The sequence below is a fragment of the Triticum aestivum genome, chromosome 5B, assembly GCF_018294505.1.
Source record: "Triticum aestivum cultivar Chinese Spring chromosome 5B, IWGSC CS RefSeq v2.1, whole genome shotgun sequence".
Lineage (NCBI taxonomy): Eukaryota > Viridiplantae > Streptophyta > Magnoliopsida > Poales > Poaceae > Triticum > Triticum aestivum.
Genome location: NC_057807.1, coordinates 496891025 through 496963113, shown reverse-complemented (window position 1 = coordinate 496963113; position 72089 = coordinate 496891025). Strand labels below are relative to the sequence as shown.

Here is a 72089-nt window from a genome sequence, read left to right as displayed (position 1 = left end):
CACTGAGGGAGTCCTGGATTAGGGGGTGTCCGGATAGCCGAACTATCACCTTTGGCCAGACTCCTGGACTATGAAGATACAAGATTGAAGACTTCGTCCCGTGTCCGGATGGGATTTTCCTTGGCGTGGAAGGCAAGCTTGGCGATACGGATATGTAGATCTCCTACCATCGTAACCGACTCTGTGTAACCCTAACCCTCTTTGGTGCCTATATAAACCGGAGGGTTTTAGTCCGTAGGACGAACAACAATCATACCATAGGCTAGCTTCTAGGGTTTAGCCTCTCTGATCTCGTGGTAGATCTACTCTTGTACTACCCATATCATCAATATTAATCAAGCAGGAGTAGGGTTTTACCTCCATCGAGAGGGCCCGAACCTGGGTAAAAACATCGTGTCCCTTGTCTCCTGTTACCATCCGCCTAGACGCACAGTTCGGGACCACCTACCCGAGATCCGCCGGTTTTGACACCGACATTGGTGCTTTCATTGAGAGTTCCTCTGTGCCGTCGCCATCAGGAAGGATGCCTCATCCCATATTTAAAGACGGCATTGTTGCTAAAGGAGCTTTGGCTATCGGCCAAACTCTCCGGCTAGGCGGTTTCCTTATGACCGCCTGTCCGGCCACCGCGCCGACGATGACTTCTCGGGTCATCGAAAGCAATCTGCACGTTAGCTCAGAACTCGCTGAGCAGTTAGATCCGATGGAGCTCTCTTCCGTAAACGAGCTCTTGGATCGCATCGCCGCCCTGGGAGTCGCTACAGACTACGATCAGATTGGGCCTAAAACCGATCTGAGAGAGATCAATTCTCCCCAGGTTACCCACCACGTTGCCGTGGTTGAGGAGCAATACGGCGACCCTTCCTCTATTTTAAGGACTAGCTATGTCCGGATTCCCGATCCCTCCATGCCGGATTCCCGCGGAGGGGAGGACGTAACTCAAGCCCTGAACCTAAAGTCAGGCAGCAGGCTAGATGCATTGGACAACATCCAAGAACCCAAGCTTCCGAGTTCGGAAACTTCTTGGCCCCTGAGCCTGAGATTGGACGGGGTTCCGGATTTAATTCCACCCGCCCACCCAAACATAAGCGATCTATCCCAAATCCGGCAAGAGCCCGCAGAAACAGTACACCATTACTGGGCCAGATTCCTCCTGGTTATGAACAGGATAAAGGACTGCCGTGATGAGGACGCGATTACATTCTTCCGCAATAATTGCACGGACAAGGGAATCCTCAACGCCGTAAGTCATCGTGAAATTACACGCTTCGCTGACTTGGCGTCCATAGTACGAAAGTACTATGAGATGGAAAGTGCCTGGAAAACCGAAATCAATTTTTGGGACAATCCGGCCCTGAATACAACCCCAGTCCGAAATAAGAGGGTGCATCATCGCCAGGCACCTGGGTTAAATACCAAAAAGAAAAAACCCTCTATAGGGCATGGAACCGTACTGGAGGGATGGCTCAACGGACCCTGCAAAATTCATAGTACAGCGGGCGCCATTCCAACTCATAGCCTTAGAGCATGTTGGACACTACGGCAAGTGGCCAAAAGTGGCGAAGAGCTTCTAGCTCCAGAGCATCAGCCCAAGGATACCAGTACGGTATTAACAGTCTTCAAGACATTCACATCAAATAATATGCGGAAACGAACACTCCGCAGCCTTGCCGAAGTCTACCATGTAGCAACAATAAACCCATGGAGTGACACGGCTATTACATTCAATGCCAGTGACGAACCTAAATTCCGAACAGCCCGAGCACCAGCCGCACTAGTCCTCAGTCCAATAGTGGACGGCTTTCGCCTCACAAAAGTACTCATGGACGGCGGCAGTGGATTGAACCTCATTTACGAGGAAACCCTCCGAAAAATGGAAATAGATTGGAGCCGCATTGAGCGAAGCAGCACAACCTTTAGAGGAATAATCCCCAGTCGGGAAGCATGCTGTACAGGAAAAATCACACTGGATGTGGTATTCGGCACGCCGGATAATTACAGGTCCGAGGAGGTCACGTTTCAAGTGGCCCCGTTCAGCAGCGGATATCATGCTCTATTAGGGCAAGAGGCATTCACAATTTTTCAAGCTATACCCCATTACGGGTACATGAAGCTTAAAATGCCCGGGCCCAACGGAATCATCACTCTTGCTAGTGACCCGGACATAGCACTCCGCGCCGAAAATAAGACAGCCGCACTGGCCCTTGAGGCACTATCCGAAGCCCTAGCGGCCGAAGAACTCACTGCGCTGCGCTCCACGGTGAATAGGGACGATATGATACTCGATAAGAGATCCAAGTCCACCTCCTTTAAACCAGCGGACGAAATAGTCAAATTCCAAGTCCATCCAACGGACCCTACGAAAACGGCCTCCATCGGGGCACAATTAAACCCTGATGTAGACGCCGCACTACGAGAATTCCTATGCGAAAATTGGGACATTTTTGCCTGGCACCCTTCAGACATGCCAGGAATCCCACGCCGGCTGGCCGAGCACAGCCTAAACATCCTAAAAGGATTCAAGCCAGTCAAACAGGCTCTTTGGCGTTTCTCCGAACCCAAGAGACAGGCCATGGGAGAGGAGCTAGCCAAATTATTGGAGGCCGGATTCATCAGAGATATAAAACATCCGGACTGGCTAGCAAACCTGGTGATGGTACCAAAGAAGGACAAATCCTGGCGCCTATGCGTCGATTTTAAGGACCTCAACAAGGCTTGCCCAAAGGATCCCTTCCCACTCCCCCACATCGATCAAATTATCGACGCTACCGCAGGACACGATTCATTGTGTTTCCTCGACGCATACTCCGGCCACCACCAAATTAAGATGGCAGAGCCCGACCAGGCCACAACGACATTCATCACCCCATACGGCCCATTCTGCTTCAACACAATGCCCTTTGGGCTCAAAAACGCCGGCGCAACATATCAGCGCATGATTCAGACATGTCTGGCAAACCAGATCGGCAAAACAGTGGAGGCATACGTAGACGATGTGGTCGTCAAAACCAAGCACGTCGAAACTCTAGTAGACGATTTGAGGCTCACGTTCGATAATCTCCGAACATATGACATTAAGCTTAACCGGAAAAATGCGTTTTCGGTGTTCCGGCCGGAAAGCTCTTGGGCTTCATTGTATCCGGTAGAGGAATTGAAGCAAACCCAGCCAAGATCCGAGCTCTGTCACAACTGGATATCCCAAAGGACCTCAAGCAAATACAAAAATTGACGGGATGCGTGGCGGCTCTAAGCCGCTTTATCTCCCGTTTAGGAGAAAAGGCGTTACCTCTTTACCGCCTCCTCCGACGCACCGAACACTTTGAGTGGACGAATGCCGCCACGCCCGGACTCGAAGAAATAAAAGTCATATTGGCAACAAACCCGGTCCTGGCCGTGCCCAACACGGGAGAACCAATGCTATTATATATCGCGGCAACTCATCAAGTTGTGAGCACGATGCTTGTTGTCGAACGAGAAACGGACGGACACAAGTTCCCCCTTCAAAAACCAGTTTACTACGTGTCCACTGTCCTAACTCCATGCAAGTCACGATACCCGCATTATCAAAAGATAGCGTACGTGGTGTTCATGGCATCCCGGAAGTTGCGACACTACTTTCAAGAGTGTTCGATAACAGTAGCCTCCGAAGTACCTCTTAACGATATTATAAACAACCGCGACGCAACGGGCCGGATTGCCAAATGGGCCATTGAGCTCCTCCCGTTCGACATAAGCTATAAGCCACGACGAGCTATTAAGTCGCAAGTTTTGGCCGACTTCGTCGCCGAATGGACTGAAGCCAAACTCCCTAAAGAGTACGGCACATATTCCAACTGGATAATGCACTTCGACGGCTCCAAAATGTTGGCCGATGTGGGGGCTGGTGTCGTTTTGACGTCCCCAACCGGAGATACGGTTCAATACGTACTCCAGATAATGTATACGGACTCCAATAATGCAGCCGAATACGAGGCCCTTCTACACGGCCTCCGGATGGCAGTCTCAATGGGCATTCAATGCCTAGAGGTACGCGGGGATTCGAACCTCGCGATATCCCAAATAAATGGAGACTTTGATGCCAAGGATCTGAAAATGGCAGCTTATCGCAACGTCGTCCTAAAAATGTCAGCTCGGTTTGAAGGGCTCGAATTTCACCATATAGCCCGGGATAACAACCAGGCAGCAGACATATTGGCGCGCATTGGCGTAAAGCGCGATGCCGTCCCTCCCAACATCTTCCTAGAGAGGCTATTCAAGCCATCCGTACTATGGGAGGGAGATTCCGGAAATAACAACCCGGACCCAACCGCACTGCCCGACGCTGAACATTCTGACACAATTGGTGGTTCTGCCAACGAAGTAACATCTTCAGCCCACGTAATAATGGCAGTCATTGCCCCGTGGACGGAACCATTCCTAGCCTACCTAACCAGGCAGGAACTTCCCGAGGACCAAAACGAGGCCCACTGCATAGTGCGGTGATCTAAAGCCTATAAGGTCCATGAGGGAGAGCTTTACAAGAAAAGCACAACCGGAGTCCTTCAAAGGTGTATCTCCAAAGAGGAAGGGCAGAACCTTCTGGCTGAAATTCATGCCGGACTCGGCGGGCACCACGCCGCAGCCCGGGCCCTTGTAGGCAAGGCCTTCCGTACAGGATTTTATTGGCCGACGGCCCGGGCAGATGCTCAGGACTTAGTCCAACGATGCGTCGGTTGCCAGCTCTTTGCTAACCAAAGCCACATGCCACCCACCGCCCTCAAAACTATACCCATAACCTGGCCCTTCGCGGTCTGGGGGCTTGACATGGTTGGACCCCTTAAAGGAGGAACCCACAAGCAAAAATACCTACTGGTCATGGTGGATAAATTCACCAAATGGATAGAGGCCAAACCTATTAAGACGGCCGAATCCGGACCGGTGATAGACTTCATATCAGGGGTCGTACACCGTTACAGCGTCCCCCATAGCATCATCACTAATAACGGCACGAACTTTATGGCCGACGAGGTCAAACTCTGGTGCAAAAACATGGGCATCAAGCTCGACTATGCTTCAGTCTATCACCCTCAAACTAACGGTCAAGTCGAGCAAGCAAATGGTCTAATCATGAGCGGCATCAAACCCAGATTAGTGCGGTCTCTCAAGGAATCTAATACGCACTGGGTAGAGGAGCTCGACTCCGTACTCTGGGGGCTGCAGACCACTCCAAATCGCACCACCGGATTTACACCATTCTTTATGGTATACGGCACAGAGGCAGTTCTGCCCTCTGACATAATTCATGACTCACCTCGCGTGCGCATGTACGAAGAAAGAGAAGCCAAGCTCGATCGGCAGGATAGTTTGGACGCATTGGAGGAGGAGCGGGATGTGGCAAAAGCCCGTTCCACATTTTATCAACAACAAGCTCGAAGATATCAAAGCGGAGAAGTACGGGCCAAAACTTACAACGTTGGTGAGTTAGTTCTACGCCTGCCGGACAAGAAAAAGGACAAACTCAAGCCCAAATGGGAAGGTCCCTTTATCATCGACCAAGTCCTGACTGGTGGTGTGTACCGTCTGCGAGATGCGTCGGATAACCGACTCGAGCCGAACCCATGGAACGCATCCCGTCTCCAAAGATTCTACGCATAGCGCCGGATTCTGAGTTCGTCTCCTTCCTCTGCTCTACATTTTTATATTAGCTGTCTTCTGTTCCTCTCCTTCTCCCTCCTTTTCTATTGCAGACTTTGAAATCTTGTTCGCAAACACTTGACGCGCTATCCGCGCTCATTATACCTGGGGGCTTCTTTAACAGAAGTTTATTTATACGAGCTTCATGCCCAACACATGTGTCACACTTCCGCATGTACCTTTTATTCACCATTATATGCATCGATATGCCTTAAGTTTTGGCCAAGCTGGGTTGCCTGGCTCCTGTGCTTACCCCTATGGTCCCGATTGTTTGGCTAGGCGGTAAAGGGAGCACCTCTGCGATTGTTACTGCCGGGTCAGCCGGATGTGTACCTCAGACTGGGTGAAGCCGAAAGCTAGCGTTCTTAAGAGAATATTCGGTCGGTGAACTAAAAGACGATTTCTTACCTATTTATTTATCTATCCCCAGATGTTTTTCTGCTCTTTTCACAGTCCGGACATGCACTTTAGGGCATGCCTCCCAGGGAAAGGAACCCCTAGCGGAACTATTCTCCCTGGAAGATGTTTCTTACTAACCATGTAATATAACATAACTAGTTGGGCACTTGTCTGATAAAGCACTAATGACCCCTACGCCTGGTCTCCACGCATGCCCCGGTTCTTACATAACCATGAGGGTATTCGGACACACTCCGGACTATTGGGTCCCGAGGTTGAAGCGAAAAGGTCCGCTATGACAAATGATCTACAATCCGGCTAGAAGGCATCTTACATGTCATCTTTAATTACATAGTCAATCCAACTGATTGTATTCCTCTTCAATACCATCTAATAGGCTGTCTAGTTTACAGTCCTGCTGGGAATACTTTGCGGCCAACTCTACTTGGCCGTACACTAAGCTCACAAGGATCTCCTTCCCATCGGGCCCCACAGGTCCGGCCTCAGCCATGTGGTTTGGGTCAGCCTTCGTGTACCGCGTCTTCACCATGGCCGAGGCTTCCCTGGCGCCCTGACGGCAGGTCGATATCTTCCATAATCGGAAGCGCCACTGCGCTCCCTGAAGCCTCTCTGCAAGCTCTCCAAGGCCTTCGGGCGGGGAGAGAGATGGCCACAAGGCCTGGGCGATGCCTTTCATCACCTGCCGAACTCGTTCGTGCAGTTGTAAGAGCTCGGGAAGAAGGTCACCCGTAGAACCGGGAATTTCCTCTGCAGGACGGCCTGTGAGCATACCTACAGATATAACTCTGTTAGTCGACTTCCTCACTGAACTTTTTTTTAAGTTCGTTTAAGCACTTACTAAAAATGCTGCGTCGAAGCCGCCGATTCTCCTTAACGGAGTCAAACAGCTGGGCACGAACATCCTTTAGTTCCTCACCCAGCTGGGTGTTGGCATCTTGGAGATTATTTTTCTCTTGCCTCACCCTTGTAAGCACATTCTCACCGGCCTTTAACCAGCGCATGAGATGTTGCTTCTCCGGATCTATCCCGGTGCCATCTGCAATATTATTGTTAGACCTCTACACACGCCGCACTCCACAAGTCACTTATCTTTTGAAGCATATATTACTAGAGGGGGTTTCTTTGGCTTCCCCTGCTGCGGCTAGTGCGGCCTCAAGTTGGGCCTTGCACTCCTCCAGCTCCTGGGACAGTTGGGTATTCTTTTCTGTAAGATCCTGCATAATAAATGATCCTTAAATTAGTTATTCTAACTATTTCAAGTCTCGGGGGCTACTAGCACATATAACTGTCAAATTTTCTCACCCGTATGTCTTTTACATACTGCTCCGTGGCTCTGGCTAGACCATTTTGAGAAGCACGGAGGTGCGCATCTCCCGAATTAAAGGCATTCAATGCCTCTGGGGAGAAACACGCGTCGCGAAGAATTGTCCGGTGACGCCTGTGATTCATGGCACTCTCCACCTCGGAATTGGTGGCAGATAACCTGTCGGCATCCTCTGTCGGAGGAGCATCCGACGCATGCCTCGTGTTCGCCTCCGCTTCTAGACCTGGCTTTGGAGCCTGGCGAGCGGAGGATTGATTGGCAACCTCTCCAGATACAGTCCGGCGAGCGCTCTTTTTTCTGAAAAAGCACGAGCATTAGTACGTCTCCCAGGAATAAAGCCTGAGAGTAAGGTGACACGCCATACCGTTGCGCCGGAGTTTCAATCCGGATCGCGCTTCTTTTTAGCCTGCTGGGCCGTGCTGCCCCTTGTTGGCTAGCCGCTGTGGGCTCGGCCTTCCGCCTCAAGGGAGCCCCCTGCGAAACGTCATCGGTATACGATGATCAAAAATAAGCACAGATGGGTCATTTCCAAAGTATTGGGACTTTGGTCTCAATTACCTGTGAGGCTGGAAGTATTCCGGGGTAATCAGCCGTAATGGCGACCAAGGCATTATCAATACTCAGTTGGTGAAATACCCCATCAATCAGCTCCACTGATATGTCCAGATCCTCTTGGGAGGTCAGATCGAGGAACCGTTCTGGATCCTCGGGTTGTGGAGGCGGGTTGTTTATGTCCTTTACAGCCTGGTGCAGTTCCTGCGCCGAAATCACAAAATGAGATACTTGACTATGGGAATATGGATCGGATAGGCAAAAAGAAATATCCGCTTACCCAGCTCGGGGGATTGTGCATAGAAAATCCGTTCTGTGGATTGACGCGGAGAAATTCCTCCTCTTCTCCCTTGTATAACACGGACAAGATCTTCACCAGATCGGCCACCGATCCCGGGCCCTTACGGCCGCAGCGGGTGGCATCGTCCTCCCTGTTAAAATCCCACATGGGGTGGCCTCTATACTGGAGCGGCTGCACCCCCCGCATAATGCATGTGGCCATGACCCCGATCATGGTCAGTCCGGAATGAGCCAACAACCTTATCCGGCTCATCAGGTAAAGGACGTCCATGTCATTTTCCTTCTAAGGGCTCCGTGGACGCCAGCTTAGGCATTTCTACAAAGGAGCATTATTGAACTCAGGGAGGCCGATCCAAACAGGGTCCGGCAGGGGGACATCTTCTATATAAAACCACTCCGAAGGCCAGTCTTTGGACGCCTTCTTCGGGGTTCCGGATAGATATCCGGTCCCGGCGATGCGCCATAGCTCGGCTCCGCCCACTTGATATATTGACCCCTCTTGAGAACGGGGCACAAGGCAGAACAGCTTCTTCCATAGCGCAAAATGAGCCTCGATGCCCAAAAATAGCTCGCAAAGGGCCACGAAGCCTGCAATATGCAGAATAGAGGCAGGCGTAAGGTTGTGCAACTGGAGGCCGTAGAACTCCAGGAGCCCCCAGAGAAACGGATGAATTGGAAATCCGAGCCCTCTTATCAAATAAGAGACTAGGCACACCCGCTCCCCTTTGGAGGGGCTGGGGACGCTCTCCGCTTGCTTTCCGCCCACATAGGTGGTGAGTCCGGCTCGAACCGGAACCATGAAGGCTGGGGGAAGAAATCCCTTGGTTTGTAGCGCCACTAACTTGCTGTGCGGGACGGAGCATCTCTCCCAATCTCCAGGCTGGGGGCTGGAAGGGCAAGAGGAGGAGCCGCGTCGACTGTCCATGATGGAATGGATCTCTGTCAGGTGCACTCTGATGAATGATCGCGAAGGGAGGATGGTGTGATTCGGATCTAGATCCTCGTCTCTTTTATAGGCAGCTCATTTGTGCGGCTAGGGGGGTATAATGTAAAAATTCCCTGGCTTTTCGCATTCGTTCGACATGTGGAAGATGGCCATTATTGGGCGTGGAAGCCGAGGAATGCAATATTTACAAAAAGTCGCATGCTATTCAAACAGGTACACAGGATTTGGAGAAGAACCCGCCTTGCAATGCCGAAGACAATCTACGCGCCGGACTCATCGTCATTGAAGCCTGGTTCGGGGGCTGCTGAGGGAGTCTTGGATTAGGGGGTGTCCAGATAGCCGAACTATCACCTTTGGCCGGACTCCAGGACTATGAAGATACAAGATTGAAGACTTTGTCCCGTGTCCGGATGGGACTTTCCTTGGCGTGGAAGGCAAGCTTGGCGATACGGATATGTAGATCTCCTACCATCGTAACTGACTCTGTGTAACCCTAACCCTCTTTGGTGCCTATATAAACCAGAGGATTTTAGTCCGTAGGACGAACAACAATCATACCATAGGCTAGCTTCTAGGGTTTAGCCTCTCTGATCTCGTGGTAGATCTACTCTTGTACTACCCATATCATCAATATTAATCAAGCAGGAGTAGGGTTTTACCTCCATCGAGAGGGCCCGAACCTCACTACTAGGAAAAGGCCTACTAATGATGCACCGGTTTTGCCTACTAATAGCGCACTACCGGTGCGCCATTACTATCACACCACTAGTATTTTTTACTAATGGCGCACCACTGGTGCGCCATTAGTATCTGTTATACTAATGACGTACCATGCAGTGCGCCATTGGTATGTAACACCATGCGCCATTAGTATGCCTCCGGGGGGGGGCATATGTAACCATGTGCTTTGTCATACTAATGGTGCACTCTGTCGTGATGCGCCATTAGTATCCTTTGGCATACTAATGGCGCACCTTGTGGTGATGCGCCATTAGTATGAATATTTTTTTTACTTTTTTGATTTTTGCACAGATTACAAAATATATTATTGGATAGAATATAGACAGCAGCACACAGCAACAGCAGATTCATCGAATACAATAGAAGATTAGTCTCCGAATACAATTCATCATATTAGCCTCCGAATTCAAAAGACCGAACAAAGATAAAACATTACAAGTCTCAAGACCGCGAGTATCGAGTTTGTCTTCACATTACAAGTCGATATCGATCATCTAAACTACCATCACATAGAAGAGAGCTGCGGTCATCACGATGAGCATCATCGCGATCAAACTAGTCTTCATCTGGTTCCTCCAACGCTCCCTCCTCTCTCCCGCTAGATAGCGGGTGTATCTAGATTCGGCCTCCGCCCTAGTGGTGTACACTTTGTAACTATTACCGCTGAAACGGTGAACCTGTCTCCGACACTCCTCCCAGTCATCGTAGACTCCGGGAACCTTACCCTTGTACACGACATACGACGGCATCTCTATGCACAAGCCAAACAATAGACAATACATAAGCAATATGTAAGTATGCAACAAAAGGATCGGAAGAGAAAAGCAAGACATTAATAGCATGATTCATGGTCCTACTAATAAATAGCATCGACTACATCTAAGTTGAACGACTATCCAAACAAAAGAGACATACGAATTCATTAAAGTTTAATTACAACATGAGCCAATTAATGTTTCAGAACTACACATCACTACTTTCGACTCGACTCATCGGACAGGAGCGTGGATGAAGCCGCCGTCTGTCGTGATGGTCATGAAATCGTGGTCGTTGTCACCCTGCATTTGTAGTGTTCCATCTATCTCACTGTTGGATGGTTGATATCTGAGGAAGAACTGCCCCGAGGTATGAAGGACATCTTGATGGATGATGTTCGCAAACTCCGACTGGATGCGAAAGAATTCTTGTCTGAGGTCTGCGTCCTGGGTTGCCGACAAGGTCGCGGCCCAATCTTTGAGATTATCTGGTAGCAGAAGGTGATGATGGTCCCTTATGATTGCCCGCATGTGATGGAGGGCGTAGTAGGCATCCTTTTGACCGCCAGGCGGCTGCTTGACGCAGCAGAACTTCGTATTGTGTGAGAACATGTGCTTGCCGTACTTACGAACTACCCTGGTAAAGGTGCCTCCAGGTTTGGCGTAGTCGGGGAGAACATCATCAAGAACTTTCTTGACATTTGTGTAGTCTATCTTGGAGTTACGGTTCGGGTCAAAATGCGTGGCCATGGAATATTTCGGGCTTAAGAGGATGAGTGTGCAATGTGTGTCACTGCACAGAACACAGAATGTTAGAAAAAAAGAACGATCAAAATCTAAGAAATCATATGTTACGGGGAGGTTAAGGGATGACTTACTCAGGAAAGTAAGCCACAAGGAAGTTATCCTTATCTGGGTTTGCCAGAATGATGCCTTCGAGGTGTGAACTCGCAACTTGGCGGTCCCCAGCACTGCTCAAGTGCTTGGCACGCATGTAGAAGGGGTCAACTATCACGATGTCCGGGGTCTTGTCTCTAATGATCCGCATCTCCATACTCAGCGAAAACAGCCGAACGAAGGTGTAGTGCAGCGGATGAAGGTTAAACATAGCAAAGATGTCATCAAACTGCAGGACGATCGAACCCCCGATGTCGCCATCCGCAAAGCCCTTGCCCTCTGGCACCTTGGCCACGAAAACCGGGTATGGCACATCATTCTCTCTGAGATGCCGCTTCTCCAAAGAAAGAACACTGTCGTGCAGACTCCGCATAGCACCGGTTGCAGCATTGAGCATATTTGGTGGTAGCATCGCCCTACCCGCCACATGCACCCTCCTCGAGATATCCTTAGGTGAAGGTGGCCCGTCCTGAGGACGGATCGAACTTGGTGCCGGCTGGCTCGCACCGGCGCCCTTGTTAGTCTATCATTTCCGTCCCTTCTTCTTGATCTCCTGTAATGGGACCGAGTTCTGCTCACAGACCGCCTTCTTGAGCGTGTTGGGGCTGATAATATTTCGCACCTCAGCTATCTGAGGCTCGGTGAAGGCGGGAGCTGGAGGCGTCTCCTGAGAACTGAACGCCAAACGACCCTGTTGCAATTGGATTTCTCCGACGTACCAGCTAGATTGCGGTCGTCTTGGTTGGGTTCTTGAGAAAGAGGCCCGCAGAACTCGTCAGCGTACCCATGTTCGGCAAAGTACTTATCGACTTTGGTAAATGTACCGTCGTCGTTGTCGTCGTCATCCGGATCCTGTGCCATAGGGCTGTCCGGATCCTGTGCCATAGGGATGTCCGGCATAGGGATGTCCAGCAGGTCCGGTAGCGTTGCGGCGTTCTTGCCATGGCTTGGAACCGGCACGACTGGCGGTCTTGTCTGTGGGGTGGTGTCCCCCGCCCCCAAACGAATATGGCTCTTCGGCCAAAGCAGGGGCCAGTTTACTCAGGCGCTGAGGGTCATCTCATCTTCTTCGTCGGCCCTAGCGGGTCGAATCGGAGGTAACAGCTCGTTGCAGCCTAGCAGCACCCGAACCACTTCAACCCTATACACTGTGGGTGGCAACGGATTACCATGGAACATGGGGTTGCCCGGTTGAACGATTCTGCCCTTGGCGACATCGACCAACTCGCCGCCCACGAAGTGCAGAAGAGTGCAAGGAACGTCGGTAGCGCCCTGCGAAAACATGTAGGGCGTCAGGGATGCCCAGTCAAAGGCAAGGGGATGAAGTCATCGGCCGAGAGGCTTAGTTACCGTGATGCCGTCGAGCTCGGCTAATGTCGAGGCATCGCTAACGGCGGGCGTGCAACTGACGGAGGGGCCGCTTGCTGGCGAGGTGCCGGCCGGCGTACACCTGGGTGCATTAAGCTCCAATGCCCGTGCCGGCGCCGGAGACACGAATACCGCCTCCGCCGGAGACACCAATGGCGCCGCCGGAGACACCAATGGCGCTGCCTGCGCTCTGTGCGAGTTGCTGGCCGTGAAGCCGAGAATCGGGGGAGGCCCCTGTTGGCCGCCCGCAATCCACGTCGTCAGCCCATGAATCAACGTAGGCACCATGGCGTTGAGCTTCGTTCCCAGTTGTTGTTCCACTTGCTCTTGGACAAGCTCCAGAATCCACGCCACTTGTGCCTTGAGTGCTTCAACCTCGCGCGACTGGCTTTCCGAGCTGGTCTTTTTCTCCTTTCGCCCACCAGCGGTATAGTATGACGACCATTTTGTGGACAAGCCTTTGCCGGCCACACGACCAGCTGACGTCAGCTTACTTAGCTTATCCTTGTTTTTCATTACGTTCAACACCCTATTTAAAGGGGTGTCAAAAGGGGAGCTCTGAGACGACCCCGCGCTACTGCTTTCAGTGTCCTGCGGAAGGAACGTGAACCATTTAGAAATATTGGGGATTAATTAGAATGCAACCATATGGAGCTAATTACGCGGGGGTGTATTCCTTACCAGAACAAGCTCGAGCGCCCTGATCTTCGGATCCGTGGTAAGCTCCTTTGTTACCAGGTCCTCCTTGTACCGGGCCCTGAGAAAGTTCCTGGTCTGCTTGTCACGGTATTTCTCGAAGCGGGGCGGTAGGCCTTGCTCGGCACGCTCCGCGTCCTCCTTGTCCCATATAGGCTCTGCCACTCTGTAACCGCCGGGACCGAGTTGGTGGACCCCTAAGTTCAACTTCCGCATTTCTTCCCCCCACTAACTTGATTTGGAGGTTGCGCTGCTCTCACACTTGATCTTGAACTCATTGTACTCATCTTCGCTCATCAAAGGATATTTCGCCTTGATCTTGTCATAACTACCACCTTTGTCAATCATTGCCTTCACCGTGCTTCTCCAAGTAGACAGGGCCGTGCTCATCCTCGTGAGGGCGATACTGTTCACTTTATTCCCTGAGAGGCGTGTGTTTGCAAACTCAGCGGGGAACTTGTATCGTTCGTGCAGCTTCGTGAAGAGGAGGCTGCGCAAATTCCCGTGGTCCTTATGCCTTAGGTTCTCGGTGTTGATCGAGATGGTGCTCCAGAGAATGCACCCGAGCTGAACCGAGCACCCCTTGACTACTTGTTTGGGCGCCGTCGGAGTCCACTTCGGAAGGACCCATGCATTAGTAGCAAGTACCTCATATGTCCGATTTTAGCAAGTACCTCATAATTCACGGAAAATTTCAGCATGACCTTTGCTGAAAATAGGACATATGGAGTACCCGAATTTGCCGGAACGGGAGTTAATCGACATTCCGACAAACTCAAGGGCCTCTCGGGGTACCTGCAAAATCATCACGACATGAAGGGCCTCTCAAGGGCCTCAAGCAGCAGCGGCGTCTCCCAGGACACATATATATGTATAGCAATTGACAAGAGCTTCATCATTTTTAGTAACAACAATACATATATAGCAATTGGAAGCAAACAGATGTACACATAAGATAAAAATGTAGTGCTGAAAGTTTAATGCTTACAAAAGACTTGCTGAAATAGTGAAAAATATGGAGTCACCAAGCTGGCTAAGAAACTCCCAAAGTCCACTAGCAAATCCAAGATCTAATCCTGTTACACACATCATAACAATTTAAGATAATTAGGATAAGGATAGTAGGAAATGAAAAAGAAAGAGCTCAAAAAACAATCACAACATAAAAATAATAAAAACCTAGTCCTAGAAGAAAATAAATCCTAAAAGAAAAGAAATCCTAAAATCTGGAGCAAGTCCTAGCAGTAGTAGTCCAACTAGATGGCCACCACTACTACTCCTATCACTAGAGTAAACAACAGTTGTGTGTTCAACATCTTTACTAACAGTAAATTGGCAGTACTCCATTATCTACTCCTGCAACTTCAACTACAATAACATCCTACAACTACTACAACAACATAAAACTACTATGCATCATCTTCCTACAACTACTCATCTTCAGCAGCAACAACATAAAATTCCTGTTTAGTTAAATTCATGTTAATAGCCTGATCTAACCACTCAAACAGAACAAGAGCAAGAAACCCAGAAATGAATCATGAATTGTTATTCATAGCTGAGGCAAATGAGGGCCCCATCTGTACAACAATCTGTTACAATTTGCATTTATTTACAAATAAAATGAAATGAACTGTCTTTCATTGGAACGGCGTACATTAGAGACAATATTCTCCACTACAAATTATTAAAATGTCACAAACAAAATGGCAGAGAGGAGAATGTTGTTTCCACATTACCATCAATTGAGCTAGATTAGTCCAAACTAGTCACTGCATACTGGAGAAGCATTAGCAAATTGTGGTTTGAAAATTGTGAGTAATTGCATGGCTTTGCAACAACCAAAATACAATCGGCTCATAACACCTACTAATAAAAGCATAGAGGTATAAAACATGTTGACGTGTGCCATTCATACCAAAAAAACAAATATGGCAAGTAAGCCTACTGCATAAGGTTTGTCCATGAAATGGAAAATAGATCAATGGTAGTCTGAAGACTCTCACGTCTGTCTTGAAGTGTTTCCCATTTGTCATTGTGATGCAGTGTCATCCAATCGAAGATCTAATGTTTTAAAACCTATTACAGTGGAGTGGTTTTGGGAGTTCAGTTCATCTCATTAGGATCTGGGATTTCCATAAGCAAACTAATACTCAAATGTAACATCTTCCACATCACTGAATGGATCCCCTAATTATCTCTGCATCGTTACAAAATCTATAAAATATGGCTATTTGGTAACGCTAAGTAAGCCTGCCGCTCCTTAGGAAGTTTGCCCACATCCTAGCTCATAGGGTATCGCGCGAGGGTGGGAGGAGGAAAACACTTACTGGTGCATTTCTCAGATTGTATTCATCTATACTAGCATTTTCAAATTACGAATATTGCATAGAGAGTGATCATTGTCTTGTTGTGGTAGCAGAGAGAGCACGCGACAGGGGCGGGGTGAGCGCGGTCTGGTGCGGCCGGGTGACAGCCGAAGGCGAGGTCAGGTAGTGGGCAGCACGGCGCAGCCGCGCGTGGAGCAAGGCCCGACCATGGAGGATAGTGGTACGACAAAATCACAGGGGCGGCGCTAGGGTTTGCAGGGGAGGGGGTGGAGGAGAAGGGAGGAATCACCTGGGGAGGGGATGAAGGAATGGAGGAAGACGCCGGCGTTGAAGCTCCGACAGCGGCTGGGCGTTAAAGCTCCGGTGACACGCGGCGGGCTCCTCCACGCGGGTGCCCTCGAGGCTTGGGCGGGAGGACGTCGAGGGCACGGGCGCGGGCGGAGGGGGGACGGTGAGGGAGGCGGCGCTCGGCTCGGGGAGGGGGCGTTGGGGGCGGTGGTGGTCGGGTGCGGCGGGGGCAGCGAGCACGGCTGGGGACGGCGAGCACGGGGGCGTGCAGGCGCGGCGGCGGCGTATGGTTGGGGCGAATTGGGTTAGGGGAATAGGTGGACTGGGGGGAAGCTTACTAATGGCGCACCCGGCAGAGGTGCGCCATTAGAATGTTTTTTTTATTACAGTTCGAGCACTCAGGTTATATTCCACCTAACCCAATCCTCATCAGAACCCGCCCACTAGCCCGACTGGTCAGCATGCAGCACACACACCAGGAGGTCCTGGGTTTGATTCCCAGGCTCCCCAATATTTTTTTATGCATTTTAAATGCTGTTTGATACTTATTTGTGTTTAAATATGTTCAAACTTGTTTAAATCATAACGGTAATATTTTTTTATAAAAACAGTAATAATTTTTTAAAAAATATGTTCAAATTTGTTACTTGAAAATATCATCGACGGCGGCGGTGGAGCGGGGGAGGGTGCGGGGGGTGCCCGTTGGCGGCGGTGGAGCGGGGAGAGGGTGCGGGGGGGCGGGTGCTCGTCGGTGGCGGTGGAGCGGGGGAGGGTTGCGGTGGGTCATCAGCGGTGGTGGAGCTAGGTGGGGAGGGTGCGGGTGGGATCGAGATGGAGGGGGGTCGAGATCGAGATGGAGGGGGAATCGAGATCGAGATGGAGGGGGGTCGAGATCGAGTGTCCTCATGAATTCAAAAAGTGCCCATGAAATTTAAAAATATTCATGATATCAAAAAGTGCCCATGAAATACAATCGAGAAATGAAGACTACGATTTAAATACAATCGATCTTAGCTAGCTATCTGTTCACAATCTTCTTGCCCTTCTTTTTCGCAAATGGAGTTCTTTTGTGGAACGGACGTCCTTTAGGTAGGGTGGCCCTGCTTCTTCTTGTGGTGTGTGCTGCTACTTCATCGTCGTCGTCATGTTCGATCTTCGGGTTGCCGTACTTGTCGAAGTCTTGCTCATTGGCTACTCCATCCATTCTGATGATCTTCTTTTTGCCTCTCCTCACGACAACACGACTGGGCTTTGATGGGTCGGTAATGAAGAAGCATTGGTCCACTTGGGAAGCCAGTACCCATGGCTCATTTTTCGCGGTGACGTTTGCGCCCGCACTCTTGGATTTGGCTTCGGGTATAACCATGGTGGTGAAATACCGGTCTTCTTTTAGGACGCTCTTGGCCCATCTGACACGGAACATCGGGACCTTCTCTCCAGCGTAGCTCAGCTCCCAGATCTCCTCGATCCTTCCGTAGTATCTGTCCTTGTCGTTACCGGTGTAGGATTCCATCGTTACCCCGGAGTTCTGATAACCATCGCTCTTCATGTCCTTGTTCTCGGTGTAGAATGTGCAGCCGTTGATATCGTACACCTCATATGTCATCAGGTTGTGCTCGGCGCCTTGTGACAAGGCGAATATGAGTTGTTCTTCCGCGGAAGAATCCTCATGTAAAGGGTACGACAGAAGCTTCTGCTTGAACCAACGCGTGAAACATGAGTTGTGCTCTTTGATTATATCTCCGTCCGTCCTCTGTTGGCCTCGGTCATTGTACATCTTCTCAATAAAGGTTTTGTGCTCTACCACCCAAGGATCGACCACGTCTATGTGTTGTAGCGCGACTAGGTTTGCTCTTTCAAAGTCGGCGAGTCGACCCTCGAAGTCGACATGCATTTCGCGGCGACCCTCACGGTGACCCCATCCAGCGAGCCTGTCGAGGTGCCTATTGACAGGAAGACCAACGGGGTTCTCGATGCCTAGATAATTTGTGCAGTAGGAGATACACTCTTTGGTCAGAAAGCCCTTGGCTATACTTCCCTCTGGACGTGACATGTTGCGAACGTATCCTTTGACGACACCATTCATCCTTTCAAACGGCATCATGCTGTGCAGGAACGTCGGCCCGAGTTGGATGATATCCTCCACGATATGGACCAGCAGATGCACCATAACATCGAAGAATGCGGGCGGGAAGTACATCTCAAGCTCGCATAGTATCACCACGATCTCTTCCTGTAGCCTTCTGAGTTGCCTCACGCCAATCGACTTCCGAGAGATGACGTCAAAAAAGTTGCATAGGCCAAATAGCGTTTCACGGACGTGCGCGTCCATGATCCCACGGATTGCAACTGGAAGTATCTGCGTCATTAGCACGTGACAGTCGTGAGACTTCATCCCGCTGAACTTCTGCTTCGCTGGGTCTAGGTATCTGCTTATCTTCCCCGCGTAACCGTAAGGAAGTTTTACTCCTACGAGGCAGGTGAAAAAATGCTCGATCTCCTCCTGACTTAGAGTGAAGCACACGGGAGGGTAGTCATTTCTGGTCTTCTTGGCCTTTTTGCCTTTGCGACGAGTTTCTGTGTCCTGCTTCGCCTCATCATCATCATCATCATCATCATCATTAGCGTGAAGCTCCTGCCTGATGCCCAATGATTTCAAGTCTGCCCTTGCTTTCGGCCCATCTTTGGTCCTCTTTGGCATGTTGAGCAGGGTACCAAGCAGACTCTCGCACACGTTCTTTGTGATATGCATGGCATCAAGGCTGTGAGGCACATGGTGGATCTTCCAGTACGGCAAGTCCCAGAAAACAGACCTCGTTTTCCATACATTCAGCAGCGGCTCTGGCGCCTTTCGCTTCTTTCCCGGCTCTGGCGCCTTTTGCTTCTTTCCCCGCAGTGGGCAATCTTTCCAATTTTTCAACAGCTCGTCTATTTCCTCGCCGCTTCCTCGTACGCGGGCATTTTCGGGGTTCGGTTTCACCATCGAACAGATCCTTGCGTTTCCTCCACGAGTCATTGTCGCGAAGCCACCTTCGATGTCCCATGAACACAGTTTTCGAAGACCCAGGATCTCTATCTAGCTGGCGATACATTGTGTCATCCATGCACGTTACGCATCCAGAAAATTCGTGGACTATCTGCCCCGCGAGATATCCGTAACCGAGATAGTCGTGCACCGTCGTGAGCAGTGCGGCTCTCATAGGGAAATATTCTTTCTCTGCGGCGTCCCACGTATTGGCTGGCGTTTTCCACAGCGTGTCTAGCTCCTCTTTCAGCAGGCCCAGATACAGATTGATGTCGTTCCCTGGTTGTTTTGGCCCTTCAATTAGCATACTCATGTGAATGTACTTCCTCTTCATGCACAACCAGGGGGGAAGGTTGTACATCCACACAAACACAGGCCAGGTGCTATATGTGCTTCTCTGGCTGCCAAACGGATTGACTCCATCGGTGCTCACGCCCAGCATGATGTTCCTTGGATCCTTCCCAAATTCTGGGTATTCGGTTCAATGCTTGCCACTGGCTCGCATCCTTAGGGTGACTCAGCATCTTGTCTTTTTTATTTATCTCCGGATCATTTCCGTCATCTTCCCGCTTCTTCTCCTCCCTATCCGCGTGCCAACGCAGGAGCTTTGCTACCTTAGGGTTCGCGAAATACCGCTGCAGACGAGGAGTGATCGAAAAGTACCACACCGATTTTCGAGGAGCTTTCTTCCTCTTCTAGTATCAAGTGACACTGCACACCGGACATATGGTAGACTCCGCGTGCTCGTCCCGATAAATGATGCAATTGTTCATGCACACATGGTATTTCACGTGCGGTAAATCCAGAGGACACACGATTTTCTTCGCCTCCTCGAAACTGGTCGGGCACTGGTTCCCCTTGGGAAGACGTTCGTGCCAGAATGACATGTTCTCGTCGAAGCATGCGTCGGTCATTTTGAGTTTTACCTTCATCTCCAGAGCCATGAGCGTTACTTTCAGGCGGGTATCCTCGGGCCTGCATCCTTCATACAATGGAGTAACCGCGTCTATCTCCAGTTGATCCAGCTTGTCTTTCTCTCGGGTGGCAGCTCTTGCGTTATCCGTCTGCTTGAGAAGCAGCTCTTGAATATGAGGGTCCTGCACCCAGCCTCCATCGTCGTCTGCTCCGGCATGTTCATCTTCATGATCATGCCCTTCGTCTTGATCTTCCTCATCATCATGTACGCCATCTTCTACATGATGACTATGTACAACATCACCGTCGTGATCATGTCCTAGAGATTCTTCGTCTTCTCGCCCGCCCTCGCCGCGGTGGTTGTCTTGTTGCCCTTCCTCATTTCTTGCCCGGCCCCCATGGACGACTTCATAGTCATCTTCATCACCTTGCCACCGATAGCCATCCATGAAACCACGCAAGAGCAGGTGGTCCCGCACCTGCCCGGAATCTGGGTCCACAATAAGGCTCTTCAGCTTGCATCTTCGACACGGACATCTTATCTCCGTCTCGTTCTTTTGAAGCATCTCGGCCTTCGTTCTTTTGAAGCATCTCCGTCTCGTTCACGATGCCTTCGGTCATCGTGCGGACCATGGTCGCCTGCGGGGTAGAGCAAAACAATATTTTAGAACCAAGAAAAAATTTGGCATGACCTTCCCTAAAAATAGGACCAAAAAGAATGCATAGTGCCAAAATTCTCGCCGAAACGGAAATGAATCAACATTCTGGCAAAATATTGGCAACTATCACATTTCAAATACCGGTACCTGCAAACACAAACATATATGCAACATCACAAACACATGCAACACCACAAATATACATAGATCTAGCTAGGCCACAAAAAGTGCATGTGCACGTTGTTGGAGCGAGCTAGGGAGAAAGAAAGTAGATCTACATCATGAAGATAGCTTTCCTCTTACTTACCTATCAAAAAAGGTAATTTCACCACTTAATTTTGATGAATCTATGGTGCAAATGAGGTGAGGAGGAGGAGGCAGCCGAAAGCTTGGAGAAGGAGGTGGAGGAAATGAAGTGGGGAAAGTGAGTGGGTAGGTGTCGCTGTCCAAAACATCTTGTTGGGGTCCCAGGTTACTAAAGGCGCACCTGCATGTGATGCGCCATTAGTAGTTTTGCAAAAAAGTATATATATATATATATATATATATATATATATATATATATATATATATATATATATATATACATATATAGGGAAAAGCAAACAAATGAAACTACGCCAGGGCGGATGCAATCACGAGCGCTCGTTGCTGTTGGGATCCATTCCCTCCTCTTACCTCATTTGTGTTTTCCTGTTTTTTCTCATTTGTTGATATTTTCCTCTTATAGATGAAGGTGGACCAGCAAGCAGGACCGCGCGGGCACTAGGCTGTCGCTGCTCCAGTCCAGCAGACAGGACCACCCGCGGCGTGACAAACCTCGGCCCGCGAGAGAAAGTTCCGAGCCCACGAAAGGTTCCCACACGAGGGCGGTACGCAGCAGATGAAGGTTCGTGCATCATTTTGTTCGCCTTGTTTTTTTCTGTTGGTTTGCATACCTCGCGCTACTCTTTCTCATTGTTGCCTCCCCGTACTCTCTCTCTCTCTCTCTGACTATCTCCATCTCCCGTTCAGATCCACATCTTGACCACACCTTCTGATCCAGCCATGGCCTTCCCGTGCCTCTCCTCTCCATCACTCACTACCACCGCCATAACATGGAGTTCAGCCGTCCACCGTCTCTTCCTCCATCATTCCTGCTACGCCGGTCTCCACCTTCCCCTCATATCAGATCCCTCCGTCTGTGGTCATGGATGATGTGCAGGCCGCCCGTGCTGCTCTTGGAGTTGCCCTTCTCGAGCTCGGTGTCGCCGCGCTTCCCAACCGTCTCTGCCAGCGTCAGATCCGGCAAGGCGGCCGAAGAGCACCAGCGTCATGCCCTCCCCACCATGGTATGCCCAGCTTCTCCTCACGCTGGCCTCCTCCATCAAGGTCATCGAGCTCCCTCTCCTCTGCAGCGGCCTCGAGGTCGACACTACCACAGTTTTGCAAGAGACGGTGGATGCGATTCTTGTGATGAACTGAAGAATATTTTGTGTGTAAGTTGAATTACTTCTGGACTTGCTGCTCCTACAGCGCCTCGCTTCAAATTCCCCACTTCGTCCTTATCCGGTTCAGGTATATACTATGGCTTCTTCTTGGAAGGTTGGGAGTGGGGTATTTCCAGTGGTTCGTTGCCCAGGTTTGCTTCTTCAAGTTGCGCGCGTGAGGGAGTTAGAAGTTGGTACCTTTTTTGTCAAAACTGATTTGGTCAATGGCTTCAGTGGAATGTACCAGACTGCTTGGTGCTTGAAAGGGCTTCCCGTGGATGTTTCAGTAGCTTACCATGTAGTCCAGGTTTGGCTTGTGGTGGTTTGATGTTACGCGGATGACAGTCTTTCAGCTGGGGTTGCTTCTTTGTTTATCTTTGAGGGATTGAGCTTTAGATGTATGCATTCTTTTGTGTTAGTCTGTTCATATATGAGGTAGCAGGTACACTCATCCAATGCTCCAATCATTGGATGAGGAAGGAAGGTGCGCAGAGCACGGATGGGAGCAGGGAGGCGGAGCAGGCAAGCCTCGTCCGAGGCGATACACCACTGTTTTTCAATGTTGTCGAGAGTGAAGTTAATCCGTTCTGTGAGATCCTTACGGTTTCACATCCTACCAATTAGTTGCGCCTACAAAAACATGGGCACCGGATTTTTTGTTCAGTTAGTACGAAAATCGCAAATACTCACACGCCCATATGTTCGTTGTTCCATACCATCGACATCGCCCGACCATACTCAACCGAAGGAATTATCATGGAAAGTTGCTTCACGGTCAGAGGGAACAAGTTGTGCGGCGGGTCAACATATACTATAAACAAAAACTAACATGCAGCGAAATATCTTACGTTAATAATCAAAGCGGCGGAAACCACTCAATACGTACCTGGTGTCCGCTGTTGTGGATCGCTGCAACACAGCCGGGCTGGACGAGCGGCGCGGCGGTAGTAATTCCATGTCCATACTGTTGTTTGCACAACCGAGGCAACGGTACGATATTTACTAAGCACACTCTTTTGGATGCATGCCACCTTCTTTAACTCGACGAAAATGGCAGGATTTAAATGTCCGAACCAGCACGTCGTAGGCCCAGACGGTGCCGAACTTTTGTTCAGTTGGCTGTACGACACTGGCAGTTTTACATGCCCATCTAGCATGCCATGGCTCAGAACATTTGGCAAATTTTACCACCATCAGCCAAGTCAAAAGATTGCCCGAAGTAGCCACTGCCGATGCCTGCTAGCTGAGAAAGGTGCAACTGCTTTTGTTCTGACTACGACTGGAAAGTCAGACAGTAGGTTGCCATTTCCGGGCTACTACCCCAGAAAGGTGTGGCCTAGCATTCCTTGTTTGTCATGCCGAAATTCAGCAAATGCTAAAATCAGAACCTTATCCACCTAAAGGTGCGGATCCCAAAGTGAAGGAACGGTTCTGATAGCAACCATCCGAGCTAGTGCGGATAGCAAATCCATCCTATATATATATATATATATATATATATATATATATATATATATATATATATATATAGCGCCATTAGTAGTTTTGCAAAAAAAAAAAAATACAATACTGGCGCACTCTGTGGCTGGTGCGTCATTACTAGTTAGAACTAGTAATGGCGCACTTCGATCGGGTGCGCCATTAGTATGTATGTAAAAATGAAAAAAAAAATTAATCACTAGTGGCGCACCTTTTGTCTGGTGCGCTATTAGTGTCTTCCACACTAATGGCGCATCAGCAAGTGGTGCGCCATTAGTATATAGTAGTGGCGCACTACTTCACTGGTGCGCCATTAGTGTCCATCTCATCTATAGCCCTTTTCCTAGTAGTGCTTGGGTAAAAACATCGTGTCCCTTGTCTTCTGTTACCATCCGCCTAGACGCACAGTTCGGGACCCCCTACCTGAGATCCGCCGGTTTTGACATCGACACTCACCGAGAGGGAGAGGTGGTGCCGGCTGGGTTGCGGGGTCGTCGGCGGGGTTGGGAAGGGGGGCCGCCGGTGGGGTGGGGTGGGGGCCGACGGTGGGGTCGGGGGGCGCCGGTGCGGAGGGCGCCGACCGGGGCGGGGGGTGTGGGTGGTGGGGGCGCCGGTGAGAAAGAGAGAGAAGTGAGAGAGAGAAGAGACCGCGCGGGGGTTAAGTGTTCGCCGACCTTTACCGAGCGTCTGTCGGTGCGGCTCTTGGTAAAGGTACGAGACCTAGATCTAGGTTTTACACCTTTTTTAGAGTGAAATGCTCGGCAAAGAATAAAACACACTCGGAAATGGCAAACATACCAAGAGCGGCACTCGGAAATGACACTCCTCCAAGGCATAGGCATGCCAAACGGACATCAAAAATGATTCCCCATGCCACTACCCGACATGATTTCATGTGCCGCCTTGCTGATGTGCAATTCCCGGCGATGAAACCCTAGAAGAGCAAAAAATTTCTCGAATATTGCACGCATCCCCGAAAAATGCGAGGCCGTGGCACGTGCCATGTGGTTGTCCCCTCTTAGAGCATGAGAAGTTTCGGGGCCGACGGAGTAACAGGACCAGCACTTCCTGCACAAACCGGACACGTTCCCTCTCGATACCCAGATACTAGCTCGGAGACAGTGCGGTTTACAAGCGGCCTCAGGGGAGGCTCACTCGAAACGCATCCAAACTTTTACCACACCCTACAGAGGCCATGTGATGAGACCGTGCCAGATCCCGAGCAATCCTACCATCGTACGATTTTCCGAGGATTTCAACGGCTGCATTAGGAATGACACCGAGGTACTTTTTGTAACCCGGTGGCAGGGCATGCCCCTCCCTCGTCTGTGCAAGGCGTAGGCATGCCACAAGGACATTACAAATGATTCCCCATGCCGCTACCCGACATGATTTCATGTGCCACCTTGCTGATCTGCAATTGCCGCCGATGAAGCCCTAGCAGAGCAATAATTTTTTTGAATATTGCGTGTCCTCGAAAAATGCGAGGCCGTGGCACGTGCCATGCGATTGCCCCCGCTTAAAGCACGAGAAGTTTCGAGGCCAAAGAGCAATAGGACCAGAACTTCCTGCATAAACCGGACATGTTCCCTCTCGATACTTTTACCATACCCTACAGATGCCCTGTGATGACACCGTGCTAGATCCCGAGCAATCCTACCATCGACATCACAAATAGTCCATCTCCTTAACAAAAGTGTAATGAATACCGAAGCTTACCGCATCTGTACTATCTCACTATTTATATTTAAACAGGTCTTGTTGCTTGTCTGTAGGTGAGGTGGGACTAAACTTTGATGGTGGCCTTATCTTTACCGAGAGCCGCTCTCGGCAACTACTCGTTTATCGAGAGCCGCTCTCGGGCAACAACCACTAGAAGATTCATAATGACTGTATGGACTGTTAGTAATGAGAGAAGGCCGAAGCTTACTGCGGTTGGACTATTGAACTATTTAAACATGTCATTTTGCTAGTCGGCAGGCGAGGTGGGACTAAATCTTTGCCGAGAGCCACACTCGTCAAAGAGTTGCAACCGTGACCGTGCCGTTAGTCGTCGTCGAATGTGCCACGTGGCAAAATTTTGCCGTGTGTGGCCAGATGGCCCTTGGCAAATAGTGCCTTTGCCGAGTATAGCCTGTTTGCCGAGCAATAGTGTCGACTGTGTTTGCCGACTTATTTTCTTTGCCGAGTGCGACTCTTGGCGTTCTTTACTTTGCCGAGTGCACACACACTCCATTAGTAACCTATATATATAATAAATAAGATTACCCAGCAAACGACATTGGCCTGACCCTCACTCGAGCTCAAAGCTTAGCCACCGGAGGCAATGGACATGGGCGACGAGAAGATGGTCAGCTCGGCCTCCTTATCCCCGTCCTCGCGCGAGCAGCACGACGGGAGGACGGTGCCGCCTAAGCACCCCTCCGGGCGCACCAAGTTCAGGGAGACGCGGCACCAGGTGTACTGCGGCGTGGGGCGCCGAGGCAACGCCGAACGCTGCGTGTGCGAACTGCGAGGTGCGCGTGTCATGGAAGCGCGGCGAGCGGCTCTCGCTCGGCACGCACGTCACCGCCGAGTCCGCCGCGCACGCATGATGCCGCCATGCTAGCGCTGCTCGGCCGCTCCGCCTCTGTGGCGTGCCTCAACTTCCCGGACTCCGCGTGGCTGCTCGCCGCCGTGCCGTCCGATCTCTCCAATCTCGCCGGCAGCCGTCGCGGAATTCCAGGGTAAGCAGGCCCAGGACACCGGCGCCGCCGCCGACATCGTCACTCCCAACGAATCTTCGTCATCCTCGTCTCTATACAGTGCAGGCTCGGCGGCGACGTCGTCCCAGCCTTGTGCTGATGGAATGTTCGACCTCCTGCCTCCTGGTCGCACTGGGCAACGACATGTTCCAGCTGGAGATGTCCCGCGGAATGGAGCTGGGCACGTACTACGCGAACCTCGCGGCGGGTCTGCTCGTCGAGTCGTCGCTACCAACGGCCAGCGGAGCTGCGTGTGCTGACTGTGGTAGCGTCGGAGCTGATGGAGCGCTCTAGAATCACTGATGTCGGCAACCTCCGGTGCATTGTTGTGTCTAGGTTCTGTTGAGAAAAGAAAAGGTAAAAACAAGGGTGTGGTTAGAAGTAAGTTGCCTGAAACAATTATTTGGTCAGTAGATTCCTATCAGCTGTCGGATACAAAACAAACGGTCGAGATTGCATCTTGAACCTCCCGCCCCTTTCTTCTTCAACCTCGAACCACCTGCTACCAGTGAAGCACCGATACGGCGACACGGATACGGCGATACGAGTACGGCGATACGGGATACGGCAATTTCTAGAAACAGCAATACGGCGATACGGCAAGTATATATAAATAATACTCCCTCCGTCCCAAAATTCTTGTCTTAGATTTGTCTAAGTACGAATGTATCAAGTCACGTTTTAGTATTAGATACATCCGTATCTAGGAAAATCTAAGACAAGAATTTTAGGACGGAGGAAGTAATATATAAACTGACAAGTAATAAAGACAAAACATGATAGGATGTGTGAGATGAGATCAGAATACTGCCCTATTGGTTGCCTGATTTCCTCCATGCCTCTTTTCAAGTCCTAAATGATCATCTAGGTCCTCAACTCATCATGGTGTATGCAAAACAGAAAATACATTATATGATATTACACTTTTCAATTTGAGATAAATAGACATGAAAAGTGAAAAATGTTTAACAAATTGGCTTGGGCTGGCCAAATGAATATACACTTCCCTGTTCCAAACTAGCAAGAGTAGCAAACAAGCAATACTAAAGCAAGCAGTAGTATGCACCTATGCTAAGCAGTAACATCAGCAAGTAGTAGGAACTAGGAAGTAGCAGTATAGCAGTAATCTGCAAGAACTAACCAGCCAGCCAAGCATCGTCCACCCCGTTCGTAACAAGAACCGGACCCAGAGTCATTGAAGAAGAAAAAAACATGAATGGATCGCGACTGGCGACGGTGCCGGAGAAGATTCGAGTCAACCGAGGGCCGAGGTAGCAGCGAGGCAATTCCAGGCGGCGCCGGCGAGCGACTCCAGTCTGGCAGCGGCCGGCGGGGATGATTATCCATTGGCGGCGGTACGCTCGTGCAAGCTCCCTGTCTTACTCTACTCGGCTGATGCTAGGGTTAGCCATGGGCCTTCCACTTCTACTGGGATGCTGTGTCCCTCCCGTATCGTAGAGGATGTACAGGACGTATTCACGTTTTTTCTTTTCTTTTTAAATCAGAAAATAGGATACTTCGCCGATACCCGTATCGCAGCCGTATCGTGCGTATCGCCGTATCGGCGACGTTCGGTACGCCGATACACAGGTTTCTGGCGTATCGGTGCTTCGTAGCCTGCTACCGCCGGCCCCTCTATTTGAGAAGGAAGGAGAAGCAACGAGAGATGATTGGGTAACCCTCCGGCGAGATCATTCCTTCTCCTTCCTTCCCTCTGCCCCCTCCGGCAAACTTCTCCCCCTTCTCAAATTCGACTGACCCAAAACAGCAGCCAGTCAACTGACATTTACCTAATGTGTAAAAATAAGGTAGGCAAATAACTTATTACCTATGGCAGCCAATTAAACGAAGAACTGTTTAAAGTTCTACAGAAAAACAACCACTCAAAAATAGCAATAAGAGAAACAGCAAAGGACGTTACTTTTGCGTGAAAATGATGGTTTGACACGGCTTGAAGAGTTGCAAAAGTGTCCCGAAAATGGATCCTGTTGGTGCATGAGTGGTAACCAGATCGGACAACCAGAACCGGCCAGAAGACCACCAAGGGCAACTTTCGTTATCACGTGCCAGTAGAAGATGTGGTCGACCCTCGACACAACCATCCTACTGGCGCTGTAGGCAAGCGTGCTGTTGCTCCACACATTCACAACGCTGTCACGCTTTGTCAAGAGTACACCTGTCGAAGAGGGCAAAGATGTGATTTCCCACATTCACGGAGTAATCAGAGGATAGGACAAGACTAGCGACAGTTGCCTGATCATTGGGGTCCACCAACTAAACACCATTGTGCTGTTTTTTTTTCCGGAAAAAACCATTGTGCTGTTTAGGAGTTTAGTGCAGTGTAAACACGTTGAAGTAGCTTTTTTTTTAGAAAGTAATGGCTAATGGGTGACCACAGCCTCTGCAACGAAGGATGCACATGTTCTTTATTCATCATATCAGACTCGTACAAGTAGACCAATACGCTGACAGACACATTTTTCAAATATGAAATTCAACGGTATAATTTTTGTCACACATCATTCATATTTTTGTTGGTCTAAGTTTCGGTCAAAGTTCAATTTTAAAGTGTTGCACGTCTTATTCACTGAAACGAAGGGGCTTTTACATCCGTTTCTCGAAAAGAAAGGGCGTAACAGGTATTACCCGAAAGTGTTCTTTTGATCCCGAGCTCACACGCCCTCCGATGAACAGTAAAATCCGAAAAATAGTAAAAGAGTTTAAATAATTCCATTTTTCCTTTTTGTGATCAACAATTGACGAATGTTTCAACTGTGATGAAATAACATTCATGGACAGTTGGGCATAATAAAATCGATGCTCCAAAATGCTTCCAACAATAATCATTTTGGAGCATCGATTTTGTCTTTTTGGCCCATACCTACACGAATGTGATTTCATCACAAAGTTTTACACGCAATTGAAACATTCATCAATGTTTATCACAAAAAGATAGAATTTTTTGAGTTTTCTTACTATTTTTTTATATAATTTTATTGTTCATTTTGAGAGCATGTGAGCTCAGTTTCAAATATTCCATATCCGATATTACTGTATTATGTAACCTGTTAGTGAAACGCCACCCATCCTCGCACATCTGGTATTAGCATGCAGTGTGGTCATATTTTTTTATCATAATTTGGATTATACAATCATGAAATTCAAGCATGAAAAATGGTTTTTCTACCATGTACCTCACATATATTGGATATAACCACCGTCCGTCCTCGCTTTCTGACTCATGCTACATTTATTAGATTTTGGCAAATCTTTGCTTCGTTTCAGGGTACTACAAACACCCATATACCCATTGGCCGGCGTTGCCTTGAAGCCGCGTGCTGCAGTATATACTGGGTAACGTGTCCCCTTGAACTTGGTGAGCTCATCGGAGCGCTTTGTGTGCGAGGATGTCGATGATAGCGAAGAAGGAGAGCTTGGAGACCCCCCTTAGGTTGTGGACTTCTCACCCACGCTATATCGCTTGATCCGGTGTCACGTGGTAAGTACAATTTAATAGGTGGGAAGTCTCCTGAAGGCTTGTCCGCCTGACACCGCTTTGGTTGAGAGGGTAAAAATACCAATGTCAATTACATAAAACATTTATCTAGTTTCTGAAAAAAATATTTTTGTTTAGGAAATATAGTACTCAATCAGATGCATATTACTTGTTGCTTAAATGGATGTATTTAGCACTGAAATACATTTAGATACATCCATTTCAGCGATAAGTAATACAGATCAAAGGGAGTAATACTGAGGGAAGGATTAATTTTTTTTTCTTTTTTCCTTTTTGCGCGGGAGGAATGGACAGTATAAATATATACGCACTGAGACGATTCAAGCTATACAAGAATAAATACAAAGTTTGTCAAAAAATAGAAGAAGAAGTAAGATAACAATGTTTACCTAGTACAATAGTTTTCACAGGATTTCGACTGTTCACTCGAAGAATGCAGGTTTTGCACCCTATACACCCAATCCAATTCTGCACAATTATTGCACCACACTATCAAGTAGTACTAGTCACTTGCACAGTCACACTAAATCTGAAAACAAATCTAGGTTCACGTGTCATCTTCAAAAGAAAGAAAAAGGTAGTACTATCAGCTCTAGGCATCTCGCTTCCTGGCCATGCGATATAGGAAAGGAGGCGCAGAGCGCGCCTGCGTCGCCGCGTCAGCTCGCGTGGCTACGAGGACAGGAGGAAAATGGGGGAAAAGATCCCAGGGATCTGTTGCTACTAGGAGCTTCAACCAGCTGACCTGGCTGGTGTCCAGGCCACATCTTTTGAATTAGCGTACTTGGGCCACCTCTCTCTGATTAGCAAGCGTTGATCTTTCTTCCTCGTCTGGTTGCCAGTTATAGTCATTCACGCATGAAGTGATATAGTACCCTCCTTTCGAATCTTGTCGCCGTTTGTCCGGGACCATCACGACTATTCATCCAGCAAATCATGTCTTTTTTCTTTCACGTGTCCTTTTCCTTGTCATTTCTGATGCTTAAGAACAGCATCTGATTGCATGTATGCCAAAGGATTTCATGCTTTTTTTGGCAATTTTTTATGCGTTTACAGATTCCACGGATTTTATTATGCTGGAATCAACTGCGATAGAGTCAAAAGCAGCTGATTCAGCAGCTCCAGCTGGTTCAGTAGCTCCAGAGCCCGGAGTCAGCTCCGCCGTCTCCGGTGTCCCAGCACGCCCCACTGTCTACCGATGACGGCGGCTCCAGGACCAGCCCGTCCGCGAGGTCCGCGTAGTACGTGCCCAGGTCCATCTCCCCAGACAAGTCCAGCTCGAACATGTCGCTGCCCAGCGCGGACGGCACCTCGAACGTTCCCTCGGCCCAAGGTTGCGACGTCGCTGACGAACCGCCCGCATTGTCCGCAGACGACAGAGCGGACGCGCCGGAGGTCTCCTCATCAGCGGGGACGGTGGCTGCGCCGTTCGAGGCATGCCGGCGCTGGAAGTCCGCCACGGCGGCCAGGGCTGCGCGCCTGAAAGCCGCGAGGTCGGTGAGCGCGGGCGGCACGGCGAGGAGCCACGCGGAGTCGGGGAAATTGAGGCACGCGGCGGAGCGACCGAGCAGGCCGAGCATGGCAGCGTCGTGCGCACGCGCGGCCGCGTCGGCTGTGAGGTACGTGCCGAGCCAGAGCCGCTCGCCGCGCTGCCCGGGGACGCGCACCTCGCACACCCAGCGTCCGGCGTTGCCCCGGCGCCGCACGCCGCGGTACACCGGGTGGCGCGTCTCCTTGAACTTGGTGCGCCCGGCGGGACGCTTCGGGTGCGAGGAGGCAGACGATGGCGAGGAAGGGGAGCTCCATTGCTGGTCCGAGCCGGTCATGTCCATCGCTGCAGGTGGTCGGTGCTGGCTTGATGAGCTTCGTGCGGTGGACGGTGGCCTATGGAGTGTGAGAGCAGGTTGAGCTTGAGATGGAGTGTTATGATTTAGTGTCTCGTGGAGTGCACTGCTTTATAGTTTTGCCTGACGCGGTCTGGACAAGCGGCATCGACAAGTGACGCGTGAGGGGTCTGCGGAGTTAATCCAAAGGATCCTTCTCGTGCTCAATCAAGGGTGATGATTGGGCTCCACTAGCTTAGCCCATGGAGGCCCAGGGAGACAGACCTTTTTCCCGCGTTATCTTGTCCTCCAGCGGAGGCAAGAAAGCTACATAGACATTGGACAGGGAGCGCAGCTGAAGTTGGTTATTACCGGTTTAAACAGGTTTAGCTCCCTGACCAAGATGGATAATTGTTAATTTTGGACGCCATTACAAATCCTCTGATCGTATTACTACAAAAAATCTCGTGTACAGTATTTTTAACACACAGAAAAGAATGTTACTGTACATAATATACCACCACACAACTTTCTCCTACCTACTTTTGCAATCACAAGCGGCCAGATTGAGCGTACACAAGCATGTTGATCCAGCGCAAAAGAGCACTCAGTGTTTTTATTGCCTCATCAGTCGCCTCCACACATGTGTGGAGCGGAACTTTTGTGGCCGACTGAACTGGAGTATGGAGTATGGCAGCGCGTCTATAGTCGGATTTGACAAATTCAATCCCTTAAAAGTCCGCAGGATGCGATCGGACACGTCCGCGGACAGTGACCGGTCATGCCTCAAATTAGTCATTCTGCATTTCACTCTTTAGTATTTTCACTCCTATATCCATACAAAGCATGCAAAAAAAATCCTATGTACTACATACTATATACTACCCTAACTAATCTTCGTCGTCGGAGATGTCCACGACATCCGTGCCAGGCATCGGGTGGACGGGCGCATAGGAGGGCTCCAGCTCATCCTCCTCCTACTCGATCTCATCCATGTAGGCGAGCATCTCCTCCTACTCCGTGGCCTGTTGCGCCTCCATCTCCTGCCGATGAAGGTGTCTGGCTTCCACAGCCGATTTCGAGCGGAGGGAATCAAGGATGGCCTGCTGGTCCGCCTGCAGATCCGCGTTGCCAGTGTCCCCCACATCATCCTCTAGCTTCTGCTCCTCCTCCGGATCAACTACATCCAGAGGTAGCCCCGCAGCGATCCGGGCTTCGCGCCTTGCCCAGATCTGCTCAAGGAGCTGCAGCCGGCACTCCGGCGTTACAAATGGGTAGCTCCTCACCCGGCAGCGTGTGGGCATGGCTACTGGTGGTGGCGGGCGGGGAGTGGAAAGTTGTGGCGGCGGCAAACATGCGGAGGGGTAGGGTTTCGGTGTCGGTGGTCGATTTAAATAGCCGGGCTAGGCACTACGCGGCCCGTCGGAGCGGCGTAGCACGGCGACATCGGTCTGACGGAGGAGACAAGCTTCAGACCGTCATGTTTTCGGACGATTCCGCGTGGGACCCTACCATCAGTCCGACGTGGCGGACGCGCCCAGACACCCCATATCCGCCTCATATTTGGGCTGGATACGAGGGGTGTCGGTTAGCCCGAGCGTTTGAGGCGTCCATTTGAATTGAAATTTCATGACCTGTCAAAGACCATGTGGGCCGCCCGAGCGTTTGAGCCCGATTTGGGGCGCCTGACTGTAGGTGCTATTATGAGATAGACAAGTTATTTGGCTTGAGAAAGTAGTTGACTAAGAAAACATTGATTGGCTTGGCTAATGTCTAGTCTTGCGAAACATGTACACCTATGAAATATCTGTCACATTTAACTCACTTCCTAACATTCCTCCTCGTTTTCCCCTCGCCGCCGCTGATAGGCGCCGTCGGGCTTTAGCTGTGCGGTGGACGACAGCGGTGGGGCCACCCCCCCTCCCGCACACACCATGTAGCTCCCTGCTCCATCCCTTCCTTCACATGCCATTCCTCAAATTCCGCCAATTGCACCTTCCTTTCCTAGTCGCCAGCAGCTAGCGGAGATTTAGCCTCGTCATGTTCCCCAACCCCTTCTCTTGGTCGTCTCGGTCATTATATGGTAGACCTGTTGCTGAATCCGTCGAACGATTGCCCTATCCCCATCCCTCACATACCCCCTTGTCCATGGCGGTTGCCGGGGTTGTGGCCTCGCCATGATCACCACACCATTAGCATGATGTGCCATCCGACCCAATGAGTTATGTGTTTACCACATTCTGCACCCCACAAAAATCGATGAATCATCTTTGTAAGCTCCTCACAAAGGTCAGTCGGGACTTTGAATATGATCATGATGTACATAGGAAGAGCTTGTGCAATGGCTTTGATTTTTATCTCCTTTCCACACATAGACAGATAATTATTGCCTCACTCCATCTTTTTTGCTAGTTTCTTGTCCAAGCTATTTAATTTACCCCTACTCATCCTACCTTCCGGTGTTGGGAGACCAAGGTATTTGGCTTTAAAAGTAACCAGAGTTATCTCTAGTATGCCATTGATATTGTTCTGTACCGTTGTCAGGCATGCAGGGCTGAAAATGAAGGAAATATGCCCTAGAGGCAATAATAAAGTTGTTATTTTATATTTCCTTATTCATGATAAAGGTTTATTATTCATGCTAGAATTGTATTGATCGAAAACCTTAATACATGTGTGAATACATAAACAAATAACGTGTCCCTAGTGAGCATCTACTAAACTAGCTCGTTGATCAAAGATGGTTAAGATTTTCTAACAATGGACATGAGTTGTCATTTGATAACAGGGTCACATCATTAGGAGAATGATGTGATGGACAAGACCCATCCGTTAGCTTAGCATAATGATTGTTCAAATTTTATTGCTATTACTTTCTTCATGTCAAATACATATTCCTTTGACTATGAGATTATACAACTCCCGGATACGTACTGGAGGAATGCCTTGTGTGCTATCAAACGTCACAACGTAACTGGATGATTATAAAGATGCTCTACAGGTATCTCCGAAGGTATTTGTTGAGTTGGCCTAAATCGAGATTACGATTTGTCACTCCAAGTACCGGAGAGGTATCTCTGGGCCCTCTCGGTAATACACATCATAAGCATGCAAGCAAACGACTAAGGAGTTAGTCATGAGGTGATGTATTACGGAACGCGTAAAGAGACTTGACGGTAATGAGATTGAACTAGGTATGAAGATACCGACGATCAAATCTCGGGCAAGTAACATACCGATGGACAAAGGGAATTACGTATGTTGTCATAACGGTTCGACCGATAACGATCTTGGTAGAATATGTAGGAGCCAATATGTGCATCCAAGTTCCGCTATTGGTCATTGACCGGAGAGGTGTCCCGGTCATGTCTACACAGTTCTCGAACCCGTAGGGTCCGCACGCTTAACGTTCGATGACGATATAGTATTATATGAGTTAAGTGATTTGGTGACTGAATGTTGTTCGGAGTCCCGGATGAGATCATGGACATGATGAGGAGTCTCGAAATGGTTGATAGGTAAAGATTGATATATAGGACGATGGTATTCGGACACCGAAAGTGTTTCGGGGGTTACCGGGTACTTATCGGGTCAACAGAAAGGGTTCCGGGCACCCCCGACAAAAGATATAGGCCTTATGGGCCAAGAGGGGAAACACACCAGCCAGAAAGGGCTGGTGCGTCCTTGGAGGAGAAGGAAAGAGGGGAAGGGAAAGGAAAGAGTGGAATAGGATTCCCTCTTCCTTCCCTCTCTCCCCCCTCTTTCCTCCCCCTCCGACAAAGAATGACAGGAGGGCGCGGCCAAGGGGAGGACCCCAAGTAGGATTCGGCCTACTTGGGGCGCCTCCTGGCAGCCTCCCCTCTCCCTCCCAGACAATTGCCTAGCCGTCTGAGGCGCCCCCTCCACCGTTTACACCCCCGGTCATATTTTTGTAGTGCTTAGGCGAAGCCCTGCAGAGATCAGTTCATCATCACCACGCCGTCGTGCTGACGAAACTCACCTACTACCTCGACGCCTTGCTGGATCAAGAAGGCGAGGGACGTTACCGAGCTGAACGTGTGCAGAACACGGAGGTGCTGTGCATTCGGTACTTGATTGGTTGAAGCGCGAAGAAGTTCGACTACATCAACTGCGTTGTGGAACGCTTCCGCTTACGGTCTACAAGGGTACATACACACACTCCCCCCCTCGTTGCTATTCATCTCCATGGACAGATCATTGTGTGTGCATAAAAAAATTGTTTTCCATGCAACGATTCCCAACGAAAAAGAATTGAACGTTTCTGGGGTTGATGACTTGCCCCATCCCATTAGCACACGTCTCCAGCACCCTCTTCACCCTTACAACCTGTTCTGGTTCTACTTTAAAGAAAAGCAGAGAGTCATCTGCAAATAGCAAGTGTAAAATTCCCGGGGCTCTTTGACAGACTTTGAGCAGAGTGATATTGTACCCTACGTATTTTCATGATGTAGGAGTGTATAGAGACCGTCAATGATAAAAAGGAACATGAATGGATACAGTGGATCACCTCGGCGTAGGCCTCTAGAAGGGACGAATGGATCAAGGAGGGTGCCATTAAATTTAACCGAGTAGCTCACTGAGGTAATGGGGACATAAACCAATCAACCCATCCGGAGCAAAACCCAACCTCTGTGTTGAGTATCGTGATTAGATTGAAAATATAGGATAGAGTAGCAAGTATTCTGACTTTTCTTGTACTTCAAAAAGATAATGTACTCCTATATATTTGGCCACGAGGCTCAAGTAATAATCAATCTATTTCACCCAACTCTCTCTATTCCTTCTAACATGGTATTTCACTCGACTCTCTCATACGCCTTAGATAAATCCAATTTGTATGCACAAAAGGTACATGCGTGACGGGTGTATGTTCTTTGCACAGCTATGACACTGCATTTGTGATCACTGGTCCATGCTTGCGTAGCAGGAGTACAGCTCCTGCAAGTGTTATCGTGCTTTTAAGGCTCCTCGTGGAGCTGCTGCCATGGTGATTAGGTGCTAAGAGCAACTCCAACGGGCCGACCCAAATGGACGGTGTTTTTGTCCACTTTTTTTCTGTTTGGGTCGGCCTGGCGAACACAAACGTCCGGTGTTGTGTTTGGGTCGGCGTGAGCACCCAACGCTGGCCCGACCCATTTCACCGGCGCGCCAAAAAAAAGTAGTGGAAGCATTTTGAAAATAAATACATGCATTTAATTAAACATAAAAGCCGGTCACGAAGGCCGGCGAAAGTCCACATTACATTAAAACTAGATGACACGCTGCCCTAGGCGTCCTCGGCGGCGGCGGCGGCTGCGTCGGCGCAGGGCCGGCCCAGGGGAACGCCGTGTTCCAGACGATGGTGATGTCGGGCTTCGCCGCCGCTGCTTGGGCCTGGCGCGCCTCCTCTTAGGCCTCGCGGTCGAGCATCTGCAGGCGCTCGCCCTCCCGGCGCTCCTCGGCCAGCCGAACGCGGCGCCAGTGGTCGAGGTAGGCCGCCTCCTGCTTCTCCGTCGCCCCGAGCCAGATCGGCGGAGCGCTGACCCACTCGTGCACTACTCCGGTCCAGGAGTAGCGCTCGAGGTAGGCCGGCTCCTCCGGCTCGGCTTTGGGCGGGGACGGCGGGGCCACCGGCGGCACGACGCAGTCGTCCGCTGCGGAGAGGGCCATGGCATCCGCCATGGCAGCCTCGAAAGTCGCCTCGTCCGTCTCCCTCCACCGCTCCTCCTCCTTGCTCTCCTTAATGGCTGCCTGGTAGGCGGCCTCGGCCTCCTGGTCCTCGTCGCTGACGACGAGCGCGGGCGGCGGAAGGCTATGGTCGACGCCGCGGACGTCGCGTCGCCTCGCCTCCTCGTGCTTGAAGGCGAACCATCGAGCCCAGTTGGGCGAGTCGACGGCGAAGTGCGGGTCGGCGCGCTGCTCTGACGTCAGCAACGCCCGCCGGCGCCGCACCTCCTCCGCATGGGCCCTCGCCGTCCGCGGCGCCGCCGGCACTGGGATCCTCTCCGGATCCAAATGCTAGTCATGCGGCAGCGTCACGTCCGGGTACGGCAGAGGCACACGGTGGTGCCAGTGCCACTCGGCCTGGTGCAACGACATGTTGATGCGCTGCCTTTGCCGGGGAGCGCGCGCCGGCACGGGGAGGGAGGGGGAATGGCGGGCGGGGGCTTTGCCCTTGCGGCTGCTGCCGATGCCGGAGAAAAACCCATGCTGGCGGTGGCTAGGGTTGTCGCCGCCGTGGGGGCAGGGGTGCCCAGATGGGGACGGGGGGCGAGTGGTAGTGGATGAGGACGGCCCCACCGCACGCTCGGCATAAAAAAGGACGACCGCCGTCGCTGACGCGTGGGCCCAAGGTTGGCGGTCGTTATAAATTATGTTGACCGTCGTAGTTGGACGGCCGCGAGGTGGGGACGCGGCGGACAGCGAGGAGACGCGCGGCGCGTCCGCGCCGACGCATTCCAGACGCAAATTTGGGCCGCAAATGCGTCGGCGCGGACGCGATGCGGACGTGAAATGAGTTTGGGTCGGCGTGTTGGGCCGCCACTTTTGTTCGCGCCGATCCAAACAGACGCGGACGGATGAAATGGGTCGCCCCATTAAAATTGCTCTAAGTCTAGTGTGTAAACTGTAATAAGGGCGTAGCTGTCGGATGAGAATTCCCAAACCTGGCGGTGTGCGATGGTTTGCTTCCCTTTATTACTCATACATTCGTGTTGTTATAGTATATCCCAACATTGATATCATTAGAAAATATACCATCTGAAGTTTCTAATAATAATATGTTTTCTTATATATAATGTGTACTACTTTGTTGATCAAATTATTAATTTAGGTATACACCTAGCCTAATAATCGACGAGGAGGAAGTATGGTGAACCAACTTGTGGTTGGATGCTTAGAAGGATAATGGTATGTCTAGCCCATCAAGGTTTAAGTACTAGTCTTGACACAAGCGCTTCTATTTTTCTGAATTTATTTCAGGCCTTTCGCGATGTGCCTACGGTGGAAGTAGACATTCCTGTCGACTATGAAGACGTCAGTGGCGACTTCGTCAATTTTAAAATAATAAAATGATGTACCGGCTCAGTCTCTCGAAGGTGCTCATAGGGTAGATTGTGTGTGCATTCATAAGAATGAGTGTATATATGTATGTACGAGCGATTGTGCATGTACCATGTTAAAAAAGATGAAGAAAGAGTATGATTAGATTTTTTTCACATATCTTTTCTCAAATTTTAAGAATAGGGCCTGTCTAGGGCATATATATGTGCCCTAATTATTGCACATCTAAGTGATTTAATCAAGAATAAAACGAAAAGTTTCTTAAAAAAATATAAAACGGAAATTGAAAAGAAAAAAGAAAATACCCACACTAATCCTCATGTAAGATCAATGAGATAAGACTTAGGCCCCGCTTGAATTGTTGGATTTTTCCTACACTTGTAAAGTTTTACACCTGTAACTTACCGGTCTCCACACAAATACATTGCCACCGAGTTGTGTTTGTTTTTGGTTGTAAGCCGCGCTTGGTTGGGGGTTGCAAATCCGGCTGTAATATGTGCGCAGCTCCCATGCAGGGATACTTTGGTATTCAGCAATACTTTATTCAAACTAACCAAGTAGAGCACAAACTGCACAAGCATGTGCATTTCTAATACACATATACACTACTCCCATACAAACTATACAGCAGATATAACAATGCCAACATTCTGATTTATATACAAATACCCCCAAAAAATAAGTTTTAAGAAAGATATTTATAGCCATATACGATAACAAAATCCAGATAATTTATGATGCTCAAAGTGAACTTAAGTTACAAATATTTTAGGCATTATTATAATGCTACAGAGTCAAAACTCGACAATTGTTGAATCTTTCTAGGATTGGACACTAAATATTTCAGAAAGGTTCTTGCTTCTTCATGGACTTGTGGTATCATTCGAAAAGGCAACCTGAAAAGAACAAAAATAAATATTAATTATAATATTACCACTTTGGTTCACCACCATTGGCATGAACAATTTAAGCATCTAGATCTCTCTCCTATATAAAATTATGAAACTGTTATAAAAAGACAGTTAGCATAACGGTTATTTTGGGCCTTCATGATGTAAAAAAGGTTACTTTTTCATCTACATCATCTATTGGAGATGCTCTGATATTTCATGGATCAGTCATGTTGCTAGCAAGCTGCTGCTAGACAAATTATTCTATGGATCAGTCATGTTATTTAAACGAAGACAAAATCCTGAATTACCAAGGGGAGCTAGATGATACTCCCTCTGTCCCGTAATACAAGAATGGTGTAGTGTCAAAAACGCTCTTATATTATGGGACGGAGGGAGTACAAGGTAGCCATATCATGTCACTCAAGTTTAAAGTAACTACATCATTTTCTCAGGCACATGAACAATCATACAAGAACATTACCCTACCTGTTCCATTTCTATGTTTCATCTCATAACCATACATGAACAATTGGTAGAATGCATGGTAAAGAAGGATGAAGAACAATACCTTTGATCAGAGCACCAGATTGATTGAAGGAATACCGCCATATGAAAACCGAGCTGCAAAGAAATACTCGCTTAACTAAGCCTTGCAAACTTATCTTTATTGGGAAGAAGAAATGCAGAAAACCAAGATAATGGTACTTACAAGTAGGGCTGCAAACGAGTCGAGTTCGAGCGAGTTAGTCTAGGCTCATCTCAACTCATATTAAAATTCGAGCGAGCTCAAAATGTGCGAAGCTCAAGGTCGAGCTGCAGAAAGTGGCTCATGCTCAGCTTGTAACGATCTCGAGTCGATCTCGAGCTAGTTTTGAACTAAATAAGATGATTTTTAAAATCCTTTTAAGGCAAATTTTAAAGCAAGCAAGCCACAACAGAATAAAAAATCACTATAAATTCGACTTATTCTTCCTCAAGTGAAGACTAGAATTTAATAACAAGGGATCATGGATAGAAGGCGGCGAAGGTGCGCGAGCTCTCAAACTTTGCCCAAATAACAAGATATTGAACACGCGGTTGGTCACGTGATAAGAATAAATTATCTTCATGCTTATTTTTCATGTTTGCTGGTAAGTAAAGTGAAGAAAAAGATCGTACAAAACATATATTAAAATGAATGATCCTAATTCTTGGCAATAAATATGAAGGTTATTTAATACAGTTATATAACACCGAGCTATCGAGCTAAAATCGAGTGAGCCAATGCTGGCTCAAGATCAGCTCATTTCTCGATTGAGCTACATAAAGTGTTCATACTCACCTCATTTCTTTTGAAGTCGATCTCGAGTCGAGCTAAAATACGAGTCGATCTTGTTGGGAAACGTAGTAATTTCAAAAAAATCTTACGCACATGCAAGATCATGGTGATGCATAGCAACGAGAGGGGAGAGTGTCGTCCACGTACCCTCGTAGACCGAAAGCGGAAGCGTTAGAACAACGCGGTTGATGTAGTTGTACGTCTTCATGGGCCGACCAATCAAGCACCGAAACTACGACACCTCTGAGTTCTAGCACACGTTCAGCTCGATGACGTCCCTCGAACTCCGATCCAGCCGAGTGTCAAGGGAGAGTTCCGTCAGCACGACGATGTAGTGACGATCTTGATGTTCTACCGTCGCAGGGCTTCGCCTAAGCACCGCTACAATATTATCGAGGAGGACTATGGTGGAGGGGGGCACCGCACACGGCTAAGAGATCAAGAGATCAATTGTTGTGTCTAGAGGTGCCCCCTGCCCCCGTATATAAAGGAGAAAGGGGGGAGGGGGCGGCCGGCCAGGGAGGAGGCGCGCCAAGGGGAGTCCTACTCCCACCGGGAGTAGGACTCCCTCCTTCCTTGTTGGACTTGGAGAAGGGGGGAAAGAGGAGGGAGAGAGAGGAAGGAAAGGGGGGCGCCGCCCCCCTCTCCTTGTCCTATTCAGACTAGGGGGGGGGGGAGGGGCGCGTGGCCCTGCCCTGGCCTCCTCTCCTCTTCTCCACTAAGGCCCACTATGGCCCATTAAGCCCCCGGGGGATTCCGGTAACCTCCCGGTACTCCGGTAAAATCCCGATTTTTCACCCGGAACATTTCTGATATCCAAATATATGCTTCCAATATATCAATCTTCATGTCTCGACCATTTCGAGACTCCTCGTCATGTCCGTAATCACATCCGGGACTCCGAACAACCTTCGGTACATCAAAACTCATAAACTCATAATATAACTGTCATTGAAACCTTAAGCGTGCGGACCCTACGGGTTCGAGAACTATGTAGACATGAGCGAGTCAATAACCAATAGCGGAACCTGGATGCTCATATTGGCTCCTACATATTCTATGAAGATCTTTATCGGTCAAACCGCATAACAACATACGTTGTTCCCTTTGTCATCGGTATGTTACTTGCCCGAGATTCGATCGTCGGTATCTCAATACCTAATTCAATCTCGTTACCGGCAAGTCTATTTACTCGTTATGTAATGCATCATTCCGTAACTAACTCATTAGTTACATTGCTTGCAAGGCTTATAGTGATGTAAATTACCGAGAGGGCCCAGAGATACCTCTCCGACAATTGGAGTGACAAAACCTAATCTCGAAATATGCCAACTCAACATGTACCTTTGGAGACACATGTAGAGCTCCTTTATAATCACCCAGTTACGTTGTGACGTTTGGTAGCACACAAAGTGTTCCTCCCGTAAACGGGAGTTGCATAATCTCATAGTCATAGGAACATGTATAAGTCATGAAGAAAGCAATAGCAACATACTAAACGATCAAGTGCTAAGCTAACGGAATGGGTCAAGTCAATCACATCATTCTACTAATGATGTGATCCCGTTAATCAAATGACAACTCATGTCTATGGTTAGGAAACATAACCATCTTTGATTAATGAGCTAGTCAAGTAGAGGCATACTAGTGACATTAAGTTTGTCTATGTATTCACACATGTATTATGTTTCCAGTTAATACAATTCTAGCATGAAGAATAAACATTTATAATGATATAAGGAAATAAATAATAACTTTATTATTGCCTCTAGGGCATATTTCCTTCAGTCTCCCACTTGCACTAGAGTCAATAATCTAGATTACATAGTAATGATTCTAACACCCATGGAGCCTTGGTGCTGATCATGTTTTGCTCGTGGAAGAGGCTTAGTCAACGGGCATGCAACATTCAGATCCGTATGTATCTTGCAAATCTCTATGTCTCCCACCTGGACTTGGTCCCGGATGGAATTGAAGCGTCTCTTGATGTGCTTGGTCCTCTTGTGAAATCTGGATTCCTTTGCCAAGGTAATTGCACCAGTATTGTCACAGAAGTTCTTCATTGGTCCCGATGCACTAGGTATGACACCTAGATCAGAAATGAACTCCTTCATCCAGACTCCTTCATTTGCTGCTTCCGAAGTAGCTATGTACTCCGCTTCGCATGCAGGTCCCGCCACGACGCTTTGTTTAGAACTAAACCAACTGATAGCCCCACCGTTTAATATAAACACGTATCCGGTTTGCGATTTAGAATCGCCCGGATTAGTGTCAAAGCTTGCACCGACGTAACCATTTACGACTAGCTCTTTGTCACCTCCATAAACGAGAAACATATCCTTAGTCCTTTTCAGGTATTTCAGGATGTTCTTGACCGTTGTCCAGTGATCCACTCCTGGATTACTTTGGTACCTCCCAGCTAAACTTATTGCTAAGCATACATCAGGTCTGGTATACAACATTGCATACATGATAGAGCCTATGGCTAAAGCATAGGGAACATCTTTCATTTTCTCTCTATCTTCTGCTGTGGTCGGGCATTGAGTCTGACTCAACTTCACACCTTGTATACAGGCAAGAACCCTTTCTTTGCTTGATCCATTTTGAACTTTTTCAAAACTTTATCAAGGTATGTGCTTTGTGAAAGTCTAATTAGGCGTCTTGATCTATCTCTATAGATCTTGATGCCTAATATGTAAGCAGCTTCACCGAGGTCTTTCATTGAAAAACTTTTATTCAAGTATCCTTTTATGTTATCGAGAAATTCTATATCATTTCTAATTAACAATATGTCGTCTACATATAATATCAGAAATGCTACAGAGCTCCCACTCACTTTCTTGTAAATACAGGCTTCTCCAAAAGTCTGTATAAAACCATATGCTTTGATCACACTATCAAAGCGTTTATTCCAACTCCGAGAGGCTTGCACCAGTCCATAAATGGATCGCTGGAGCTTGCACACTTTGTTAGCACCTTTTGGATCGACAAAAGCTTCTGGTTGCATCATATACAACTCTTCTTCCAGAAATCCATTCAAGAATGCAGTTTTGATATCCGTTTGCCATATTTCATAATCATAAAATGCGGCAATTGCTAAGATGATTCGGACAGACTTAAGCATCGCTACGGGTGAGAAAGTCTCATCGTAGTCAACCCCTTGAACTTGTCGAAAACCTTTTGTAACAAGTCAAGCTTTGTAGACAGTTACATTACCATCAGAGTTAGTCTTCTTCTTGACGATCCATTTATTCTCAATGGCTTGCCGATCATTGGGAAAGTCAACCAAAGTCCATACTTTGTTCTCATACGTGGATCCCATCTCAGATTTCATGGCCTCAAGCGATTTTGCGGAATCTGGGCTCATCATCGCTTCCTCATAGTTCGTAGGTTCGCCATGGTCAAGTAACATGACTTCTAGAATAGGATTATTGTACCACTCTGGAGCGGATCTTACTCTGGATGACCTACGAGGTTCTGTAGTAACTTGATCTGAAGTTTCATGATCAATATCATTAGCTTCCTCACTGATTGGTGTAGTTCTCACAGGAACCGGTTTCTGTGATGAACTATTTTCCAATAAGGGAGCAGGTATAGTTACCTCATCAAGTTCTACTTTCCTCCCACTCACTTCTTTTGAGAGAAACTCCTTCTCTAGAAAGGATCCGAATTTAGCCATAAAAGTCTTGCCTTTAGATCTGTGATAGAAGGTGTACCCAATAGTCTCTTTTGGGTATCCTATGAAGACACATTTCTCCGATTTGGGTTCAAGCTTATCTGATTGAAGTTTCTTCACATAAGCATCGCAACCCCAAACTTTAAGAAATGACAACTTTGGTTTCTTGACAAACCATAGTTCATAAGGCGTCGTCTCAATGGATTTTGATGGTGCCTATTTAACATGAATGCGGTCGTCTCTAAAGCATAACCCCAAAACGATAGCGGTAAATCAGTAAGAGACATCATAGATCGCACCATATCTAGTAAAGTACGATTACGACGTTAGAACACACCATTTCGTTGTGGTGTTCCGGGTGGCGTGAGTTGCAAAACTATTCTGCATTGTTTTAGTTGTAAACCAAACTCGTAACTCAAATATTCTCCTTCACGATCAGATTGTAGAAACTTTATTTTCTTGTTACGATGATTTTCCACTTCACTCTGAAATTCTTTGAACTTTTGAAATGTTTCAGACTTGTGTTTCATTAAGTAGATATACACATATCTGCTCAAATCATCTGTGAAGGTGAGAAAATAACGATATCCGCCGCGAGCCTCAACATTCATCGGACCACATACATCAGTATGTATGATTTCCAACAAGTCTGTTGCTCGCTCCATAGTTCCGGAGAACGGCGTTTTAGTCATCTTGTCCATGAGGCACGGTTCGTAAGTACCAAGTGATTCATAATCAAGTGATTCCAGAAGTCCATCAGTATGGAGTTTCTTCATGCGCTTTACACCAATATGACCCAAACGGCAGTGCCACAAATAAGTTGCACTATCATTATCAACTCTGCATCTTTTGGCTTCAACATTATGAATATGTGTATCACTACTATCGAGATTTAATAAAAATAGACCACTTTTCAAGGGTGCATGACCATAAAAGATATTACTCATATAAATAGAACAACCATTATTCTCTGATTTAAATGAATAACCGCCTCGCATCAAACAAGATCCAGATATAATGTTCATGCTCAACGCTGGCACCAAATAACAATTATTTCAGGTCTAAAACTAATCCCGAAGGTAGATGTAGAGGTAGCGTGCCGACCGCGATCACATCGACTTTGGAACCATTTCCCACGCGCATCGTCACCTCGTCCTTAGCCAATCTTCGCTTAATCCGTAGTCCCTATTTCGAGTTGCAAATATTAGCAACAGAACCAGTATCAAATACCCAGGTGCTACTGCGAGCATTAGTAAGGTACACATCAATAACATGTATATCACATATACCTTTGTTCACCTTGCCATCCTTCTTATCCGCCAAATACTTGGGGCAGTTCCGCTTCCAGTGACCAGTCTGCTTGCAGTAGAAGCACTCAGTCTCAGGCTTAGGTCCAGATTTGGGTTTCTTCTCTTGAGCAGCAACTTGTTTGCTGTTCTTCTTGAAGTTCCCCTTCTTCTTCCCTTTACCCTTTTTCTTGAAACTGGTGGTCTTATTGACCATCAACACTTGATGCTCCTTCTTGATTTCTACCTCCGCAGCCTTTAGCATTGCGAAGAGCTCAGGAATAGTCTTGTCCATCCCTTGCATATTATAGTTCATCACGAAGCTCTTGTAGCTTGGTGGCAGTGATTGAAAAATTCTGTTAATGACACTATCATCAGGAAGATTAACTCCCAGTTGAATCAAGTGATTATTATACCCAGACATTTTGAGTATATGTTCACTGACAGAACTATTCTCTTCCATCTTGCAGCTATAGAACTTATTGGAGACTTCATATCTCTCAATCCGGGCATTTGCTTGAAATATTAACTTCAACTCCTGGAACATCTCATATGCTCCATGACGTTCAAAATGTCGTTGAAGTCCCGGTTCTAAGCCGTAAAGCATGGCATACTGAACTATCGAGTAGTCATCAGCTTTGCTCTGCCAGACGTTCTTAACATCGTCAGTTGCATCTGCAGTAGGCCTGGCACCCAGCGGTGCTTCCAGGACATAATTCTTCTGTGCAGCAATGAGGATAATCCTCAAGTTACGGACCCAGTCCGTGTAATTGCTACCATCATCTTTCAACTTAGCTTTCTCAAGGAACGCATTAAAATTCAACGGAGCAACAGCACGAGCAATCTATCTACAAAAAACATAGACAAGCAAAATACTATCAGGTACTAAGTTCATGATAAATTTAAGTTCAATTAATCATATTACTAAAGAACTCCCACTTAGGCAGACATCTCTCTAGTCATCTAAGTGATCACGTGATCCAAATCAACTAAACCATGTCCGATCATCACGTGAGATGGAGTAGTTTTCAATGGTGAACATCACTATGTTGATCATATCTACTATATGATTCACGTTCGACCTTTCGGTCTCCGTGTTCCGAGGCCATATCTGTATATGCTAGGCTCATCAAGTTTAACCTGAATATTCCGCGTGTGCAACCGTTTTGCACCCGTTGTATTTGAACGTCGAGCCTATCACACCCGATCATCACGTCGTGTCTCAGCATGAAGAACTTTCGCAATGGTGCATACTCAGGGAGAAGACTTCTTGATAATTAGTGAGAGACCATCTTATAATGCTATCGTCAATCAAAGCAAAATAAGATGTATAAAGGATAAACATCACATGCAATCAATATAAGTGATATGATATGGCCATCATCATCTTGTGCTTGTGATCTCCATCTCCGAAGCACCGTCGTGATCACCATCGTCACCGGCGCGACACCTTGATCTCCATCGTAGCATCGTTGTCGTTTCACCATCTATTGCTTCTACGATTATTGCTACCGCTTAGTGATAAAGTAAAGCAATTACAGGGCGCTTGCATTTCATACAATAAAGCGATTTCCATATGGCTCCTGCCAGTTGCCGATAACTCGGTTACAAAACATGGTCATCTCATACAATAAAATATAGCATCACGTCTTGACCATATCACATCACAACATGCCCTGCAAAAACAAGTTAGACGTCCTCTACTTTGTTGTTGCAAATTTTACATGGCTGCTATGGGCTGAGCAAGAACCGTTCTTACCTACGCATCAAAACCACAACGATAGTTCATCAAGTTAGTGCTGTTTTAACCTTCGCAACGACCAGGCGTAGCCACACTCGTTTCAACTAAAGTTGGAGAAACTGACACCCGCCAGCCACCTGTGTGCAAAGCACGTCGGTAGAACCAGTCTCATGTAAGCGTACGCTAATGTCGGTCCGGGCTGCTTCATCCAACAATACCGCCGAACCAAAGTATGACATGCTGATAAGCAGTATGACTTGTATCGCCCACAACTCACTTGTGTTCTACTCGTGCATATAACATCTACGCATAAAACCTGGCTCGGATGCCACTGTTGGGGAACGTAGTAATTTCAAAACAATTCCTATGCACACGCAAGATCATGGTGATGCATAGCAACGAGAGGGGAGAGTGTCGTCCACGTACCCTCGTAGACCGAAAGAGGAAGCATTAGAACAATGCCGTTGATGTAGTCGTACGTCTTCACGGCCCGACCGATCAAGCACCGAAACTACGCCACCTCCAAGTTCTAGCACACGTTCAGCTCGATGACGTCCCTCGAACTCCGATCCAGTCGAGTGTCGAGGGAGAGTTCCGTCAGCACGATGGCATAGTGACGATCTTGATGTTCTACCGTCGCAGGGCTTCGCCTAAGCACCGCTACAATATTATCGAGGAGGACTATGGTGGAGGGGGCACCGCACACGGCTAAGAGATCAAGAGATCAATTGTTGTGTCTAGAGGTGCCCCCTGCCCCCATATATAAAGGAGCAAGGGGGGAGGGGGTGGCCGGCCAGGGAGGAGGTGCGCTAAGGGGAGTTCTACTCCCACCAGGAGTAGGACTCCCTCCTTCCTTGTTGGACTTGGAGAAGGGGCGAAAGAGAAGGGAGAGAGAGGAAGGAAAGGGGGGGCGCCGCCCCCCTCTCCTTGTCCTATTCGGACTAGGGGGGAGGGGCGCGCGGCCCTGCCCTGGCCTCCTCTCCTCTTCTCCACTAAGGCCCACTATGGCCCATTAAGCCCCCGGGGGGTTCCGGTAACCGCCCGGTACTCCGGTAAAATCCCGATTTCACCCGGAACATTTCCGATATCCAAATATAGACTTCCAATATATCAATCTTCATGTCTCGACCATTTCGAGACCCCTCGTCAAGTCCGTAATCACATCCAGGACTCCAAACAACCTTCGGTAAATCAAAACACATAAACTCATAATATAACTGTCATCGAAACCTTAAGCGTGCGGACCCTACGGGTTCGAGAACTATGTAGACATGACCGAGACACGTTTTTGGTCAATAACCAATAGCGGAACCTGGATGCTCATATTGGCTCCTACATATTCTACGAAGATCTTTATCGATCAAACCGCATAACAACATACGTTGTTCCCTTTGTCATCGGTATGTTATTTGCCCGAGATTCGATCGTTGGTATCTCAATACCTAGTTCAATCTCGTTACCGGCAAGTCTATTTACTCGTTATGTAATGCATCATTCTGTAACTAACTCATTAGTTACATTGCTTGCAAGGCTTATAGTGATGTGCATTACCGAGAGGGCCTAGAGATACCTCTCCGACAATTGGAGTGACAAAACCTAATCTCGAAATATGCCAACTCAACATGTACCTTTGGAGACACCTGTAGAGCTCCTTTATAATCACCCAGTTACGTTGTGACGTTTGGTAGCACACAAAGTGTTCCTCCAGTAAATGGGAGTTGCATAATCTCATAGTCATAGGAACATGTATAAGTCATGAAGAAAGCAATAGCAACATACTAAACGATCAAGTGCTAAGCTAATGGAATGGGTCAAGTTAATCATATCGTTCTACTAATGATGTGATCCCGTTAATCAAATGACAACTCATGTGTATGGTTAGGAAACATAACCATCTTTGATTAATGAGCTAGTCAAGTAGAGGCATACTAGTGACATTAAGTTTGTCTATGTGTTCACACATGTATTATGTTTCCGGTTAATACAATTCTAGCATGAAGAATAAACATTTATCATGATATAAGAAAATAAATAATAACTTTATTATTGCCCTAGGGCATATTTCCTTCAGATCTTGAGCGGCTCACGAGCCTCGAGCTTTTCTTGCAGCTCTACTTACAAGGAGGAGGCTGAGGACTAATCTTGTCGACTTCCTTCTTTAGCCACATACCCCGCAATCTTGAGTTGTAACCTAGGAAAATCGCACGATTTGCTGCATCTTTGAAAACATCAGAGGCAAAGATTTTGACCTCGTCGGGAACATCATCCATGTCATTCAAGACCTGCAAGCATTCTGTAATTGAGGGCTGTTTTCCTTGTTGTGACACTTTTTCCTTCTTGGAAGCTTGCTCTTTCTTGAAATTCACATAAGCCATCATGGAATCTTCAAGGCGCTGTACAGATGTGGCACCTTTTTGTTTCTTAGTTTTTTCCCTTTGGCACTTGATTCACTTATTTGTGATTGATCACCATCAGCATCTTCACTGCCTAATTCTTCCTCGTCATTGACAGTGTTCTCTCTTTCATCCACATCATCTAATGTAGGAGTATCATTGATGTCAATTATTGAAGAAGTCCTTATGTTGTCATCTCTTCCATGTCTTGTATTTTTCTTGCTAGTTCTTGCAACCATCTTATCCTTTGCTCCAAAGTTGCTACCTGTTTTTGTGCCAATCGGAGGCTTCCTTGATGTCAGGCAATGTCTTCCTTGCGCAATATGTCCTTCATAGAGCACACCCAATGCCTCGTACAATGGGAAGCTCTTTCCTTCATACATTTTGAGCTTTGGGTCCTCCTACATAATTAATAGAAAGGTGTGAGCAGATCATGCATAGGCATGAAAAGTTCATGCACATATAAGGAAATCAGAAGTTAGAAGGAATAAAAACTTACTGCAATGATCTCTTCCCATTTTTCAGGCGTGGTGTTGATCACACATGCAATATCATTCCATGATATTCCAGAGCGGTTGACTATCAACTTGATATTTTTGTAGTGCTTTTTCAACTGAGCTTCCTTATCTTGAACCTGATCCTTGGTAAACCTTGCCTCTGGATATAAATTGTTCAGTTCCTTGACAACTTGATTCCAACCTTCCGTAGTCCACCCATTTTGTCCACGGTAATGAGATAGATTGTACTCTCTAAGTACCTCCACGAGGCCTTTCTCATACCTTGCTGTCCACTTAGCCCTATTTGGCGTCATATTGAACCTATGACAATGTAACTTTAGCAATAAATCAATACAAGAATCTGATCACATTAAGCAACATAAGAATATGAAAATCCAACATCACATTAAGAAATATAAGAATCTGAAAATGCAAAATCACATCAAGTAATATGAAATAAAACATTAACATAACTCAAATGTTGCTAATATATAGGATCGATCCTAATAACATAACTCAAATGTCATCCTTACATAACTCAAATGAAACATTAACATAACTCAAATGTCATCTTTATATCTCAAATTACACATCATTACAATAAATTACTTTGACAGAAATAAAAACTTAAATTATTAGCTAGTAGATCTCCGTGACGATCTTTCTCTTCGAATTCTTTGATAGTCCGCCCACATCCTGTTGGCAATTTCATCTCTCGTAGAATTACCAAGGTCCCTTTGATTGCTTGACGATGTAGGAACATGTCGAGGTTTGTAATCTCCATCAGGAAGAGTGACAAATAGAAGAGGGTCAATTTGCATTTGTTGCGTATCTAGCCATTGTTCATCACCTCTGTGACTCCGGATTATATTGTGAAATACAGCTGCCGCCATAGGAATTTTTACTTGAGTGTCAATTGGGTAATGTGTGCCAACTTTTAAAATAGGAAATCACATTTTCCATACACCAATCGTACGCTCTATATGGTTCCGTAGATGGGCATGCCTTAGATTGAATAGTTCTTTGGGGTTCTTTGGACGAGGGCCACCTCTACCGAAATCTTGTAGATGGTAACGAACTCCACGGTATGGAGCTAGAAACTGTGGTGTGTTTGCGTAGCCTCCGTCAACCAAATAGTACTTGCCCGGAGGTACATGGCAGCCCGATTGAATAGCAGATTTCAATACTCTGGCATCTGAGGCAGACCCCTCCCAACCAGCTGACACATAAACAAAGTTGAGATCGAAGTCGCAGGCGACCATCACATTTTGGGAGAGGGTTCCCTTTCTATTCCTGTATGGAGCAGCCTCATTGGATGTTATGGTCATGGGAACATGAGTCCCATCTTTTGCCCCTAGGCAGTTCTGCATTAAACAAGCTATGGTTACTATATGTGTTATACTTAGGGAGGATACAAATTCCTAAAGTACATAGCAAGGGATGGCGTGTACCTCAAAGAAAGGCCAAAACTGGGGATTTGTTGATATTTTCCAATGAGTATCTAGCGAACTATGCTTGATAAGGTCAAATGCCAATGATCTCATAGCGTTGAAGCATCCATTGATATGCCTATGCACCATTTCCAGACTGTGCTGAAACCTATCAGTCAATGTATGATAACTCGCATTCCTGGATAGCATGTACATAAACATCCCTAGTTGCTCTTCAACACTGACTCCTTTTGAATTTTTTAGAAGATTTTTTGATCTAAGATGGTCACATGGAAGTTGGAAGATATGGGATTTCATAAACCCATGGAAGTTTATTGGACCACTGTTCATAAACAAATCATTCGACTTTCATCTGTTTGTTTATCAGTATTTCTAAGTTTACATCAATATGAACTTCGACAGCAGCTAACGAAACTGAATTCTTGTGAAACTTTGGCAGTAGTTGTTAACTGGCAGGAGGGTTCGGGCTAATCATGACCAAGCAGGACGGCCACTTCGCAAAGGAGTACTCCGCCGCCGGCTGAACGGGGAAGGGGCGGGGAAGGATGGCAGAGGAGGAGGAGGAGGGAGGATACCTTGGTGGAGTAGAGGAGGATGAGCGATTCGCTGTCACGGTCAGGTCACAACTGCCGGCCAACGTCGCCGTCGTGGCCAGGAGCGAGTCGCCGTCATTGTCGCGGCCAGGAGCGAGTCGCCGTTACCGTCGCGGCCAGGAGCGAGTCGCCGTCGTCGGCGTGCCTAACCCCCGTCGTGGCCACCGTCTTCTGCGCCTCACCACGTCGCCGTCGTGAACGTTGTCGCTTGACCACCTCGTGGACACCAGCGTCGGCGCCTCCCGGCGGCGCAACTCGATCTAGGTCTCGAGCGAGAGGCGAGGTGGGGAAAAACGACGGCCGCTGGTCTGTATCGGGTACCGGTCTGATACGGGTGTAAATGAGAAAACCAGTGTAAAACTTACAGCCCAACGACATGCCAAGCACCACGGCGGGCCCATCCATTTTTATTTTACAGGGGTATATTTTACAGGTGTACTGGCCCTAAAACGAGAAACCAAGCGGGGCCTTAGACGTGTAATAGTTATGGCACATATAGGCAAACTGTCAAGAATATTGCTAATGTTGCCTTGGCCACAAGGGGTACCATCATTGCTAAAAGGAAAGCCAAGGAAACTCTCACGTCATAATTAAGTCGACAATAGTACTACATCGGAAAAAAAAAAGAGTCGACAATAGTAGTACTAGCGCAGTATCCAGTCCCTCACTAGCCAGCGCTGCTGCACCTAAATATCAAGCATAATTAAGTCGACAAGTCACATCGTGCTCTCTCGGCCACAGGATTTGGGCGACGCGTCACATCGACCGCGCCCTTATTGGCCAGAGTCTTGCTACACACACGATGAAATTGGACGATGCACAGACGATGGATTAAATCTGGCCGGACAAACGTTGATTGAGAAGGGCGTCGGCCGCTGGATTTACGTGTCGTGCATAGATCGGCCACTTGTGTCGTGCATGGAGTAATTTCGTATTGGCCAGAGGATCTAGGACGATCGGAGGCACATATATGGCGTGACTGTACCACCGCGTGACACGCTAGTAGTACTGCTGGTACCTAGCCCGGTGCGGCGTGCTCCGTCACTCCCCCCCACCACACTCTGCCACACGGCACACTCTCGTTGTCTCATTGAGAGCGAGCAGTGCGACGGCGACTGCACACGCGCTAGCTTAGCAACAAACGATTTTGGCGGGAGCAGTATCGGCCACGTCTACGGGGTTGATTAGCGTGCTTTGTGCCACCACTCCCCACACATGATGACATGAGCGAATAGCACCTTGCTACGAGACTATGGGATCCCTTGCAAGCCGACTGAATCCATCACTTTCATACAAAAGCGATGGCCTTTTGTTTGACATTTTTTTGTTCGTTTTTGCGGCTTTGCGTCCGGTTCTTAATTGCCATAAGTTCTGATGCTTTCGAGTGTCCAAAGATTTACCATTGCTGGTGTATTCAACTTTCATTTGTTCAACAGTCATAACAATATCCCGGCGGGAGATTTGCGAGGCCACTAGCTCCGTAGCGCACCATTAAGGGAACCCCCACGCCATCCCCAAAACGTCGGGACCGACGTGTCCGGATTTTTTTTCACTATCTAAACGGTGTCGTAAACGTCCACGGACGGGTTCGCGTGTCCGAATTCTGATGAACCGGCCACAAACTGGGTGAGGTTTGCTGGAGTCCGGACCTTTGCCCCATAGGACTTCGGCAACCCTGACCCACTCAAATCCCTCTCCTAGAGCCTTTTTCTCCCTCTACGTCCCTTCATCCACACCCTCTTAGTCCGTCTCTGTCCCTCTCCCACTTCAGTTGCCTAGGCCTTCCGCTAACCCTGACCCACTCAAATCAATTGCAAAGCTGGTTGCCAAGGTGCTCTCCATGAGGCTTTCTTCAGTAATCCACCACATCATCTTGCCGGCACAATCGGCCTTCTTGAGGTCCAAGAGCATACAAGACAGCTTTCTGTTTGTACAAAACGCCATCAGATCTCTCCATAGAAAGAAGACGCCGATCCTGCTCTTTAAGCTAGACATAGCCCGAGCTTTCGACAACGTGTCTTGGGAATATTTGTTAGAGCTGCTGCAAGTGCTTGGGTTCACTGCGCGCTAGCGCGACTAGATTGCGATGCTCCTCGCCATGGCATCATCATCCTTCTTGCTAAATGGCATTGTAGGGCAATAGATTCGCCACCGCAAGTGGCTACGGCAGGGTGACCCGCTTTCACCCCTCCTCTTCATCATCGCCATTGATCCTCTCCATAGACTGCTGCAGCAAGCAACTGAGTTAGAACTGCTCGCCCTGTTGCCTGGCAGAGACATCTCCCTCCGAGTCAGCCTCTATGCTGACGACGCCGTAATCTTCGCCAACCGGAGAAAATGGAGGTTGACGCCCTGCTTGACATTCTTTGCGACTTTGGATAGGCAACTGGACTACAAGTAAACCCCTCAAAATCAACGGTCACCCCCATCCGGTGTGATGAGATCAACCTGCAAGAGATCTTGAGCAATTTTGGTGGGGCAACAGTCGGATTCCCCTTAAGGTACCTAGTCCTCCCGCTAACCCTCACCAGACTGCGCCTAGTCCACATCCAGTTCATTCTCGATCAGATCAGAGCAAGACTTGCGTGATGGAAGGGCAAACTCATGACCATCGCTGGCAGACGGGTTTTGGTCCGCAGCATGCTCGTGGCGCTGCCAACCTTTGCCCTGTCAGTGCTTCGGGCGCCAAAAAAATTCCTTGCTGAGGTGGACAAAGTTCGAAGAAGATTCCTCTAGGCATAAGAAGAAGAACTCAGTGGGGGAAAATGCAAAGTCACTTGGACTGTGATTTGCTCTCCAATTGAGAATGGTGGTTTAGGAATCTTGGACCTAAACCGCTTCAGTAGGGCACTTTGGCTGCGATGGCTCTGGCTGTCCCGGACAAGTCCGGATAGGCCCTGGTTCGGCATGCAACTGCCATGTGATGATGGAGACCGAGCTTTGTTCAATGTCTCCACCTCGGTCACGCTAGGCAATGGCGAAATGGCCTCCTTCTGGCACTGTTCCTGGACAGGCTCGGGCAACCTGAAGACAACATTTCCCACTCTTTTCAGGCATTCTAGAAGCCAAAAACCGATCGGTCAAGCAAGCCCTGGCAAACGATACATGGATACAAGTTCTCGCCCTTGGAGACACCCAGCACCTTTGGGCCGAAACAATCAGGCTGCACAGGTGGATCCAAGCCGCTGACCTTTGGCTACAAGACCACACAAGAGACAGCATCAAGTGGAAGCACGAAGCGTCGGGAATGTACACTGCTAGCTCTGCATATAAGGCTCAATTTCAAGGCCTCATCAAGTCAGACCTCAAGAAGATGATCTGGAGCACTTGGGAACCCGCTAAGCTGAAGATCTTCACTTGGTTGCTACTCAAAAATAGATTGTGGTGCAACGACCGCCTCCAATGTAGGGGATGACCAAATGAATATTCCTGTCAGCTATGTGTCCGAAGTCTCGAGACCTCCATGCATTTGTTCTGGCAGTGCCCGCTCTCGATCGAAGTATGGACGAATGCGGCGGCCGGCTATGGCTGCAGCTCGCTCCACACATTGCAGTGGCAGAACAAGACCAAACCGGCTGCCATCATTGCTGAAATGATCAGTGCAGCGTGACCTGAGCACATGAAGGACATCAAAACCACCATCATTCTCATCCTCTCCGAGCTTTGGAAGGAAAAAAGTGAGTGTACTTTCAGAGGCAAGGTGGCAACGCAGGCAAGCATCAGCGCAGCCATCAGGCGAACTTTTGAATTTTGGCGCCAAGCGGGAGCAACATTTTTGGAGCACCCATTTTGCGACCCTCCATGAGATAGTAGCCAAAGCAACATAGCTGTTGTTTTCTTCTTCTTTTTTATCTCCTTTGATCTCCAGATCAGAAACCACCCTTTTGTATTGCCATCTGCTCTCTGCTATCAATCAATACAAGCCAGCAATCAGCTGGATCTTTCAAAAAAAAAACTTCAGTTGCCTCCCAGGCCTTGCCTTGTTGTACCAAACATCAGAGGATAGGCCATGCATTGTTGGATGAGGCACAGAAGCACAATGTCCGGATGACCTACTTTTGCAAACTCGAGTAATGTTGAATTTGTATCGACAAATTTCAAAAACTTGTTGAACATCCAGTTATCTTTCGAATCTAATATTTATTATACTTGAACTATTGTTGTACTAGGATATGTGCATGTTATTTATGGATGAATTGTGTTATTGCTATATTATTTGAGTGCTCTCGATATAGGAATAAAACGGAGGCATACGTTTAGGGCACACGATTGGATAGACGGCTACTATATATGTGTTCGTGAACGCATCCGCAAATGGATAGATATGGATCTCTCCTATTGTTAATGTTGGAGGACGAGTGCAAGGAGGAAGAATAATAACAATGAGGAAGGATAATCCTGAGGCGCACGTCCCCTGCCCTTTTATAACCAAGCGCAAGATGCCAGGCGGTAGTTGGTGTCGTGAAAATCGCACTAGAATCAGCCACCGCGTGGATATAAGGCATAGGAATTGCTTAGGAATCCACACTTAACCAGGCTAGAACCACAACCCAACCTGGGCAGTCGGGAGGCACGAATATTGAAGGTGCTCAGGGTCTAAGTTGGTAGAAACCTGAAGCCACAGAGGTCGGAACATTTAAGCGCCACGAGAAGAACTAGAAGCCGGACTGATCTGCCCATTTCATATGGGAGGAGTTCGCCTACGTTTCGACCCTGGGAAGTTTGAGAGGAAGCATAGAACCTCCGCACAAGCTCGGGGCTATTGATGGTGTACTACTGAAGGAAATATGCCCTAGAGGCAATAATAAAGTTATTATTTATTTCCTTATATCATGATAAATGTTTATTATTCTTACTAGAATTGTATTAACCGGAAACATAATACATGTGTGAATACATAGACAAACAGAGTGTCACTAGTACGCCTCTACTTGACTAGCTTATTGATCAAAGATGGTTATGTTTCCTAACCATAGACATGTGTTGTCATTTGATTAAAGGTATCACATCATTAGGAGAATGATATGATTGACATGACCCATTCCGTTAGCTTAGCACACGATCGTTTAGTATACTGCTATTGCTTTCTTCATGACTTATACATGTTCCTATGACTATGAGATTATGCAACTCCCGTTTACCGGAGGAACACTTTGTGTGCTACCAAACGTCACAACATAACTGGGTGATTATAAAGGAGCTCTACAGGTGTCTCCAAAGGTACATGTTGGGTTGGCGTATTTCGAGATTAGGATTTGTCACTCCGACTGTCGGAGAGGTTCTCTGGGCCCTCTCGGTAATGCACATCACTTAAGCCTTGCAAGCATTGCAACTAATGAGTTAGTTGTGAGATGATGTATTACGGAACGAGTAAATAGACTTGCCGGTAATGAGATTGAACTAGGTATTGAGATACTGACGATCGAATCTCGGGCAAGTAACATACCGATGACAAAGGGAACAATGTATGTTGTTATGCGGTCTGACCGATAAAGATCTTCGTAGAATATGTGGGAGCCAATATGAGCATCCAGGTTCCGCTATTGGTTATTGACCGGAGACGTGTCTCGGTCATGTCTACATTGTTCTCGAACCCGTAGGGTCTGCACGCTTAACATTACGATGACAGTTTCATTATGAGTTTATATATTTTGATGTACTGAAGGTTGTTCGGAGTCCCTGATATGATCACGGACTTGACGAGGAGTCTCAAAATGGCCGAGACATAAAGATCGATATATTGGACGACTATATTTGGACACCGGAAAGGTTCCGGATGAGATTGGGACAATACCGGATCACCGGGAGGTTATCGGAACCCCCCGGGAGGTATATGGGCCTTATTGGGCCTTAGTGGAAAGGAGGGGAAAGGAGCAAGGGAGGGGGCGCCCCCAAGCTCAATCCGAATTGGGAGGGGGGCCGGCCCCCCCTTTCCTTCCTCCCTCCTTCCTCTTCCTTCCCTCTCCTACTCCTAATAGGAAAAGGGGGAGTCCTACTCCCGGTGGGAGTTGGACTCCCCCCTTGGGCGCGCCACCCCCCTTGGCCGCCCCCTCCTCCACTCCTTTATATACGGAGGAGGGGGGCACCCATAGACACAACAATTGATACCTTGGATCTCTTAGCCGTGTGCGGTGCCCCCCTCCACCATAGTCCACCTCGATAATACTGTAGCGGTGCTTAGGCGAAGCCCTGCGATGGTGGAACATCAAGATCGTCACAACGCCATCGTGCTGACAGAACTCTTCCCCGACACTTTGCTGGATCGGAGTCTGGGGATTTTCATCGAGCTGAACGTGTGCTAGAACTCGGAGGTGCCGTAGTTTCGGTGCTTGATCGGTCGGGCCGTGAAGACGTACGACTACATCAACCGCGTTGTTATAACGCTTCCGCTATCGGTCTACGAGGGTACGTGGACAACACTCTCCCCTCTCGTTGCTATGCATCACCATGATCTTGCGTGTGCGTAGGAATTTTTTTAAAATTACTACGTTCCCCAACAGTGGCATCCGAGCTAGGTTTTATGCGTAGATGTCATATGCACGAGTAGAACACAAGTGAGTTGTGGGCGATATAAGTCATACTGCTTACCAGCATGTCATACTTTGGTTCGGCGATATTTTTGGATGAAGCGGCCTGGACCGACATTACGCGTACGCTTACGCGAGACTGGTTCTACCGACGTGCTTTTCACACAGGTGGCTGGCGGGTGTCAGTTTCTCCAACTTTAGTTGAACCGAGTGTGGCTACGCCCGGTCCTTGCGAAGGTTAAAACAGAACCAACTTGGCAAACTATCGTTGTGGTTTTGATGCGTAGGTAAGAACGATTCTTGCTAAGCCCGTAGCAGCCACGTAAAACTTGCAACAACAAAGTAGAGGACGTCTAACTTGTTTTTGTAGGGCATGTTGTGATGTGATATGGTCAAGACATGATGCTAAATTTTATTGTATGAGATGATCATGTTTTGTAACAGAGTTATCGGCAACTGGCAGGAGCCATATGGTTGTTGCTTTATTGTATGCAATGCAATCGCCCTGTAATGCTTTACTTTATCACTAAGCGGTAGCGATAGTCGTAAAAGCATAAGATTGGCGAGACGACAACGATGCTACGATGGAGATCAAGGTATCGCGCCGGTGACAATGGTGATCATGGTGGTGCTTCGAAGATGGAGATCACAAGCACAAGATGATGATGGCCATATCATATCACTTATATTGATTGCATGTGATGTTTATCTTTTATGCATCTTATCTTGCTTTGATTGACGGTAGCATTATAAGATGATCCCTCACTAATTTATCATAGTAAAAGTGTTCTCCCTGAGTATGCACCGTTGTGAAAGGTTCGTGCTGAGACACCACGTGATGATCGGGTGTGATAGGCTCTACGTTCAAATACAACGGGTGCAAAACAGTTGCATACGAGGAATACTCAGGTTAAACTTGACGAGCCTAGCATATAACAGATATGGCCTCGGAACACGGAGACCGAAAGGTCGAGCATGAATCATATAGTAGATATGATCAACATATTGATGTTCACCGTTGAAACTACTCCATCTCACGTGATGATCGGACATGGTGTAGTTGATATGGATCATGTAATCACTTAGAGGATTAGAGGGATGTCTATCTAAGTGGGAGTTCTTTATTAATATGATTAATTGAACTTAAATTTATCATGAACTTAGTACCTGATAGTATCTTGCTTGTCTATGTTGATTGTAGATAGATGGCCCGTGCTGTTGTTCCGTTGAATTTTAATGTGTTCCTTGAGAAAGCAAAGTTGAAAGATGATGGTAGCAATTACACGGACTGGGTCCGTAACTTGAGGATTATCCTCATTGTTGCACATAAGAATTACGTCCTGGAAGCACTGCTGGGTGCCAGGCCTGCTGCTGGAGCAACGCCAGATGTTATGAACGTCTGGCAGAGCAAAGCTAATGACTACTCTATAGTGTAGTGTGCCATGCTTTACGACTTAGAACCGGGTCTTCAATGACGTTTTGAATGTCATGGAGCATATGAGATGTTCCAAGAGTTGAAGTTAACATTTCAAGCAAATGCCCGGATTGAGAGATATGAAGTCTCCAATAAATTCTACAGCTGCAAGATGGAGGAGAACAGTTCTGTCAGTGAACATATACTCAAAATGTCTGGGTATAATAATCACTTGATTCAACTGGGAGTTAATCTTCCGGATGATAGCGTCATTGACAGAATTCTCCAATCACTGCCACCAAGCTACAAGAGCTTTGTGATGAACTATAATATGCAAGTGATGGAAAAGACTATTCCCGAGCTCTTCGCGATGCTAAAAACTGCGGAGGTAGAAATCAAAAAGGAGCATCAAGTGTTGATGGTTAACAAGACCACTAGTTTCAAGAAAAAGGGCAAAGGGAAGAAGAATGGGAACTTCAAGAAGAACAGCAAACAAGTTGCTGCTCAGGAGAAGAAACCCAAGTCTGGACCTAAGCCTGAAACTGAGTGCTTCTACTGCAAGCAGACTGGTCACTGGAAGCGGAACTGCCCCAAGTATTTGGCGGATAAGAAGGATGGCAAGGTGAACAAAGGTATATGTGATATACATGTTATTGATGTGTACCTTACTAATGCTCACGGTAGCACCTGGGTATTTGATATTGGTTCTGTTGCTAATATTTGCAACTCGAAACAGGGACTACGGATTAAGCGAAGATTAGCTAAGGACGAGGTGACGATGCGCGTGGGAAATGGTTCCAAAGTCGATGTGATCGCGGTCGGCACGCTCCCTCTACATCTACCTTCGGGATTAGTTTTAGACCTAAATAATTGTTATTTGGTGCCAGCGTTGAGCATGAACATTATATCTGGATCTTGTTTGATGCGAGACGGTTATTCATTTAAATCAGAGAATAATGGTTGTTCTATTTATATGAGTAATATCTTTTATGGTCATGCACCCTTGAAGAGTGGTCTATTTTTATTGAATCTCGATAGTAGTGATACACATATTCATAATGTTGAAGCCAAAAGATGCAAAGTTGATAGTGATAGTGCAACTTATTTGTGGCACTGCCGTTTAGGTCATATCGGTGTAAAGTGCATGAAGAAACTCCATACTGATGGACTTTTGGAACCACTTGATTATGAATCACTTGGTACTTGCGAACCATGCCTCATGGGCAAGATGACTAAGACACCGTTCTCCAGTACTATGGAGAGAGCAACTAATTTATTGGAGATCATACATACAGATGTATGTGGTCCGATGAATGTTGAGGCTCGTGGCGGATATCGTTATTTTCTCACCTTCACAGATGATTTGAGCAGATATGGGTATATCTACTTAATGAAGCATAAGTCTGAAATATTTGAAAAAGTTCAAAGAATTTCAGAGTGAAGTTGAAAATCATCGTAACAAGAAGATAAAGTTTCTACAATCTGATCGTGGAGGAGAATATTTGAGTTACGAGTTTGGTCTACATTTGAAACAATGCGGAATAGTTTTGCAACTAACGCCACCCGGAACACCACAACGTAATGGTGTGTCCGAACGTTGTAATCGTACTTTACTAGATATGGTGCGATCTATGATGTCTCTTACAGATTTACTGCTATCATTTTGGGGTTATGCTTTAGAGACGGACACATTCACGTTAAATAGGGCACCATCAAAATCCGTTGAGACGAAACCTTATGAACTGTGGTTTGGCAAGAAACCAAAGTTGTTGTTTCTGAAAGTTTGGGGCTGTGATGCTTATGTGAAAAAGCTTCAACCTGATAAGCTCGAACCCAAATCGGAGAAATGTGTCTTCATAGGATACCCAAAGGAGACTGTTGGGTACACCTTCTATCACAGATCCGAAGGCAAGACGTTTGTCGCTAAATTTGGGAACTTTCTAGAGAAGGAGTTTCTCTCGAAGAAGTGTGTGGGAGGAAAGTAGAACTTGATGAGGTAACTGTACCTGCTCCCTTATTGGAAAGTAGTATATCGCAGAAACAGGTTTCTGTGATACCTACACCAATTAGTGAGGAAGATAATGATGATGATCATGAAACTTCAGATCAAGTTGTTACTGAACCTCATAGATCAACCAGAGTAAGATCCACACCAGAGTGGTACGGTAATCTTGTTCTAGAAGTCATGTTACTAGACCATGATGAACCTATGAACTATGAAGAAGCGATGGTGAGCCCAGATTCCGCAAAATGGCTTGAGGCCATGAAACTGAGATGGGATCCATGTATGAGAACAAAGTGTGGACTTTGGTTGACTTGCCCGATGATCGGCAAGCAATTGAAAATAAATGGATCTTCAAGAAGAAGACTGACGCTGACGGTAATGTTACTGTCTACAAAGCTCGACTTGTCGCGAAAGGTTTTCGACAAGTTCAAAGGGTTGACTACGATGAGACCTTCTCACCCGTAGCGATGCTTAAGTCTGTCCGAATCATGTTAGCAATTGTCGCATTTTATGATTATGAAATATGGCAGATGGATGTAAAATCTGCATTCCTGAATTGATTTCTGGAAGAAGAGTTGTATATGATGCAACCGGAAGGTTTTGTCGATCCAAAGGAAGCTAACAAAGTGTGCAAGCTCCAGCGATCCATTTATGGACTGGTGCAAGCCTCTCGGAGTTGGAATAAACGCTTTGATAGTGTGATCAAAGCATTTGGTTTTATACAGACTTTTGGAGAAGCCTGTATTTACAAGAAAGTGAGTGGGAGCTCTGTAGCATTTCTGATACTATATGTAGATGACATATTGCTGATCGGAAATGATATAGAATTTCTGGATAGCATAAAAGGATACTTGAATAAAAGTTTTTCAAAGAAATACCTCGGTGAAACTGCTTACATATTGGGCATTAAGACCTATAGAGATAGATCAAGACGCTTAATTGGACTTTCACAAAGCACATACCTTGACAAAGTTTTGAAGAAGTTCAAAATGGATCAAGCAAAGAAAGGGTTCTTGCCTGTGTTACAAGGTGTGAAGTTGAGTAAGACTCAATGCCCGACCACTGCAGAAGATAGAGAAAAGATGAAAGAAGTTCCCTATGCTTCAGCCATAAGATCTATCATGTATGCAATGCTGTGTACCAGACCTGATGTGTGCCTTGCTATAAGTTTAGCAGGGAGGTACCAAACTAATCCAGGAGTGGATCACTGGACAGCGGTGAAAGATCCTGGATGTCGCCTAGAGGGGGGGTGAATAGGCGTTTTAAAATAATTACGGTTTAGGCTTGAACAAATGCGGAATAAACCTAGCGGTTAATTTGTCAAGCACAAAACCTACAACAACTAGGCTCACCTATGTGCACCAACAACCTATGCTAAGCAGCATAAACTACTAGGTGATAGAAAGATATATGAGAAGAAACAATATGGCTATCACAAAGTAAAGTGCATAAGTAAAGAGCTCGGGTAAGAGATAACCGAGGCACGCGGAGACGACAATGTATCCCGAAGTTCACACCCTTGCGGATGCTAATCTCCGTTTGGAGCGGTGTGGAGGCACAATGCTCCCCAAGAAGCCACTAGGGCCACCGTAATCTCCTCACGCCCTCGCACAATGCAAGATGCCGTGATTCCACTAAGGGAACCTTGGGGGCGGTCACCGAACCCGTACAAATGGCAACCCTTGGGGGCGGTCACCGAACCCGTACACTTTGGCAACCCTTGGGGGCGGTCACTGGTACCCGTCAAATTGCTCGGGGCGATCTCCACAACCTAATTGGAGACCCCGACGCTTGCCCGGAGCTTTACACCACAATGATTGAGCTCCGAACACCACCAACCATCTAGGGTGCCCAAGCACCCAAGAGGAACAAGCTCAAGGGTACCAAGCACCCAAGAGTAATAAGCTTCTCAACTTGTAACTTCCACGTATCACGTGGAGAGCTCAAACCGATGCACCAAATGCAATGGCAAGGGCACACGGAGTGCCCAAGTCCTTCTCTCCCAAATCCCACCAAACCAACTAATGCTAGGGAGGAAAATGAGAGGAAGAACGAAAGAAGATCACGAAGAACTCCAAGATCTAGATCCAAGGGGTTCCCCTCACTTAGAGGAGAAAGTGATTGGTGGAAATGTGGATCTAGATCTCCTCTCTCTTTTCCCTCAAGAACTAGCAAGAATCATTGGAGGGATTGAGAGTTAGCAAGACCGAAGAAGGTCAACAATGGGGGAAGAACACGAGCTCAAAGGATAAGGTTGAATGGGGAAGAAGACCCCCTTTTATAGGAGCTCCCGAATCCAACCGTTATGCTCACAGCCCGCATAGAGCGGTACTACCGCTGCAAGGAGCAGCACTACCGCTAGGGCGATAGTACCCCTTCGGAACACAACAGCGAGGAGGCAAAAAGGACAAAACAACCGTCGGAGCGGTAGTACCGCTCGTCCTCACGGTACTACCGCTCGACCTCATGGTACTATCGCAAATGGTAGCGGTACTACTGCTCACGAGCGGTACTAAAAAAATACTTCTGTGCCTACTTCCGCTGAGCAAAACACAAGATTTTGGTCCGGAGCGGTACTACCGCTTAGGAGCCACGGTAGTACTGCTCTGGAGCGGTACTACCGCTCAGGAGCCGCGGTAGTACCGCTATGGAGCGGTAGTAAAAAATTACTTCCGCTCTAGTCGCGGTAGTACCGTTGCAGCCTTTACCAAAACAGCCACAACTTTTGCAAACGGACTCCGAATTCAACGAAACCAAGTTTGTTAGAAAGCTAACGACATGGGCTAACATAATCTTGATAGAAATATCAAGAATAAGCAAATGAGAAAAGTCCCATAAGAAAATGGTGAGAACCCTTCACCAGATAAGACCGATAAAACCTCCAACACCAAAAACATCATAGAAGACGCATGCGAACTCCGTTTTCGATGAACTCAAGCTTGTCATCAAGATGACCATAAGCACTAAGACTCACAAAGATAACCAAACAAGAAGCAAGAAACATTATGCAAGGATGCAATGGTTTGAGCTCTCTACTAATGATACGATCAAGCTACCAACTTGAGAGCCCCCCTTGATAGTACGACAAACGATCCTATAACTCGGTCTCCCAACTACCACCACGAGACCGGTAAAATCGAAAACCTATCAAGGGAAAACCTTTGCCTTGCACATGGTCCACTTGAGCTAGATGAAGACGATCTTGACTCCCTCAAGTTGGACCACCTTTCTTGATTGCGTTGGCTCGATGAAGACTAGATGATTGCTCCCCCATAGTCCACTATGGGTGAGCCACTCTTAGACACATCTTCACAAGTTCATTGACACCACAATGGATGGCAAGATTCAAGCACTTGATCTCTTCGTGATGCTCCACTTGAACTTGCACACGGCAATCTTGATGACTATCACCACTTGATGTCATCCTTTCCATGGGTTGTATGATATCTGCCTCTTGACGCAAGCCCATGGACACGTACCTAACCCCACATAGAACTCTCACATAGACCATGGGTTAGTACACAAAGTGCAATGGACAATGCTTACCATACCATGGGATCACTTGATCCCTCTCGGTACATCTTCTACGCTTTGTGAGTTGATCAACTTGATTCACTCTTGACTTAGTCTTGGTCAACCTTGAATCTTTCCAACTCTCTTCATTTGGATGATGTATTGAAGGTAGACATGAATGATCACATAATCTTCTTCTTCAAGACATGCTTGCAATAAGCTCAACACTCACATGACCGATCTTTGGATAATTCCTTAATAGCACCATGGTCATCACAAACTCTCCTTGAGACCAACAAATGGACTCCAAGAAAAGCCTATGGGAAAACCCTTCAAATATAACTCAAGGCAACCATTAGTCCATAAAGATTGTCATCAATTGCCAAAACCAAACATGGGGGCACCGCATGTTCTTTCAATCTCCCCCATTTTGGTAATTGATGACAATCACTTTCAAGAGAGTTTATACAAGGAATTATGCATCACCATGCAATGCAACAACGAATGCATGCGAATGAGATGCAAATGCTAAGGAAACAAAACCAAAGCTACTCCACAAAACTCTCTGAAACTTCTCCCCCATTGGCATCGATTGCCAAAATGGGCGAAAAGCTTAGAAGGCCAATATAAATTATGTTCCTCCATAAATTGTGTATTTCTCAACAAGAGAGTGGAATGCAATACACATATCCAACTGCCAATGCTTGGAGGAAGACAAACTATATTGATGCCCAAAGATTGCAACAGAAAGATATGCCACAAAGATATAACAAGGAGAGACACAAGCAATTAGAAGATACCAATTGAAGCAAGCAATCAACGGATATCAATTGAACCAACTAGACCAATGATCCTACATGCCACAAGAAAAAAGATATTATGATATGGGGAAAGGAGTGTTCTAAAGAAACTAGAGAAGCTCCCCGTGATTTGTGAACAGATAAGAATATTCGTATTTGGATACAAAGTGCACAAAATAGGATCATAGCTCCCCCAAAATCAATAGAAACTTACAACAAGTGGAAGTGAGCATATAGGAAACAAAGCCTAGTACTTGCAACAAACACATGGTTGAGAAACAAGTAAAAGAGGCAACATAAGAATGGGCTCAACCAAAATGATGTGTGTGAGTCAAGGCAATGCACTTGAGAAGACTAATGCACGGATGAGCATTAAGCATCAATAAAGTCTTGAAAGAAAGAGGCACACGGTGCAAGGCCTATCATTCCCACGCACAACTAGCAAATGGGTTCACAAGCTTACTAAAAAGCATATAAAGAACATATGCTTGTGACAACCCGTGGTGAAGATAGAAGATGAAAGCCTCATCAAGACAAGGGATACCAATTAAGATGGCAAAAGCCTCGTAAAGATAAGCACGAGGAAAATAATCTTCACCACACAAGAGTGCATCAAGATGCAACGATAGAAGACGCGCACTCAAGGCAAAAGCTTTCACGGAGCCACCAAATAAAAAAACAAAAAAAAGACAAGGTGGACGTGAAAGAAAGGATATCATCTAGAGATGTAATTTCTCTCAAGTGTATAAGGGTCTAGGTAGACGAAATCATGACGATATATATCTACAAAGAAGGATGTACACCCGAAATAGTTACAACACGAAGGAACAAGATATCCAAAAGGAAGTGATACATATACCAATAAGATATTTACTTGGAAGCATAGCACATGGCTAGATATGGTCTTAGTGGATATAGATGAATTCCTACCACACAACTATCAAAGACATCACAACTAGCAACATGAGATCATCGTTGAGATGCTTTGAGAAAGGAAGCAAGAATCGCAAGATATGAAATGAATATCATGCCAAGATGCAACCTACACAAGGTTGAATGCAATAGAGGAAAGCATGAATAGATACTTGTTACCGAGACATCATTGGAAGGATGTAGTAGATACTAATTGAAGGTAGATAGTAGTTCATTGATCATCCTAGCTTGACTCCAATGAGCACATGGTGACGACACCTTCCTTGTGAGTGAGCCGAGCATCCAATGCATCTCCAAATGTTCCTAGAAGAACAACACAAACTAAACGGTACCCAAACTCATCAGGACCAAATAGTTAGAAACACAAATACATAGGACAAACTCCACATAAATATGTGCATATAGATATGAAAATGAATTTCATGCACATCTCATCCAAATTGAGACTAGGTGGAGTTTCCCCTATATATTGAGTTAAGAAAGAAAGCAAGCCAAACAAAATACATGAAGTAAACATGCATGCTCAATACTTTCAAAACCCGAAACCAAAAGACAAAGGAATGCCAAGTGAAAAGGATACCAAATGGAGAAATCACCACTTGGAAGATATCATTAAAGATACATCAAGGAATGAGATATCCATTGATACACACTAAACTAAAGATGTCAAACTCCCAAAGAGAGGATGGTTCCAAACAAACCAAGCTCTCAACAAAGTTTCATGATGGCACAAAGTACCAAAAGGAAATGGCTTGCCTTCCACCAAAACACACTTGATAAGGATCACAAGAAGAGTGTTCTAAAGAAAATAGAATAGCTCCCCCACGAGGTGTGCATTATATAGGATTTTTATTTGAATACAAAATGCACAAGGTGGGATCACGACTTTCACTATATCTAGAAGACACTTGACAAGAACAAGAAATAAACAAGATCCACAAGTGGTATGGAAGACAACGGGAGTTGACACAAACCTTGGCAAGAGAAAAGGCAAGTAAAACAAAAGCTAATGTAAAGATCATCAACAAATTCTACCACACATAAGACTACCAATTGTCAAAGACAAGAAGTATTTGGAAATAATTCCCGGTGGTAGATAACAAGGATATCCGACATCATCTTCACACCAAACACAAGCAAATTGCAACTTGTAGAGCTTACATGCCACCTAGGAACAAAATAATTTACAATATCAATTCTAGGTGACAATATCTCAAATGTACACATTTTCTAGGCTTGTAATATGCACATAGCATATTACTCCCCCATAATGTGATACCAAAAAGAACTTAACAAGAGGCAATAAGAGGATCCAACACGAGACAAACAATGGAATTTTTAGAATTTGAATTTCTCATGAGAGATATACCACCTAGCGACTAGATAATCTTGAAATATCAATACTAGATGGTATTACTCATGTGCACACATTTATAGGATTGTGAGGTGCACAAAGCACACCACTCCCCCATAATGGATATTCCATTAATCTCTCACAAGAGCCAACTAAGAAATAAGCAAGATGCACTAAGGCTCAATGAACGACACACAAGTACATGATGTGTAAACCAACATACACAACGGCAATTTGGAGACACATCATATACAAACACATGCAAGGAACAAAACCAAATCATGCAAAGGGGCAAGTAACTTTCAATGTAAACAATTTAAGTACAAGTTACCGCAAGGAGGCATATTAGATATAAGATAGAAACTTGACAACCCAATTGACTTGGCTTGAGACAACAAGAAAGATGAAGTCCCCTTAATTCTTCATAATGTAGCCAAGTCTCCAATGCCCTCCCACAACACCTATTGATCAAGTTTGAGCTTGTTGGTCCCCAACCAAGTTGGGTCCTAAGAGGTTAGTCACAATAGGCTTGTCAACCCAAATGGTTCTTTTCTTGACACCACTTTGAGTACCAATAAACTTGGCAAACACATTGCCGACCTTATCCTTCCCAAGAGAATAGATATCATCAATAGTAATTGGGTTGGATAAGTTACCACTAGTGCATGAAGAAGCAATGTGGCCTTTCTCACGACATAAGTAGCAACGTCTACTCTTCACTTTCTTCTCACTTGATTTCTCAACAAGAGAAGCATTAACTTGAGTCTTCTTGGGAAGTGGCCTTTCTTGAACTTGAGGTTGAGCATGAGATTGAACTTGTGGCCTCTTCCCTTGTTGCTTGTTACCAATGGCATTCTTCTTCAATGGGAAATATCTAACATGATGCCCTTCAATTTTGCACTTGAAGCAAATAATCTTGGCCGAATTCTTGACTTGTTTTTGGCCCTTCTTCTTGTTGCTCTTGGACTTCTTCTTCTTATTATTAGTGGAGTTGAATCCAAGTCCACCTTTGTCATTTGGGGATTTTTGCACACTCAAGATATTGTTGAGTGTGGATTTCCCTTCATGACTCTTTTGCAAGTCTTTCTTCAAAGAAGTGACTTGGGCCTTGAGCTCTTTGATTTCCTCTACATGGTTAGTCTCAACACAAGTACTAGAGGAAGTATAAGCTTCATTGTTAGAGCAACAAGGCAAGGAAAGCAATTCATCACAAGATGTACCAACATTGTGAGTAGATGAATTACAAGGACTAGCACATGGCAATGTAGTATTTTGACTAGAAGTGGTGCTAGTATCCACATGAGGCTCACTAGATGTTACCTTAGCAATCATGGCCTCATGAGCTATCTTTAGCACATTATGGGATACTAGAAGATCGTCATGAGAGCTTGAGAGCTTTTCATGGCTTTCTTCCAATTTCCCATAATTGCTAGATAGCAACTCAAGTTGAGCCCGTAGCTCAACATTCTCCTTCAAAATGGATGCTTCACAAGTAATAGAGTTAGTAGCACAAGCATCATCATTAACAACAATATGAGGGGGCAACTTAGCAAGCTCTTTTAAATAAGAAGCTTCAAGTTGAGCATGAGACTCAGTGAGTTTTATGAGCTCACCCTTGATGACCCTTGAACCATTTTCAAGGTGCTCAAAGTCCTCAAGGAGTCTAGCATGAGCAACTTCAAGCTTAGCATTTTTAGTTTTGAAATCATTGGCCACCTCAAGAGTTCTATCATGAGATTCCCTCACTCTAGATAATTCTAGAGCGAAAGTCTCCTCAAGAGATTCGGAGGTGGTTTGTTCATGTTCAAGAGCTTGAGATAGCTCTGCGATCTCATTTGCGTAATCATGCCCATGAGCTTCCATTTCCTCAATGGTGACCTCATGCTCCTCTAGATGAGATTCCAACTCCTCAATGTATTTCTTGCCATCAATGGCAATGGACATTATTTCCATGAAGTTGGAACGAGCAATTTTATTTTTATGAAGAGCTTTAAAAATCATTTCCCCCTTAGTTTTTAAGGAGGCAACATTATCATTCTCTTCATCATTATCCTCATCATCATTAGCATCAGCATCATCATCAAGAGACATATTGGGGTACAAAGTAGGAGATACCTTTGACGCCTTAGCCATAAGGCAAAAAGCAATAGATGATGGTGTAGGATCCCTTGAGGCACCATTAAACACCACATCTTGTTCCATGGAGTGTTGGGTTTCCTCTACATTGTTAGCATAACAATTCGAGGAAATAGATGCATTTTTATCATGGCAACAAGACATAGCAAGCATATCATCATGAGATTTAGTCAAGCAATTTCTACATGATATGCAAGGACTATCAACACAAGCATGTGAAACATTTGGAGTGCTCGAAGTGTTAAAGCCCAAAGAAGGAGCATTGCAATGATATAGTGATGAAGGATCATCCACAGTAAGCATACTATCATCATTGCAATGACCAACACTACTCACCATATCATTACCTTGTGGCAAACCACATGTAGGTGAAGTAGAAGAAGTTGAGAAGACTATACGACCGGAGGTGGAGGGAGAACAATCATCGCCACAAATCTTGGACACACCATATTTATCTTGAAGCTTCATCCACAACTCATGAGCATCTCGGAACGGCATGAGTTGAAATATAACTACATTGCTCAAAGCATAGAAAAGCACATTAGAAGCTTGAGCATTGAGATAAGAGTTTTTCTC

General features: G+C 47.0%; 2 pseudogenes across 1 annotated transcript; one reads left to right on the top strand and one right to left on the bottom strand.

Annotated features, from left to right (window-relative positions):
- The first annotated feature begins 26163 nt into the window (after nucleotides 1-26163).
- On the top strand, nucleotides 26164-26875 carry LOC123114924 (dehydration-responsive element-binding protein 1H-like; annotated as a pseudogene).
- A 3770-nt stretch (nucleotides 26876-30645) lies between these two features.
- LOC123116612 (dehydration-responsive element-binding protein 1H-like) lies at nucleotides 30646-32090 on the bottom strand (annotated as a pseudogene). The gene has a single exon (XR_006457135.1). The product of XR_006457135.1 is annotated as a dehydration-responsive element-binding protein 1H-like (transcript).
- Nucleotides 32091-72089: the final 39999 nt, after the last annotated feature.